At 37.8% G+C, this 72,089-nt stretch overlaps 5 protein-coding genes and 1 non-coding gene across 7 annotated transcripts in view; 2 read left to right on the top strand and 4 right to left on the bottom strand.

Annotated features, from left to right (window-relative positions):
* LOC145122226 (uncharacterized) overlaps positions 1 to 4,281 on the top strand; it is a 4,459-nt gene extending 178 nt beyond the window's left edge. Inside the window, exons 1-4 of the mRNA XM_079057863.1 lie at positions 1 to 202; positions 3,580 to 3,648; positions 3,731 to 4,090; positions 4,231 to 4,281. The exon at positions 1 to 202 is cut by the window's left edge and continues 178 nt beyond it. Of these exons, the coding sequence (XP_078913989.1) occupies positions 1 to 202; positions 3,580 to 3,648; positions 3,731 to 4,090; positions 4,231 to 4,281 (682 nt within the window). The remainder of the gene's footprint in view (positions 203 to 3,579; positions 3,649 to 3,730; positions 4,091 to 4,230) is intronic.
* An 878-nt stretch (positions 4,282 to 5,159) lies between these two features.
* Positions 5,160 to 8,859, bottom strand: LOC145119437 (uncharacterized). Its single transcript, XM_079055103.1, has 7 exons — positions 8,604 to 8,859; positions 7,999 to 8,146; positions 7,736 to 7,893; positions 7,554 to 7,655; positions 7,332 to 7,455; positions 7,079 to 7,116; positions 5,160 to 6,948 (listed from the first exon to the last, which is right to left on the bottom strand). The coding sequence occupies exons 1-7, from the start codon at positions 8,604 to 8,606 to the stop codon at positions 5,233 to 5,235; spliced, it is 2,289 nt and encodes a 762-aa protein (XP_078911229.1). The 5' UTR covers positions 8,607 to 8,859; the 3' UTR covers positions 5,160 to 5,232.
* A 27,233-nt stretch (positions 8,860 to 36,092) lies between these two features.
* On the bottom strand, positions 36,093 to 39,360 carry LOC145119438 (uncharacterized). Its single transcript, XM_079055104.1, has 7 exons — positions 39,241 to 39,360; positions 39,104 to 39,166; positions 38,506 to 38,653; positions 38,260 to 38,417; positions 38,074 to 38,175; positions 37,826 to 37,949; positions 36,093 to 37,568 (listed from the first exon to the last, which is right to left on the bottom strand). The coding sequence occupies exons 2-7, from the start codon at positions 39,104 to 39,106 to the stop codon at positions 36,211 to 36,213; spliced, it is 1,893 nt and encodes a 630-aa protein (XP_078911230.1). The 5' UTR covers positions 39,107 to 39,166; positions 39,241 to 39,360; the 3' UTR covers positions 36,093 to 36,210.
* Positions 39,361 to 39,597: 237 nt separating this feature from the next.
* On the top strand, positions 39,598 to 39,669 carry TRNAC-GCA (transfer RNA cysteine (anticodon GCA)). Its single transcript has one exon. It is a non-coding gene; the product is annotated as a tRNA-Cys (tRNA).
* Positions 39,670 to 39,923: 254 nt separating this feature from the next.
* On the bottom strand, positions 39,924 to 44,677 carry BSK8 (kinase with tetratricopeptide repeat domain-containing protein). Of its 2 annotated transcripts, none has more exons than XM_079054811.1 (11): positions 44,447 to 44,677; positions 43,172 to 43,384; positions 42,865 to 43,082; positions 42,389 to 42,524; positions 42,160 to 42,293; positions 41,969 to 42,074; positions 41,704 to 41,789; positions 41,325 to 41,513; positions 40,822 to 40,974; positions 40,624 to 40,737; positions 39,924 to 40,519 (listed from the first exon to the last, which is right to left on the bottom strand). In XM_079054811.1, exons 2-11 carry the CDS (start codon positions 43,248 to 43,250, stop codon positions 40,277 to 40,279), a joined length of 1,458 nt encoding a protein of 485 aa, XP_078910937.1. In that variant the 5' UTR covers positions 43,251 to 43,384; positions 44,447 to 44,677; the 3' UTR covers positions 39,924 to 40,276. The 2 variants fall into 2 exon arrangements, with proteins under 2 accessions (XP_078910937.1, XP_078910938.1); XM_079054812.1 differs by lacking the exon at positions 44,447 to 44,677 and adding an exon at positions 44,150 to 44,294.
* Positions 44,678 to 68,527: 23,850 nt separating this feature from the next.
* On the bottom strand, positions 68,528 to 70,104 carry LOC145122227 (uncharacterized). Its single transcript, XM_079057864.1, has 3 exons — positions 69,155 to 70,104; positions 69,069 to 69,086; positions 68,528 to 68,990 (listed from the first exon to the last, which is right to left on the bottom strand). The coding sequence occupies exons 1-3, from the start codon at positions 70,102 to 70,104 to the stop codon at positions 68,528 to 68,530; spliced, it is 1,431 nt and encodes a 476-aa protein (XP_078913990.1).
* Between the last annotated feature and the right edge of the window lie 1,985 nt (positions 70,105 to 72,089).

Below are 72,089 nucleotides of genomic sequence, written 5' to 3' on the forward strand. Positions count from 1 at the left end.
GATCATTTACGAAGACGAAGATGAAGAAGTAAACCACGTTTCATTGCAAGAAATAACCGACAAGAATGACGATGATGATGATGAAGAAGGAGTTAGACAGGACACGAAGCCAATCGGAAATGTGGTTAGGGTTTCTGGAGAAGGAGAATCAAGAAGGAACCATTTCAAAGGGTTCGAAGTTGATGGCGTCTCTTACGAACTCGTAAGTCATTATCATTTATTATTTGCCTAACAAGCTAGTTTGATTTCACAGCCCAAAACCTCCATTTTCGTGTTTGATTTCTTATGTAGCTGAAAAAATTCATTTTTACCAGTTTGAACTCAAATAATTTCACAGACAACAAACTTTTTAACCTGAATCTGAGACATAATTAACCTATTTGATCTTCAGATCAACATTTTGCAGTTATCTCCGGTGATCGATGACATTGATGAATCAAAAACCACCATCGCCGGAGATCGACTGTTAGAATGAAAGGAATCAAAAGTGATCGTGATATAATAGGCCATAACTGGAATATCAGATTTCTGTTACCTATCCATTTACTTTCCTTAATCGTGTAAATTTGTGGCACCTTTTATATCAACCGATAGTATTTTTTCATTGATAAACATGTTTTCTTAAACAAAAAAAAAATAATAACTCAATCTTTTATATTGCAGCCCTATATGTGGAAACACTTATTTTGGTTGGTTTGCAAGTTAAATCAATCAAAATCTAGATTTTTTTTTACAAGTCTTGTATTACCAAAATAATATGAAAATTGTATTTGATATTTATTAGACTAAAAAAAGGTTATTAATAAGATAAATTATTAAATTTAGCTACATCCAAAAATAAGGAACATGACTGTTAGGTAAAATATGAAAGGTTGAAAACATGTGGCTATGCATGTGAAATAAAAGAATCAAATTCAAACTGAAAGTTGAAAATAAGTGGTGCATTCAACATGTTCAAACTTGAAGTTGGTAGACTTTAAATTTGGTTACAACTCTTTCTGTTTTCACATGGCAAACATTCACCTATATATATGCATGTATGTTTTGCATATTTTGGTGTGCAAAAACTTGAGAGAACATCAAGTGCAGAATGTCAAGCCAATTGTAATCTTGTGAGTTTTAATAAAATTCTCTAGTTGCAGCCCGTGGACGTAGGATTTGCACCGAATCTGAACCACGTAAAATCCTTGTGTTCTTCTTGCTTTATTTTCGTGAGTTTGTGTGTGTGTGATAGTGTGTTTCCGCTGCGTGTACCCGGTCCGGTTCCTAACAACTGGTATCAGAGCCTGGTTAGCGAGGTTTTGGAGGGTACGATCGTTTTTTTTATCACGCACGAGTGTACCTGATTTGTATCTTGTTTGTCATAATGGCTGAAGACAAGGTGGTAATCGAGAAGTTCAATGGTTCTGATTTTAGCTGGTGGAAAATGCAATTAGAAGCATTGCTATGTCAGAAAGACTTGGACATGGTACTCGGAGACAAACCGGAGAAAATGGAAAAAGCTTTTGAAGATGCGTGGAACTCAAAGGACAAGAAAGCCAAGGCGGTTATTACATTGTCGTTGACGAAGAGCGTTGCTTTCAACATCATGAATGAAACCACGGCGCGTGGTATGATGGAGGCTCTATCAAATATGTATGAGAAACCATCGGCGGCTAACAAGGTGTTCTTGATGAAGGAGTTGTTCACTACAAGGATGAATGAGGAAGGCTCAGTTACGGTTCACATTAACAATCTAAATTCAATTATGTCCAGATTATCATCTGTGGGAATTAAATTTGATAACGAGACTCAAGCATCACTGCTACTAGCTTCTCTACCTGATAGCTGGTCCGGAACAGTTACTGCTGTTACGAGTTCCGTGGGGACCAGTGGTATGACTTTTGAAGGGGTTAGAGATTTGGTTCTTGGCGAAGATATCAGACGCAAGAATCAAGGTGGATCTTCTTCTTCTGAGTTATTAAATATCGGAAGAGGGAGAGGGAATAGCAGGAATAGTGGAAGCAGTGGGAGTCGGGGAAGAAGTTCATCTAGAACTAGGAAGAATGTGAAGTGCTGGAACTGCCAGGAGGTGGGACATGTTAAGAGTCAATGTCCAAAGAAAGAATTAAACATTGCTGGTGCTGAGAGTGTGTCTGAGGATGATGCACTGATACTCAATATGGAAAGTTCTGTAGACTCTTGGGTCATGGATTCAGGGGCTTCGTTTCACGCCATGGACAACGGGGAAACGATGGTGAATCTAAAAGAAGGATATTTTGGAAAGGTACGTTTGGCAAATGACGAGATGCTTCAGGTAACGGGCATGGGAGATATTTGATTTGGTTACTTCATTGGGAACTACATGGAGCCTGAAGGATGTCAGGGTGATTCCGGAGCTGAAGAAGAAATTGATTTCTGTTGGTCAGCTGGATAAACAAGGACTGGAAGTAAGGTTTGGTGGTGGTAAATGGATGTTGGTCAATGGTAATTCGGTGATTGCTCAAGGTATGAAGCGTGGGTCATTATATATGGTTGAGGTACCTGCTGAGGGAAGTATGACCATCCCGATTAAGCAAAACAAAATCTGGTTCGCTAAATCTACTGCTAAGAGAGTTCATTTTGCAAACATGAATTCTTGAGCCAAGGGGATGTTAGTTGAACGAGTCGGAAATTCTAAACCATTCAGGGGATTCTGTGACAGTGGGAGCACGGGGTGTGTTCCGGGTACAGTTACAAAGAGCCGTTGGGTTTTGAAGACTAAGACTGGAAAATTCTCTCTTGTTGGAAGTTTGCAAAGTTTGGAGAGTGTTAGTGGTCCTCGGTGTATCTCTGGATCTGGTGGAGTGTCCAAACCGGTTGAGACAGAGGATGAGTCGGTGGTGGGATTAGCCACGACTGAGTTGGAGCTAGTGGGAGCTTCAACTGGCCCTTCTAGTACTTGAAGATGAGGGGCGGCTGCAATTAGAGAAATGGGACTAAGTTTAGCTTGTTCTTAGGAACTGGAGGCTTGGAAGACTTGGTTGTTTTAAGATTACTGGAGTTGGATGACAGAGACGGACCATGTTGTTCAAACTTTCAAGTGGGAGATTGTTAGGTAAAATATGAAAGGTTGAAAACATGTGGCTATGCATGTGAAATAAAAGAATCAAATTCAAACTGAAAGTTGGAAAATAAGTGGTGCATTCAACATGTTCAAACTTGAAGTTGGTAGACTTTAAATTTGGTTACAACTCTTTCTGTTTTCACATGGCAAACATTCACCTATATATATGCATGTATGTTTTGCATATTTTGGTGTGCAAAAACTTGAGAGAACATCAAGTGTAGAATGTCAAGCCAATTGTAATCTTGTGAGTTTTAATAAAATTCTCTAGTTTCAGCCCGTGAACGTAGGATTTGCACCGAATCCGAACCACGTAAAATCCTTGTGTTCTTCTTGCTTTATTTTCGTGAGTTTGTGTGTGTGATAGTGTGTTTCCGCTGCGTGTACCCGGTCCGGTTCCTAACAATGACATGAAGACCTTTTTATGTAGTATAGTCTCGTCCAATCCAATGTAACAAACAGTAAAACAATTTTTTTTTTGTTCGAGTGTGCAGGAGGTTACCGTGCTTATAAGTCCCGAAGAACATAACATCTACATTAAGCCCTCAGTGGCTATAATTAAGGTACTTACACACACTCCAAGTTCAAAATTATTGACTTATAAGTTAAAACCATGGTGAAAATTATTAATAGCTCATAACTCAGGATATTAGTGAAACAAGAGATGGAAGGATTATTGTGACCGGACAAAGTTTTTATCGGCCTGAATTTGCAAAACCGGGGGAAGAAAGAGAACTTTTTTTTATAGTTTTGAGGAGATTGAGTTTCTTGCAGAGTCCGTTATGCACAAGTGTTGTGTGCATTTTGTTCCATCAAATAAGAAGATCCCGAGTTGTGAACAGTATCCTGGTTTTATTGTTCAAAAGGTTTATGATATCAAATCAAAGAGATTGTACGCTATACTCGACAAGGACGAAGATTATGACGTTGACAGCTGGCAACATCAACTTTTTCTACTCGTTCAGAAAACAAAACAGCGGATCCCTGATTGGTCTCTTATCACCTGTAAGTCTATCTTATTTTCAGTTAAAAAAAATGTTTTATTCGCTTCCATTGAATTATTCTAAATTGTGGTATTAAATGTTTATAAATATTATTCATTGGTAAGGCTAACAATTTGTTTGTTTTTTTTTTTTTTTTGTTAGAATCTAAAAGTGAGTGAGTATAGCTTGATGGGAGTTGGAGTTGGTATATAGAAAAATGCATATTTTTTTGGGGGAATAGGAATACTACAAGAATATAGCTTTTCAAGATAGATTGACAAAATGGATATTTATAATATAACAAATATCTATAATAGGCTAATAGCATCCGTGGGTTGCATTAACAGTTTAACACCAAATAGAATAGAAAATAGTTAATTTATCATGAACTACTTCCTGATAATTTTGTTGGGATGTTAAAAAACCTAGTGTAAGTTATTTAAGGCTTATAAAATGATCAAATTTCTCATTTTGTATCCATGAGGCCATTTCCTACAAAAATTCAAGCAAGTGAAGTAACATGACATCACGGGTACATCCGTAAATATGCTCTCTTTTGGGTCTAAAATGTCAGTAGCAAAAAAATTTTGAGATAAATTCACCTACAAAAGAACATCAAATTCCCAAATTTCGTATCCTAGTACATAATATTGAGAAAATGTAAAAAACTTAAAAATGCAAAAGATCAATTGACTAATTGATTAATGACATTACATAAAATATTGTTCGTAAGGAGGAAGTGTATTTAGTAGGCTGATATCATGAAGCAACTTTTACCTTTTGGCCCAATTCGAAAGGCCTTTATCTATTGCATCTAAGGTACATGATAATATGATATACATAATTTTTCATTTTTTTTTAAATTTTTAATCATCCACTAATGATATACACATCTTTCATTTTTCATAGCCAATTCAACGCAACACCACTTTCCTCATTCATCTTTCACTACATCTTTGAATGTGTCTTACCCATTTTTGACATTCCATTTCTTTTTAATACAAATAACATTTCTTTTTAATACAAATAACAGTTATTAATTTTAAAACCTTTAACTAACTAATACAAAGAAAAAAAATACAAATACAAAATTAACGATAATTAAAAATTTTCATCAACTAAAACTAAAATATATAAGAGTACATGAAAATAAAGAAAAAAACATTACTCAAAACCATATCTTTTCGCTATTTTATCCTTCAATGCTAGAGTTGCTTGAAGAGAAGGTCCGGTTAGATGATCAATCTTCGCCGTTAAGATTTTAAAATCTTCAACCTCACGTGCTTCATTTTTTGCACGGATTTTCTCCTCCCGTGCTTTTTCCTTTATGCGAATTTTTTCTTTTTCCAATTCCAAGTGTAGGTCATAAGTCGAGGTAAATTTCTCCAACTTATCTGCTAATCGATCTATTTTCTCATCCATACCGGAGCCCGATAAAGTTGACGATGAAGCTCTGTTTCCTTTACCCCTCCCGGTCGGGCGTCGAGGTTCTTCAGGCTCAATCTCGTCATCCGCTGGCTCAATCTCATCATCCTCATCGTTGATGTCAACAAGACAACATGCATCCGATGATGTTGTATAATCATTCGAGTCAGATGTCTTGGTTTGTTTCGGACCACTTGTATGATCCACCACAGACGCCGTCACCCACTTTTTGGATTTTTTAAGAACATCCCAAGCGGATCCATGGTTAAACGTTGCCCCGTTATGTTCCGATCGGTATTCGTCTAGCGCCGCCCTCAAAATGTCGGCTTCACTATGATCACTTCCACGTTGATTTAACAAGTTGTTGTAGATGTCGTTAAACTTCGCCACCTTTTGGTTTACGTCCCTCCATTTTGAGCTAAGTTGGTGGTTTGTACGGTAGTTATCACGACCCATTGCATTGTGAAAATGTTTCAACACGCGCTTCCAAAACGGACCAACAGTTTGCGCGTTACCGGTTGAACCGTCCTCCTCCGAGATGTCGACCCATGCAGTTGCCAGTGCGGCTTCCTCGACCGTAGTCCATGCTTGACCGTTAGAAGGACCGGTACCAACATTATTGGCGATATTTTTATCGCTCTTTCTTTTGGAGCTCTTAACCGGTCGGGATGGTTCGGGTACGGGTACGGGTGGGTCGTCCTCTTCGTCGAGGTCAACGGGCGATGTCGTATAATCATTCGAGTCGGATATCTTGGTTCGTTTCAAACCATTTGTATGATTCTTCCCATACACCGTCAACCATTTTCGGGATTTTTTAAAAGCATCCCAAGCGGATGCATAGCTAAACGCTACCCCATTATGTTCCGATCGGTATTGTTCGAGCGCTGCTCTCAAAATGTCGGCTTCACTATGATCACTTCCGCGTTCATTTAACAAGTTGTTGTAGATGTCATTGAATTTCATCACCTTCCGATTTATGTCCCTCCATTTTGAATTAAGTTGGTGGTGTGTACGATAGTCATAACGATCCATTGCGTTATAAAAATGTTTCAAAATACGGTTCCAAAAAGGACCAACATAATTACCGCTTGCACCGATCTCCTCTGAGATGTCGATCCACGCAGTTACCAATGCGGCTTCCTCGGCCGTAGACCATGTTTGAGCGGGAGCAGGACCCGTACGATTAGGATTTGCGGTTTTTTCAGAGCTCTTTCTTTTAGAGCTCTTAACAAGTAGAGATGTGTCATCATCATCGGCTGATTGGGGTTGAGATGCAGGAGATTGGTTTTGTGAAGTTTTAGTAGGATCACACGCAGTGTTTGTAGGAAAACGGATGGTTTCAAATTGTAGGGAGCGTGGTGGTTGTGAGGAATCGAGAAGGGAAACATTTTTGGACGACGGTATGTTTGAACTAATAAGCCGAACATTTTGATGAAAAGCATCACCTAATATACTCTGCATTTCAAAATGAAAAAAAAAAAAAATCGTTGTAGGATATTATAGATCATATTTTTATCTGATAAATAACTAACAGCGAAAAATTCAATGGCATTTTTGTAATTAGTGATGTAACTAAATAACATACACTGATTTTTGGTGTGCTTCCAACTTCAAAATCTCCACCTGCAAAAAATATAAACAATTATTGATTTTTTGTTCATAAGATTCTTTTATTTTTGTTGTTACTACTGAAGTGTAGTTTACATATTTGCTTCACATTTAATCCAAAATAGTTCGTTACCCATTTATGACATTAACCCATTTAGATATTATAGTGACACACACATATCTCAATCAAACCACTCGGATCATATATAAAAACTTGAATATGTCTTTACTTGTTGGGAGTTGGGACTTCTTCAAATCCTCTTCAGATAAGAGACTATCTTCATCTATAACATCCATTTCATCAACAACCTCAACTTTTGGTAAAACCTTCCAAGAAGGCTTCCTTCCCTTGACCTGTTGACGATAAATTTAACAATTTCAAAGTTTTATAAAAAATATAATTTTGGGTCTCACAAATGGTGGCCTATTGATTTCTTTGAAGTTTTGCTTACCCCAAAAGACTGGAGACCTTCGGACAGCACCTCTGCCATCTGAACCACCTCAATATTTGAAAACCCTGCAACCAATAACTTGCGCCCAAGGGAAGATGTTGTCTGAAAAACAGTTAACAGTGATTAATTGATACACAAAGCCTAGATTAGTTTCACTTTTGGGAAGAAGACAAATGTTTTACATTCTTTTTGGCAGCATCAAAACTTTGATGAATAAAGATTTCTCCACCAGGCTTTAAAACCCGTGAAAATTCCCCAATCAAATTATCCCCAGGAAAATCTTGTGATGTACCCATGGATATGATGAAATCCACAGAAGATGAGTCCATTTGCAAAGAATCTATTACAGTATTACTCATTAACATAAGTTATAATAAAGTTTAAAGAGGTAAATGGGAATGAATAATCTATACGAGTTTACTGAAAGGTGAAATGAGAAAGGTACTTAGTGATGAAGCATGAGCGATGAGTAAAGGATTGATCTTTTCAACTGCTTCATTCTTCACTATTTTTATAGCGTTTATTACTTCATGAAGAGGCATCACTTCATTCTCTATGAATGCTAACATGTTACTGTCCACCATTTGTGTGCCCTAAAAATTTGACAATAGTCACATTACTAAATCATGTGTATGATCATGTAATTTGTTATTGATATGGAGCAAAAGTGCTTTGCTGATTATGATTATGATTTCTGATCATGATTCTCTGATGTTCGTAAGACACAATCATCGAATTTAGTTGCTGAAAGCACTGATTATCCAGAATAAATTAAATTGTCTGATGTACTTCAATCAAGTGATTAAATTTTTATCCGATTAATGATCCTTGAAGTGGCAATTATCACTATGAAGATGTCCACAGAAAGTTTTCGAAGGCAAACATGAATACACAAGTTTAGGTTCGCAATATTACTTCAAAACCTTCACTGAGGCTTAAGCTATATATACGAAACGCAAACTTGGGAAATTCAATAGCGATCGGAAGAAATCAATTACTGTAAAAGCATAAAATTGAATCAAACTTTAGAAAATTGAAGTCGGAACTCACCATTTAAGCGGATAGCTTCCGTTCGGTTGAGCTGTAGGAAGGGGGGAAATGTTGCTCAGCAAAAATACATATACAGATTAGAATTGAGTTTATACGGTCACCGAGAAAGTATAATCTGTATAAATGTTGCCGGAAATTGGATATGGTAAGCGGCGATGATAGGCAGACATCGGAGATTTTTTAGGAAAAAGAACCTTCTTGAATTTGTAAGCTGCCTGTTAATCTGGTATGTGTTTGAGTGTTTGAGAATGAAATGAAATCGTGTATTTATTATATAGGGTTAATAAGTAGGTGTTTGGGTGTGGAAAGACTTATTAACTCATGTACTCTTCAAAAAACCAACAAAATTAAAAAAATATTTGGTAAATATTAGGCGAAAAAAAGGAAAAAAAGAATGTTAACTTTTTAAAAAATAGAGTTCTTGACTTTCCTAAAAAGTCAATAAAAAGATGCAAAAGCTCTCCCAAACGGATATTAAGTTAATTTAATATCGGTTTATCCTATTTTGTTTCCATGTTTATTTTTATTTTTATTTTATTTTAGAGAAATTAAATATCTTCTTACTTTTTGTTCTTACATATCCTCCTACTCAATTGTAAGTCCCTAATCTGCTTGTGTATCAATCAGATCCGTTTGATGGTGCGGAATCTCAATCAAACGGATGATGTCAGATCAAATAGAAGAGAAGGAGAAGAAGAAGATGATGAATCTTGTATGTATTGATATGAATGAAGATCCGGATACAAGATTCACACACACTAACACACACTTGTTCTTCTCTCTACTTTCTCTCTCTAGAACACCTTCAAATGCACACACTTAAGCTCCTCTAGTGTTCATCCTTCACATGCACTCCTCACCCTATATATATATATATATATGGACCTAAGGCCAAGCCCAAAATACAAATAATCCAATGCTCGGTCCAAGCTACAATTAATCCTATACTATTTTTGGCCCAAATAATAAAAACAATAAATGCTTAGAAAAGCAAAGTATAAACCATATTTTTGACCCAACAATCTCCCCCCTTGGTTTATAGCTTTCTTTTCTTTTCTTAAATGATCCAACAAGCTCCCCCTAAAAAGTAGCTGGCTTTTCTTGTTAATCTTCATCGAGAGCTTGGCTCCAACATTTATCTTCAATGAATGACTTCATCTTGAGCACTTGAGCTTTTCTTCAGAAGTTGGCATTAAACGCACATTGGGTGAGGAGGCTTGATGTACTGATTCTTAAAAGATAGTACTTTCAGCTTGAGAATCTTCAGAGAGAACATCAGAGAGAATAAATCTTCTGGATCACTTCAGCAGGTTCAAGATAGCAGCAGACTGATTGAGGAGGCTTCAATGCAATCCGTCACCTAATCTTCAAGTGCAGCTTCACCTTGCTTCTGGGGTTGAAAGATTGAATGTCGAAAGAATAATCTTCATTTCTTGCTCCTTCGAATGAGAATTCTTCGATGCTCACGGATGAAGCCTTGGCTCAGAAATCTTCGACACAAACTCCATGAGTTTCATCTTCACCTGAATTCACTTTTCAAGACAAAACAAAACTAAAAGAAAACTTAGCACACAATATTTTTGGATTTTTCATATTTTCTGAAAAAGAAATAAAACAGAAATAACACTATTTTTGGATTTTTAATTTTCTGATTTTTATTGGTTTTTTTTTTTTAATTTTTAATTATCCCTTAATATTTAAATTAGAAGAAAACTATGAACAAATTTAACAAAAATAAAATGATATCTAACTTTAAGAGTGATTTGGGATCAAAGTTTTTAGACAGCCTTTATCCGTTTATCAGTACCTCTCCCTTCATGAATAGATCTGGTCAATCGCCGGTATTGTGGTCCAGTTAAACACGAGAGATTGTGACAAAATTAGGACATACTATAAGTGACAAGACAATGTGATCCTAAGTTCCTAGATAATATTCCTTAAGGACCATTCAGCTGGCGACGACCAAAGATATTGTTGTCCACCTAAATTGAGCAGCGAGATCTACAGACAATCTGTAAGTGTTCAGTTTTAGTTGTATCAGAACATGTTTCCCGCTTCCTGATATGCTCCAGTAATCAAGGACTTCCAGAATACTCCTTACATCGGGTGAGCAGACAATTATTAAGAGAGAAGATAGATTTAGAATGCATATGCTATACACCCAGGTCGGATCTCTTCCAATCACGCAGAGGGTGAAACATATGACTAACTGAAGTTTTAGAGGGATTGAGAAAAAGAATGATGCATATACTGTGTACCAGGTCGGATTGTGAGTCACGCAAAGGAGACAGTATATGGCTAACAGATAGAAAGAATTGCATAGATAGAAGATGCAGAGAAATAGAATTGCATATGTTGCAGTCCAGGTCGGATGTATTTCAATCACGCAGAGGAGGCAACATATGACTAACAGAAGGAAAGCAAGAAAATAATTTTCTACAGACCTACTTTATCGGAATTCCCCAGTCGCCCCATCAATACTGGAATTAAGAACAAAGTCTGTACATCGAGGAAGAGTTAAACCACAGTTCTAGATACGGATTACTTTAATGTGACCGGTGGATTATCATGTATATCTCCCTGCTCAACCTATATGAGCGTCATATTGTCAGGCTAAATGGATCTATCTAGGTCAAGATTTTTCAAGTCTCTAGATTCCTTAAGTTCATTAATGCCTAGTCAAGTCCATTTTAATCTCTCGTGCCTACCAGCGCATCGAACACAGAGCCTAGACAATTCAGATCCAGTCCCTTACACAGATTCAGATTGCCTGTTATCACATGATTATATCACTTCCCAAAACATCTCCCTCAAGCATATTCCATAATCAACATATTTGTTTTTTGATTTTCTGATTTTCTAATGTTTTTGGATTTTCTAAAATTTTCTAATTTTTGTTTTGTTTTTATTTCTCCCCCTAAATTTGTGCATAGGAGAGAAACGAAAGTAAATGCACAAATTTAAACTATCCTAAAACAAAAATTAGTCTTTAAAGCGAATCAGCTTAAGAAAAACTCAGGAATATAGAGAGGAAAACTCAAACCGTAAGTCACCGATCGAATTTGCATCCAGAAGGTCTGAGAGCAGCACGCGTAATCTCAGAACAGATCCGAAAATTCTTCATGTCATTAAGCACTAACCCCATTTGTGATCCCTTCCTTTCTTCCCTTCCCGCAAAGGACACATACTCTCAAATAATGTTTTGAGTGTTGTACAGTTGAGAGATGTCCCTTATCATGTGCCTGGAACAGCTACTACCAACAAACCGAAGTCTGATGATATGCCTCCATAGCTGCTCCGACACAGAGCGGGATTAGTTGGTCTTTGGAACCCAGTCCATTTTGAAACTGAGTCGACCTTTTTCATCCTTGCACGATACTCTCTCCCATGACATATCCTGTTTATCACAAACAGAAGATGAAGAAATATTAGAGTCATTAGTTGATTTGGAAGAGTGAGCCTTTGGAACCCATTTGTAGTTGAGTTTAACCCATTTCTTTTTCGATTTGATGGGTGGCTCAGTACTTGCTTTTGATCTTGATGTCGGCCGTTGAGATAACTTTGATTTTGGCTTCACGGGAGCATCTCTTGGATTTGGCTTCTTGGCCGACATTCCCTTCTTGCCCTTGGGATTCGGATTCTTGGCCTTGTAGGTTTGATTCTTGGCCTTTGGAGTTTGATTATTGCTCTTCTGCGCATTCCAGTCATCATTGTCTGAACGTGACCTTGAGGGGTTTCTTTTGAAGTATCTCCCTCTTGGCGCGTTTTGCCATCCATGTGCGTAGTAGGGAACGTATGCGCGATTTGGACAGTTTCGGGCAATGTGTCCAGGTGTTCCACAGTGAAAACAAGTCTTTTTCTTCACTGTGAAGTAGTTTCTTCCTGTCCCTGGTGGCGTATCTTTGCCTTGTCTCTTGCTTTTCCCACACGCACAGTTGCAGGAGGCACTCTGTTTCGCTGGAATTGGTGGCCTGTATTTCTCAACAGCAGGTTGATCAGAAACAGCTAAGTTCGAAGCAACAGATTCAGAGTTCAAGGAGATGTTGGTTTGTTCAATGGTTTTCTCCTTGTTCTCATCTTCTGATATAATCCAAGATCAAATATGTTGTAAGTCCCTAATCTGCTTGTGTATCAATCAGATCCGTTTGATGGTGCGGAATCTCAATCAAACGGATGATGTCAGATCAAATAGAAGAGAAGGAGAAGAAGAAGATGATGAATCTTGTATGTATTGATATGAATGAAGATCCGGATACAAGATTCACACACACTAACACACACTTGTTCTTCTCTCTAGTTTCTCTCTCTAGAACACCTTCAAATGCACACACTTAAGCTCCTCTAGTGTTCATCCTTCACATGCACTCCTCACCCTATATATATATATATATATATATATATATATATATATATATATATATATATATATATATATGGACCTAAGGCCAAGCCCAAAATACAAATAATCCAATGCTCGGTCCAAGCTACAATTAATCCTATACTATTTTTGGCCCAAATAATAAAAACAATAAATGCTTAGAAAAGCAAAGTATAAACCATATTTTTGACCCAACAATCTCCCCCTTGGTTTATAGCTTTCTTTTCTTTTCTTAAATGACCCAACAAGCTCCCCCTTAAAAAGTAGCTGGCTTTTCTTGTCAATCTTCATTGGGAGCTTGGCTTCAGCTTTTATCTTCGAATTCTTCACAGCTTCAAGATGAACATGATGCATCTTCAATAATTGACTTCATCTTGAGCAGTTGGGCATTTCTTCAGAATTTGGCATTGAACGCACATTGGGTGAGGAGGCTTGACGTACTGATTCTTGAAAGATAGCGCTTTCAGTTTGAGAATCTTCAGAGAGAATATCAGAGAGAACTAATCTTCTGGATCACTTCAGCAGGTTCAAGATAGCAGCAGACTGATTGAGGAGGCTTCAATGCTATCCGTCATATAATCTTCAATTTCAGCTTCACCTTGCTTCTGGGGTTGAAAGATTGAATGTCGAAAGAATAATCTTCATTTCTTGCTCCTTCGAATGAGAATTCTTCGATGATCACGGATGAAGCCTTGGCTCAGAAATCTTCGACACAAACTTCCATGAGTTTCATCTTCACCTGAATTCACTATTCAAGACAAAACAAAACTAAAAGAAAAATTTAGCACACAATATTTTTGGATTTTTCATATTTTCTGAAAAAGAAATAAAACAGAAATAACACTATTTTTGGATTTTTAATTTTCTGATTTTTGTTTTTGTTTTTTTTTTTAATTTTTAATTCTCCCCTAATATTTAAATTAGAAGAAAACTATGAACAAATTTAACAAAAATAAAATGATATCTAACTTTAAGAGTGATTTGGGATCAAAGTTTTTAAACAGCCTTTATCCGTTCAGTACCTCTCCCTTCATGAATAGATCTGGTCAATCGCCGGTATTGTGGTCCACTTAAACACGAGAGATTGTGACAAAATTAGGACATACTATAAGTGACAAGACAATGTGATCCTAAGTTCCTAGATAATATTCCTTAAGGACCATTCAGCTGACGACGACCAAAGATATTGTTGTCCACCTAAATTGAGCTGCGAGATTTACAGACAATCTGTAAGTGTTCAGTTTTAGTTGTATCAGAACATGTTTCCCGCTTCCTGAATATGCTCCAGTAATCAAGGACTTCCAGAATACTCCTTACATCGGGTGAGCAGACAATTATTAAGAGAGAAGATAGATTTAGAATGCATATGCTATACACCCAGGTCGGATCTCTTCCAATCACGCAGAGGGTGAAACATATGACTAACTGAAGTTTTAGAGGGATTGAGAAAAAGAATGATGCATATACTGTGCAGGGGATTATTGACATTACACCGTAGGGTGTGGGTTCCATACCTCGGAGGCGTGCGCCGGGTTCTGATGGAGGAGGCGCACAAATCCCGATTCTCCATTCATCCCGGGGCGACGAAGATGTATAGGGATCTTCGTCTTGATTATTGGTGGCCCTGCATGAAGCGGGATGTAGCATGGTATGTGGAGCGGTGCTTGACCTGCAGGAAGGTCAAGGCCGAGCACCAGAGGCCACACGGCAAGATGCAGCCATTGGATATTCCCCTGTAGAAGTGGGAAGATATTACTATGGATTTCATCACCAAGCTTCCCAGGACCGCACGGGGAGTGGATTCCATATGGGTCATCGTGGATCGGTTGACCAAGAGCGCCCACTTTATCCCGATTCAGGAGAGCATCTCGGCCGAGAAATTAGCCGATATCTATATCAGGGAGGTGGTGGTACGACACGGGGTGCCGGTCTCCGTGATTTCTGACAGGGATGTTCGGTTCACTTCCAGGTTTTGGAAGAAATTCCACGACGAGTTGGGTACTCGTCTGTATTTCAGCACCGCCTTTCACCCGCAGCCGGATGGCCAGAGCGAGCGGACCATCCAGACTCTGGAAGATATGTTGTGGGCGTGTGTGTTAGATTTTGGTGGTAGTTGGAGTGGACTTGGGAGCCGGTGGACTTGGGAGCCGGTGGACGAGATGATGGAGCATTACCCCGAGCTGTTTCAGGAACGAGCAGCAGACTTCGAGGACGAAGTCTAAAATAAGTGGGGGAGATTTATAGCACCTGGTTCTTGGTACGTATTCTTTTTATTAATTCTTTAAATATTTTGCATTTTTGGCCTGGGACTCTGCGAGTTGAAGGACCAACTCGCCGAGTAGAAGCGGGACGGAGCGCGAGATTTAAGTGATGGACTCGACGAGTCGGGTCCCGGACTCGGCGAGTAGACGATGTCTGGACAAAAACCCTAATCCAAGGGTTTGCACCCTATTTAAACGACCTTATGCAGCCTCCATCGCCCCTTTATGCTCCCAAACACCTCTCATTGAAACCCTAGCCGTTATTGAAGCAATCTAAGCCTTGTTGGTGGATTTTGGTGCTTGTGATCTTAAGAAGGAAGGAGAAAGGCTTGAGGAAGCAAGTAAAGACCAAGGGAACCCGAGTTTGTGCACCTTCTACAGTTCATTGAAGGTAAAAAGCTGTAACCTTGCTCTTTCATTTGTTAGATCCCTTTTTGGGAAGATTTAGGGCTTTTATAAGCCATTTTTGGTGGCCAACCATGTTTGCAAACATGGTTGGGGGTTTAAGCTTCTGAATCACATCATTAAAGGAGTCACTAGGCAGATTTGGGTTGCTTTTGCACCCATGAAAGGTCCCATGCACTATAGGAGCTTGTTTTATGTCTTTTTGAGCTCAAAGTCCCATGCAAGCACGTAAAGTTTGTAACTTTACGTGCTAGATCGATTATAGAAGCTTGGATCTATCTTTTGATCAAAGGTTGTACATCAGAAATCAAAGATTTAGAGTGTGGACGTGACCAACTCGGCGAGTCCATTCTTGGACTCGACGAGTCCGAGGCTTTGAGCCCTATATCTGTTGAGGGTCAAAGGGACCCAGTTGAGTGTTAGAAGGTTTGTAACCGGACAGAAAGAGTTACCCTATGCATTGGACGTGATTTAGACCTGGAGTTCATGGGACTCGGCGAGTGCTAGAACAGACTCGGCGAGTCCAAGGCAATCTTCTTAAGGATGAAGATGAACTCGACGAGTTGTTCATCAACTCTTCGAGTCATGGACAGAACTTGTTCATCAGATGAAGGTGAACTCGACGAGTTGTTCATCAACTCGGCGAGTCGGATGAGTTTTCATGTAATGTTCATATGAGAGAAGAACTCGTCGAGTTGACGGCCCAACTCGACGAGTGGGGTCATGGATGAGGACAAGTAAAGGGTGAGGGACTCGACGAGTTGACGGCCCAACTCGGCGAGTCCGGTCAACTAGAAGTTGACTTTTGACTTGGACTTGGTTAGGGGTAAAATGGACATTTTACCCTAAGAGTAGATATCAGTTCTAACTAAGTGTTTATGGGGATTGTAGCCGGAGGAATTCTGGAGCAGCAGCGGACGGAGGTTTCCCGCACAGATTATCAGCAGTTACTCGTTCAAGGTGAGTTACCTTCCAGTAGCGGTGGGTCTAAGGCCACAATGCTGGCCCACCAGTAGGAGACGTATGTTAGATGATGGTCTTTTTGATATCATCTAGGTTTGCTATTACCTGATATGTTATGTGCTAGTATGATATGTTATATGCTAGTAGCTGTAGGGGAGATAGTCCCCGAGATCACCGGTCGACAGGGCCGAAGGGGTAGTCATGCCCAGTCATGTTAGATAGAATGTGATTATGTGATACATGTTATGTGGTAGTAGTAGAGGGGTGAAATAGTCCCCAGCATCCGGTCGAAAGGACCGAAGGGGAGGCCAGCACCCAGATATGCTAGGCGTTATCCGGTCGAAAGGACCGAAGGGGAGGCCAGCACCCAGATATGCTAGGCAGTATCCGGTCGAAAGGACCGAAGGGGAGGCCAGCACCCAGATATGCTAGGCAGTATCCGGTCGAAAGGACCGAAGGGGTAGGTCGGGCACCCAGATATGCCTGACTATATTTGTATGGTATGTGGTACGATGGGGGAACTCACTAAGCTTCGTGCTTACAGTTTACAGTTTTGTTTTCAGGTACCTCTTCATCGAAGGGGAAGGAGCTGGCGCGGTAGCGGCACATCATACACGCACATTGTCTTCCGCACCATGAGATATTCTGGGATTTTGTACTCTGACATTATGGTTGTTTTATGTTTTGGTTTTCAGACACGATATATGTTTACGAAATGATATGATCAAACGATGCTTATTCACAAATGTTTTCCAAAGTATTGATTTAAAAATGAAATTTTTGGACGCGAAAATTGGGTTGTTACAAGTTGGTACAGAGCCCTGTTTTGAGGGATTCGGACACACCTTCGGGGGTGTCTGGACTCAAATCGAGGGATCAAAAGAATTTTTTTTAGAAAATGGTTTTCTAAGGAATAAGACAGAAGAGTTTTTGAGAAAGAACAAGTGTGTGATGTGCGCGACCGGCCGAGCTCAAGTAAGTATTCCCCAAAGTACCCATACAAGTTTATGTTATGATTACCAGTCTCAGTTTCAGTAGAACAGCATGCTAGATTAGGACTAAGGATCTAGGAAGGATGCCTTATGTGCCTGATATATGTGTACCAGCTTATTGAGAACTGCATGCTAGTACAGATTAGTGGGTATGATAGCCAGAGTAGTATATACTTGATTATGGGTACTCGATGCCCGAATGCTGCTTGCTCTGTGCTTTTAGGAGTTCTAGTTGTCTTTCACTAACTAGTAAACGAATATGTTAAGTTGCTTATTGCAAGGACTAAATAATTTCAGAAGGTTGGGTCTAGCTCTATTTCGCAGCTCTTGTTTGAGTTCAACCGTTGTAGGGTAGGATCCCTCATTCGAATAATTATCTAGTCTGAGTAATATGTAATAGTATCCGCGAGCTAGTTAGGGGAAGAAAACAGGGACTTCTTATGCAGCTGATGGCGGAGAGTGGGTCGGTGATTACTTAGGGCAAGCCTAGGACGACATTAGCATGAGATCAGCAGTAGTAGTGGAAGGGACTTGGTGGAGTCGAGGCGGTTCTTGAGGAAAGTACGGATAGATGTGGAAGGTAGTATGGGCCGGTACTACTGAAAGCAGAGGATCCGTACTTGAATCGAGGAAGGCTGAGGCAAGACCAGGGAACTTGTAGTAGATGTGATCCATCAAGAGGTATCAGTATCACTGACGGTTGTCGTTATGTATTGCAGAATGGTGGTACTACGTCCGAGGCCAGCAGTTGGCAGTTCAGGAGAGGGATCGGGTTCGGGATCAGGTTCCGAGCCAGTAGATGAGAGGCTACGCGAGTTCATCGCGTCAGAGATCACCAGAGGCATCCTTGAGTCGACCCCCATCATTTTCGGGTCGGTCAAGGAAGGGATAGTTGAGCTGATGGAGGACCGCCTCAGGGCGTTCAGGAGTGACATGGCATCTGGCCAGTCAGGATCTCGCACGCTGTCCTTTAAGGACTTCAGGGGCAGTGGTGCGCCAGATTTCCATGGGGCGAAGGACCCCATTGCTGCCAGACGATGGATTGCAGACATTGAGTCTGCACAGCTGACCAGCTTCTGCCCTGAGGGGTCGAAGGTACGATTTGCAGCAGGATATCTGAGGGACCGGGCTAGGGATTGGTGGGAGTCGGTTGGTGACTCTCTGGGAGCCTCGGCTGTTGAGGCTATGACATGGTCAGACTTTATGACCCGATTCAGAGCGGAGTTCGCGCCTGCAGTGGAGCTCCAGCAGTTAGCCAGGGAATTCTTGGATATGAGGCAGACCACGGAGACTGTGGCGGAGATCACCGCCAAGTTCCGGGAGAGGGCGTTACTGGTGCCCCAGTATGCGGGTGATGAGGACGTGAGGAGGACCCGCTACCACGACATGCTACGAGCTGACATTCGGGAGCATGTTAGTTTTTCAGCTTGCCCTACCCTAGATTCCATGATTGCCAGGGCAAGGGAGAGGGAGATTGACCTGGAGCATATCCGGAAGAGGAAGACAGAGGAGGGGCAGGTTTCAGGGGCTTCGGGGAAGAAGCCCAAGGGATCAGATGCTGGGCCGAAAGGCCAACAGAGTCGAGGCCGCTGTAGGAAATGCGGCAAGGCACATGAGGGGGCGTGTAGATTGGAATCGTCGGGCTGCTACAAGTGCGGAAAGACGGGGCATTTTAGCAAGGATTGTACCGCCCCTGCACCTGTCTTTTCGACGTCTGAGTTGCTGTGTTTCCACTGCAACCAGAGGGGCCACAAGAAGGCCAACTGCCCCCAGTTGACAGCAGCAGCGCCAGTGAAGGCACCAGCTCCAGCGACCCTACGGATTACGGATGGCCGGCAGGGCAAGGCAGAGGCTCCAGTGGTGAGGAGTCGGGCATTTCAGTTGACTGCCGAGGAGGCACACGCTGCACCCGATGTGGTGACAGGTATGACTTCTTATTTATGTTTTTATGATTCGCTGCGGTGATTTTGGTTATGTGATGTATGTGCCCTATTTAGGATCGTTCCATGTGAACGGAATCCCAGTGCAGGTATTGTTTGATTCGGGTGCTACCCGATCATTTGTCTCTCTTGCGCTTAGCAAGAAGTTTCCTGAGCCTTCGGGCATGTTGGATTGCCCTTTAGAGGTAGAGATTGCTGATGACCGATTAGTGCGAGCATCGACGGTATTCCGAGATTGTGTGTTGCGGTTATTCGAGGAGCGCTACTTGGTAGACTTGGTTCCTATTCCGTTGAGAGGGAACAAGGTGATTATAGGCATGGATTGGCTGAGCCCTAATGGGGCGGTGATAGATTGCGCACAACAGCTGGTGCGGATCAGGACCCCAAGTGGGGGAGAGTTGGTAGTTCAGGGTGAGAGGCCACAGTCAGGACCAGCTGTATGTTCAGCAGCGAGAGCTAGGCGCTACCTTCAGCAGGGTTGCGCCGGGTATGTCACGTATGTTATGGATACCCGAGAGGCGGGTAAGGCGACGGTGAGCGAGGTTCTGGTGGTGCGAGATTACGCAGATGTGTTCCCAGAGGACCTTCCTGGGATACCTCCAGAGCGTCAGGTGGAGTTCAGGATCGATCTGGTTCCTGGTGCAGCCCCGATTGCCAAGGCGTCGTACCGGTTGGCTCCTCCTGAGATGCAGGAGTTGTCTACGCAGCTGCAGGAGCTGCTAGACAAGGGATTTATCAGGCCGAGTAGTTCACCTTGGGGAGCCCCGATCCTGTTTGTCAAGAAGAAGGATGGGTCGCACCGTATGTGCATAGACTACCGGGAACTGAACAAGGTAACGGTGAAGAACCGTTACCCACTCCTGAGGATTGACGACCTCTTTGACCAGCTACAGGGAGCATCTTGGTTCTCCAAGATTGATTTGCGTTCAGGGTATCATCAGATGAGGGTCAGAGAGGAGGATGTGCAGAAGACGGCGTTTCGGACGCGTTATGGCCACTATGAGTTCGTGGTGATGCCTTTCGGGCTCACCAATGCTCCTGCCGCGTTCATGGACCTCATGAACCGCGTGTGTAGACTGATGTTAGACCGGTCTGTGATAGTGTTTATCGACGATATCTTGGTTTACTCCAAAACGCGAGAGCAGCATGAGGAGCATCTGCAAGAGGTTCTGGAGACTTTGAGGAGGGAGAGCTTGTATGCCAAGTTCTCCAAGTGTGAGTTCTGGTTGCGCGAGGTGCAGTTTCTTGGGCACCTTGTCAACCAGAACGGGATTTCGGTAGATCCGGCCAAAGTTGAGGCCGTGATGAGATGGGAGGTTCCGAGGTCTCCATCTGAGATTCGGAGTTTCCTGGGATTAGCTGGCTACTATCGGAGATTCATCCAGGATTTCTCCAAGATAGCCTTACCCCTGACCAGGCTAACGAGGAAGGCCGTGGTCTTTCGTTGGGGGCCTGAGCAGCAGGCCGCATTCGAGACACTGAGGCAGAGATTGTGCGAGGCCCCAATATTAGCCCTGCCAGAGGGCATGGAGGATCTCGTTGTGTACTGTGATGCGTCCATCTCGGGATTGGGCGCAGTATTGATGCAGAGAGGGCATGTCATTGCTTACGCTTCGAGGCAGCTGAAGCCTCACGAGGCGAACTACCCGACGCATGATTTGGAGCTGGGGGCTGTTGTGTTCGCCCTGAAGATTTGGCGTCATTACCTCTATGGGGTTTGTTTTACGATTTACACGGACCACAAGAGCTTAAGGTACCTCATGGATCAGCCGAATCTAAACATGAGGCAGCGTCGGTGGTTGGACGTGGTGAAGGATTATGATTGCGAGATCCTTTACCACCCGGGGAAGACCAACGTGGTGGCCGATGCGCTTAGCCGCAAGGCGGCACCAATCAGAGATATCTGCATGCGGATGACAGTAGTGACCCCGTTATTGGAGCAGATCCGAGAGGCCCAACAGGAGGCTATGAAGGAGGAACATCGGAAGAGTGAGCGTATAGTGGGTCAGGTTTCCTCCTTCGACTATGACAGCAGGGGATTATTGACATTACACCGTAGGGTGTGGGTTCCATACCTCGGAGGCGTGCGCCAGGTTCTGATGGAGGAGGCGCACAAATCCCGATTCTCCATTCATCCCGGGGCGACGAAGATGTATAGGGATCTTCGTCTTGATTATTGGTGGCCCTGCATGAAGCGGGATGTAGCATGGTATGTGGAGCGGTGCTTGACCTGCAGGAAGGTCAAGGCCGAGCACCAGAGGCCACACGGCAAGATGCAGCCGTTGGATATTCCCCTGTGGAAGTGGGAGGATATTACTATGGATTTCATCACCAAGCTTCCCAGGACCGCGCGGGGAGTGGATTCCATATGGGTCATCGTGGATCGGTTGACCAAGAGCGCCCACTTTATCCCGATTCAGGAGAGCATCTCGGCCGAGAAATTGGCCGATATCTATATCAGGGAGGTGGTGGTACGACACGGGGTGCCGGTCTCCGTGATTTCTGACAGGGATGTTCGGTTCACTTCCAGGTTTTGGAAGAAATTCCACGACGAGTTGGGTACTCGTCTGTATTTCAGCACCACCTTTCACCCGCAGACGGATGGCCAGAGCGAGCGGACCATCCAGACTCTGGAAGATATGCTGCGGGCGTGTGTGTTAGATTTTGGTGGTAGTTGGGATACCTACCTTCCGTTGGCTGAGTTCTCCTACAACAACAGCTACCACGCGAGTATTGATCGTCCTCCCTTTGAGATGTTATACGGGAGGAGGTGCAGGACCCCGATATGCTGGGGTGAGGTTGGCCAGAGGGTCATGGGGAGCACCGAAGTGGTGCTCAAGACGACGGAGAGGATTCAGCAGGTCCGGAGCAGGCTTCAGACTGCTCAGATTCGGCAGAAAAGTTATGCCGACAAGCGTCGTTCAGACCTGGAGTTCCAGGTCGGAGATATGGTTCTCCTGAAAGTGTCGCCTTGGAAAGGCGTCATCCGATTCAGGAAGTGGGGCAAGTTGGGCCCAAGGTACATTGGACCGTTCAGGGTTGTAGCCCGGGTGGGCAAGGTGGCGTACAGGCTGGATCTGCCAGCCGAACTCAGTCAGATCCACAGCACTTTCCACGTCTCCCAACTGCGAAAGTGCCTGGTGGACGACTCAGTAGTGGTACCCTTGGAGGACATTCAGGTTGATGACAGCCTGAATTACATCGAGCGGCCTGTAGCGATCCTTGACCGGAAGTCGAAGGATCTGAGGAACAAAAGAGTGGAACTCGTGAAGGTGCAATGGCAGCACCGGAAGGGGTCGGAGTGGACTTGGGAGCCGGTGGACGAGATGATGGAGCATTACCCCGAGCTGTTTCAGGAACGAGCAGCAGACTTCGAGGACGAAGTCTAAAATAAGTGGGGGAGATTTATAGCACCTGGTTCTTGGTACGTATTCTTTTTATTAATTCTTTAAATATTTTGCATTTTTGGCCTGGGACTCTGCGAGTTGAAGGACCAACTCGCCGAGTAGAAGCGGGACGGAGCGCGAGATTTAAGTGATGGACTCGACGAGTCGGGTCCCGGACTCGTAGAGTAGACGCTGTCTGGACAAAAACCCTAATCCAAGGGTTTGCACCCTATTTAAACGACCTTATGCAGCCTCTATCGCCCCTTTATGCTCCCAAACACCTCTCATTGAAACCCTAGCCGTTATTGAAGCAATCTAAGCCTTGTTGGTGGATTTTGGTGCTTGTGATCTTAAGAAGGAAGGAGAAAGGCTTGAGGAAGCAAGTAAAGACCAAGGGAACCCGAGTTTGTGCACCTTCTACAGTTCATTGAAGGTAAAAAGCTGTAACCTTGCTCTTTCATTTGTTAGATCCCTTTTTGGGAAGATTTAGGGCTTTTATAAGCCATTTTTGGTGGCCAGCCATGTTTGCAAACATGGTTGGGGGTTTAAGCTTCTGAATCACATCATTAAAGGAGTCACTAGGCAGATTTGGGTTGCTTTTGCACCCATGAAAGGTCCCATGCACTATAGGAGCTTGTTTTATGTCTTTTTGAGCTCAAAGTCCCATGCAAGCACGTAAAGTTTGTAACTTTACGTGCTAGATCGATTATAGAAGCTTGGATCTATCTTTTGATCAAAGGTTGTACATCAGAAATCAAAGATTTAGAGTGTGGACGTGACCAACTCGGCGAGTTCATTCTTGGACTCGACGAGTCCGAGGCTTTGAGCCCTATATCTGTTGAGGGTCAAAGGGACCCAGTTGAGTGTTAGAAGGTTTGTAACCGGACAGAAAGAGTTACCCTATGCATTGGACGTGATTTAGACCTGGAGTTCATGGGACTCGGCGAGTGCTAGAACAGACTCGGCGAGTCCAAGGCAATCTTCTTAAGGATGAAGATGAACTCGACGAGTTGTTCATCAACTCTTCGAGTCATGGACAGAACTTGTTCATCAGATGAAGGTGAACTCGACGAGTTGTTCATCAACTCGGCGAGTCGGATGAGTTTTCATGTAATGTTCATATGAGAGAAGAACTCGTCGAGTTGACGGCCCAACTCGACGAGTGGGGTCATGGATGAGGACAAGTAAAGGATGAGGGACTCGACGAGTTGACGGCCCAACTCGGCGAGTCCGGTCAACTAGAAGTTGACTTTTGACTTGGACTTGGTTAGGGGTAAAATGGTCATTTTACCCTAAGAGTAGATATCAGTTCTAACTAAGTGTTTATGGGGATTGTAGCCGGAGGAATTCTGGAGCAGCAGCGGACGGAGGTTTCCCGCACAGATTATCAGCAGTTACTCGTTCAAGGTGAGTTACCTTCCAGTAGCGGTGGGTCTAAGGCCACAATGCCGGCCCACCAGTAGGAGACGTATGTTAGATGATGGTCTTTGTTATATCATCTAGGTTTGCTATTACCTGATATGTTATGTGCTAGTATGATATGTTATATGCTAGTAGCTGTAGGGGAGATAGTCCCCGAGATCACCGGTCGACAGGGCCGAAGGGGTAGTCATGCCCAGTCATGTTAGATAGAATGTGATTATGTGATACATGTTATGTGGTAGTAGTAGAGGGGTGAAATAGTCCCCAGCATCCGGTCGAAAGGACCGAAGGGGAGGCCAGCACCCAGATATGCTAGGCGTTATCCGGTCGAAAAGACCGAAGGGGAGGCCAACACCCAGATATGTTAGGCAGTATCCGGTCGAAAGGACCGAAGGGGAGGCCAGCACCCAGATACGCTAGGCAGTATCCGGTCGAAAGGACCGAAGGGGAGGCCAGCACCCAGATATGCTAGGCAGTATCCGGTCGAAAGGACCGAAGGGGTAGGTCGGGCACCCAGATATGCCTGACAGTATTTGTATGTTATGTGATTGTATGGTATGTGGTACGATGGGGGAACTCACTAAGCTTCATGCTTACAGTTTACAGTTTTGTTTTCAGGTACCTCTTCATCGAAGGGGAAGGAGCTGGCGCAGTAGCGGCACATCATACACGCACATTGTCTTCCGCACCATGAGATATTCTGGGATTTTGTACTCTGACATTATGGTTGTTTTATGTTTTGGTTTTCAGACACGATATATGTTTACAAAATGATATGATCAAACGATGTTTATTCACAAATGTTTTCCAAAGTATTGATTTAAAAATGAAATTTTTGGACGCGAAAATTGGGTTGTTACAATTCATCTCAGTAGTGAGTGTGGTAAATCGCTGCAACTGAGCTTCCAGGGTTTCTCCAGGGATATAATCGAACATGTTGAAGTTTTGTCTTAACATCTCCTGACGACTCTCTTTCATGTCTTCAATTCCCTCGTAAACTTCAAAAACTATTAAAAGCACAACTAGAACTTAAAAGTCAAACCCAAAAAAAATGCCCTTTGACTATAAACCTCAAAAGTCAACCTTAAAAGTCAAATTTAAATAGTCAAACTCAAAAGTCAAACTTGAAAAGTCAAACTTGAAAAGTCAAACCGAAAAGCTAAATTTGAAAATTTAAAAGTTAAACGAGAAAATCAAAGTTTAAAGTCAAAGGTCAAATTTTAAAAGTCAAAGTCAAAATTTTAAGGTCAAAAGTTAAAAAATAAAGACAAAAATTAAAAACTAAATTTTTGGGTTGAAAATGGAATTTTAAAATAAAGAAAATTGATTTTTGGGTTAAAAATGTAAAATTTTCGAAATTGGGTGCGAAAAGGAGTCTATTTGAATTAAAATCGGAAGAGTTGAATCATCAAGCAGCCTAGCTGAGATGGTAAGGCGCATGCGATGCTGAGCGAGGAACCCGGGTTCGATCCCTGGCACCTCCAAAAAAAAAAAATCAAAAAATTAAAAATCCAAAAATAGTGTTATTTTTGTTTTATTTTTTTTTTTTTATTTTTAATTCTCCCCTAATATTTAAATTAGAAGAAAACTATGAACAAATTTAACAAAAATAAAATGGGTAGGATACTAATGAAATTTAATGATATTTTAGGATACTAATGTGACACATGTCATCATTTAAATGGGTAGGAGGATTTGTAGGATCAAAAGGTAGGAGGATATTTAATTTCTCTTTAATATTCTAACCCGACAGAGTAGCGTGTGGCATCACCATCGATAGCCTCGTTGTGCACCATCATCAAGGGCCTCGCCAACCTCTACAGCTTGGTTCACAAGCGAGAAGAGATGGTCATTTTTCTTTTTCTTTTTAATTTATTTTTTCCAAAATTAAAGGTTCATAATTGGTCCTTTTTCTATTTGTTTTTTTTTTCATTTCTTTTTTCAAAAATCCAAACTTAATTGGTAGGCAAAATCTGACGTGGAAATATGTTAAACATGTTACCACTCCTCATAACTCAAGGCTCGAGGTGTTTCATTTATTTCATTTTTTGCTTAATGTTAACAAATAGTCTTAATGAGTTAAATTAGAATATGAAACCTTTGGATGTAAATACAAAAAATATCTTCAAAAATAATAGTATAAAGTATGTTTTTAACATTTGTTTATAATCATGCTCAATTGAAATTATTAATCATGTTATTGTTTAAATTATCTAAATTTATTTAATATATATATATATATATATATATATAATAATAATAATAATAATAATTTACAAATTTTAACTTAAAACAGTTACTAAACAAATAATTATTTGAAATTTAAATTTTAAATATAAGGGTAATATAGTTATATATATATATATATATATATATATATATATATATATATATATATATTCAAATTGTTCATTTCGTCTAAAAAATAATATTTATATAAACAACATTTTATCCATACATATATCATTATCTAATAAGTATTATTTATCACTTTATTAATTAACAGGAAAGAAAAATAAAAGTACTTAAAAAGAAAAGGAAACACGACTTAAGCTTAATATATTAACAAAAAGAGAGAAAAAAAAAGATTATTAACAAGGGATGATGAAACCATGTCTTTTGTTTAAACAATATACAACATCATGTCTTGGTAACTTTTTAATGAAAGACTAAGCAATAGATAGTCATAGTTGCCAAGTACAAGCTAAAAAAATATGGCAGATAAATAATAAATTATCGGTCTTCTTTTTGCTCTCCAAATCTCTCTTCCTAATAAAAACATCTCTAAGGTGCCACATGTCCTTCTTATAAACACCAACATTACACGTGTCAATCTTGCAGCTATCTTATCAAATGTTTTCCCGCCCATTACTTCATTGAAGAATCGACATCATCATCTCCTACTAATAAGCAATTCAGTTATCTTCAACTCATTCCCCTCGTAGCAATTTCGGAATCTATCTTTTCCTTAACTACAATCGCATAAAATCAGGTAATTTCCCTCTTTGAAATCGTATACACCGCATACACAACCGTTTTGAATTCTCATCTTTTACTTTTACAGCTCTCTAAAACCCTAGCGCCGAAGAAGAAGATAAACCTTTTGATTTGTGCATCAACTACTACCACTTTGGCTGATACGACAATATTCCAGCGCTCGGCTCCTTCTATTGTAAGTTTTGTTTAATCTTCTTGAAGTTCTAGCAAATATTGACTCTTGACGCAAGTAACAAAGCATCAATTGAGAAGCAAATCATCTATGGTTCTTTGGTTTGAATGTTTTTGTTTTTGTTGCTTTCGATGGTGGATTAGATCTTTCATGCCTTACATGAAATGCTTGATTGCGGATCTGGTGATTCTCTCCCGTTTGTTTTACTCCTTAATCTTTGACTCACTCCACCTCTCTCGCTTTCAAACCCTAGGTATGTTCCAATTTTACATTTTTTATATAGGGGTTTTCATTGCTTTGGGTGGTTTTCAGATTCCATGATGTAGAACAAATAGTTGACACTCCTTTTTTTTCTTTCTGCTCTCTAGATGGGAACATACTTGAAAGATGAAGAGATTTCTAGGCCTTTGCTTGCTGAAGTATAGAAATTGGGTAAATACTTCAGTTTGTAAACAATTATAGTCTCTGACATTCTTTGAACTTAAGACCTTTTACTTTCTCCTTTCATTTTTTGTTGCTTTTTTTGAAAAGGTAATACTCCATGATTTGTTTTTCAAATATAAGACTATACCAAAATTTTCAGGTAACATACCCTTTTATCTTCACCATTTACTAAAGTTCTTAGAGATATATTATGCTCATGAAGATTTGTAAATTGGATCTACTTTGGGTTACACAGGTAAAGCTTAGAGAGATAAATCCAATTACCTCATCACACGAACCAAAAGAAGCGTTAGGAATGACAGACAATGCTCCTCCTCCATGGCTTATTAATATCCAGGTGAGTGTCACTTAGCTTTGTTCTGATACATCTTTGTCAGAGCTAGATGTGTGGTTTAAAGTTGAAAGCTTTAGGGCAGCGAAATGTAATTTATACATGCAGAATAAAGGCTTGTGAGCATCATTGAAATCCATACCTAAAAGGAAAGACTGAAGTTGGATTTTTTTTTTAAATCTTCTTCGGGAAGAGATGTGGATCAAAGAAAAAAAGAAATGGTTTCTCTTTTAAAAATAAAGTTAGATCGATGGTTGTTCCTAATACAATTCAAAAGAAGCATGATGTTTTATTAGTTTTAAATTGTATAAAAAGTTATACATAAACAAATATAAACAAAATATACAATTCAAAAGAAAATTTATCGCAATATTATGCTCTAAGCTTTGAAGACTAAAAGAATTTAAGATCCTTTGAATAGTTAACTAATTAACTTTTAACTTACTATTTGTTATATATTTTTCAGAGTGGATTGGTGAATCATTTTTTATGTAATGCACCATGTAATGAGTCACCTTCAAATGTTGGTGTTAATGAGCAATCTCAAATCCAGAATGGTAATATTTTCATCTCATGAACAAAATTATTACTTATAACCAAGTCATTTAAACATTTCTTTGGGTTCAGTTTTCACCCTTAAAATGTTTTAGAACTCCGGTATTATTGATAATTTATTTGAAATGTTGAAAATGGTTCAATTTTAAAGTAAAAGTAATGCATGGTTTGTTTTGTAATTTACTCTATTGAATAAGTTATAGTTTTTGTCCTTTTGGTTTTTTATTTTGTCCTTATGGTTTTTATATTTCAAAAAATAAATTTGTTAGATTTGGTTCGGTTAGTGTTATTCTAAATCAAACATGATTTGGGTCTTTTGATTACTTATTTTCTTCCTGGTATGTTGTGTTTATTTGTGTAGAAAAAACAAAAAATAGCAATGCACATTCTGATTTTGCCACATAATTTTTTTTTAAAAAAAACTTTGTTTTTATTACAATTCTTTATTAAATAGGGAACTAAATCCCTTTTTTTTGCAGACCATTCTTGCAAAATTTTAAGCAGGGACCATTTTTGTATATTGTTTTAAAAACGTGGCCCATTTGTCCATTCTTTTTTAAAACAGGGACAATTTATGTGTTTTTTAGAAAACAGGGACCATTTACCACAAGAACTATTTCTGTTAATTTTGTTAAACATGTTCATTTATGCAATTTTTTAAACATGAACCATTTATGTTGAAAGAAATATAACTGATCCACATTCTAGCAATATACTTTGCAAGTACAATGCTATAATTGAAATTTCTTCAAATTTACAGCAAATTTTTAAAAATATTAAATCTGGAACAATATGTGACTTTTTTCCGATTAACCTGGACCAAAATTTTCCTGATACTCGGATAAACCATACTCGAATTACCCGAACCTAAACAACCAGAAAACCGAATAACTCGAACCGTGAACAGTTCGGTTTCAGTTGGTTTAGCCATAACCAAAAAATCAATTTACTCGTACCCGAATGATCTGAAATCTTATTAACCTGTCTAAACAACACCCCTAATTTATAGGGGAGGGTGAAAGGATTTCAATTCGATTCTTTTTTATTTATATACCAAAATGCCCTTATCATATATATTGACATTGTTAGATTACCTCACTCATTGCTACATCTATGAAAGGGTGAGCTTCATCTGTTCCAGGTGATGGACTAGAAAGAAGCTGGGTAGACATGACAATAAGCCTGAAATTCTATTGTTCATGATGTAAGAGATAAACAAGAGTATTTATATATACGCAATTAGAAAATGAAATCGTTGAGCATAATACTATAAAATGAATATAATAATAATTAGAAGTATAACTTACTATTACGTTTTTTAAAGTTATATTGTTGTTTACTTTATCATTATCATTCAATTTCGTGTGGTACACGGGTTATAACCTAGTATGTTTAATAAAAAAGCTATAAACTTTAATGCATTTACCGGAAGCGTTGCCCTCTTTTCCCAAAAAAAAAAAAAAAAAAAAAAAAAAAAAAAAAAAAAGAAGGTATAACACAGATCTACAACAAACATTAATTTTTATTTATGAACCAATTCGTTTTACATACAACTTATAATCAAAACCTCGCCTAAATCTACTCTCAACTATTCTATCACTCAAAACCACAAGATTAAAATCAATGAACAACAAATATAGCCTAAATGAAAACCCTAAGCTGACATTGCGACAAGTGGGAGAAAAGAGTTTTTATGTGTAAAAATGAGTTCTGTGGTGAACCAAGGCTCACCATCTTCTATATATTACATGTGACACCCTGCAAAATATACAAATATACAAATATAGAAAAATACAAAATATAACAATAAATGTTAATTTTGCAACATTGGTACACTACATATTTTAACACCCCGCTAAAACTTAACATTTTAACAATTAGCCTTTATGAAACAAATCTATTAAACCCATATGTTACATTTTCTCTTACAAAATAAGATCATTTTAAACTGCTTAGTTTTTTCATTAAAAAATTATTTAAAGCAAGTTTAATTGTTGATCAATCATTATCACAGAACATCTTTAACAAGATTTAACCCCTTTTTCCTAAATCATATAAAAATTAAAATCCAATTAACTTCACATGTACTAGATCAAGAGTTATGTATGTATTCAGACTCTAGAGAAAAGCGAGAAATAACTGTGTTTTCTTAATTTTCAACGAAACAATGGAATTTCTAATGTAAACCATGTATTTTGTAACTAACCTTCTCTTGTTGACAAACATTTAGCCAATCAACTTCCATAAATACTTTTAAAACAAAATTATCAGACTTTGTTATAGAAATACCCTTACCTTGAGCACTTTTAATATATATTAGTAGTCTGGAAGCAATATTTAAACGTGACTTCTTAGGTTTATGCATAAATTGACTTAAAATCTAAACACACTAGGGTGTATCGGGTTTGGTTATTTAGAGATAGATTAACGTTCCCACAAGCCTTTGAAAATTAGTTTTGTTAACAAGCAAATTATCTTCCTTTTCTACACTATCACATTTTACAATATTTTTTTTTTTTGCTTCTTAAAGAGTTTTAACTTATTTACAACCACGCATTCCAAAATCATGTAAGAGTTCAAGACAATATTTAGGTAGATTAAGACACAATTCTTTATTTATATCAATGACTTATATTCCAAGAAAATATTTTAACTTTCCAATATCTTTTATTAAAAAATGGTTTTTAAGAAATCTTTCTACTTTTTCCAAATTCATCTTTATGACTTACAGTTTATATCCATGTGAGACTAAGGGTGAGCATATGTTGGTGATTTTAGTGTCACCATGTCATTTTATGTAACTAGAACTAACATGTGAGCTAAGAGGCTTCTTAATTTGTACTCTAATATATATACGGGTTGGTGCTGAGTGCACGCATGTATAAGATCGAATTAGAAATCGGTTCGACGACTAGTCAGGGGTCCGGGGGCAGCGCCCCTTTGGCGGGGTCTAGGGGCAGCGCCCCTAGCGGGGTCCAAGGGGCAAAGCCCCAAAACCTCACCGAATTTTACATATAGGAACATAATGGAAAATTCAATTTCTTGAGGGTGATTATGGTAAAACTAACAAAACTCGTTAGTTTTGGTAACCCTAAATCCTCATTAGATCCAGATTATCATGACTTGCTTCCAAAGCAACTAATAATGGCCCAACCCTAATAAAACCTTAATCTCGTTTAATATATAAACGGTTCTTCCTTATCAGAAGAAGGTTACGATCATTAGCTCTCATTTTTTATCAAACTCTCACAGAATCTCTCTAGCAAATTGGCTTACGATTTATGTGCCTAAAATCGTAAGTGTCCGCTTGGATTATCCTAGGCTGAATTTCTTGCAATCAAGACATAGGGTAGAAATATCAGTTCGGAAAGTGTTCTCACGATCCAAGTTGGTATCCAGATCTCCACCACAAACCCTATATATTTCCTACAGCATAGACAAGTACTAATTTGCTAATTTGATAAGAACCGGAACTGGCGGTCATTAGTCTTACGGAACCGAAACCGCCTACTTGGCTTTTCTTTATGTAAACTTTAACCATTGGTCATTTGAATTTTAACAACAAAAATCAAATCCAAGAATAATTAGCTCCAGAAATCAAATCCAATAATATTTAACAACAAACGAAAACACTTGATTAACAACCCATAGCAAGTCTAAAACAACTTTCACTTAATAAAAGGACCAACACGTCTAGCAAGTCTTAACAATACCAAAAAAAAAAAAATGCAAACAACAATTCAAAACAGCATTAGACAACATTTCTTCATGACAACATCAACCTAAGAGTATGCCAGCCCAACATCCCGATATCAAACAGCCCATCAGCAACCTAAAACAAGTCAACAACCAAACAAGTGAGAAAAAGGTGAGAATGTGAGATTGTCTATTAAAAAAAACAAAAACAGTAGGATTAATAGAGTTACCTCAAATAGCAAATAGCTATCACGATTTCGACCTAATGTATCATAAATAATGTCACTATTTCTACAATAGAAATTAAACAAACAATTTAAATTAATAAAGATAAATACAATACGAGAAAATATAACTAAAAATACAAAATAAAAGTGTAACATATTATACATTTCTCATATTTTTGCACATCATCTAATAATTGTTCAAAATCAATACATATATTTGATAAAATCAACCAATCTCGAGTATATATGAAAGTTTCTCGTCTTAAAAGTTTAAACAAATGAAGTAACATCAAATCAAAGGTAAACCGGAAAATATGCTTCTCTTTTGAGTCATAAATGTCAGCAATAGGGATTAGCTTTGGGCGGAACCGACCCGAAACCCGAATTGGATGAAAAGTAGGAACCGAAACCCATACCGATTATACTAATACGGATCGGTTCGGTTCAGGTAATACGGGTTTAGGTCCGGTTATTAACCCGAAAGGACCGAAATAACCCAAATAAACATTTACACTATGGTTTTGAACCGAATAACCTAAATAAACCGAAATGACCTGAATAACCCAAATAAACCGAAATTGTCTGAATAACCCAAATAAGGAAATTCTATATCTAATTATATATATATATATATATATATATATATATATATATATATATATTAGTTTAATATATTTTTTTCTTGAACTAGATATAAAATTTCCTTAATTGGGTTATTCGGGCCATTTCGGGTCATTTCAGTTTATTTGGGTTATTAGGTTCAAGTGACTATTCATTTTTCGGGTCGGTCTTTTTGGCCCGATTACACCTTTATTCGAGTAACCCGAAACCTGAATTTGGCAAAAATAGATTCCCGAGAACCGACCCAAATAACTTATTTGGTCATAATTCGGGTCGGTCTGGTCTGGGTTTCGGTTTTAGTTTGGGTATTCGGTCCAAACGCACATCTCTGGTCAGCAGCAAGAAAATTTTGAGATAAAGTCACCTACAAAACATCAAATTCCCAAATTTCATATCGTACTACATAATATTGAGAACAATTTATCGTGAACTAGATCAACTGATTAATGACATTACATAACATATTGTTTGCAATGAGGAAATCATGCATACTTATAAAGCTAGCATTTTTCCTTGAACCTCATGCATTTGAAACCCCCATAAAAATTTGTAAACACCTCATGCATTTGAAACCTCCTATTTTAATGAATACCACTCAAAAGCCTCTTAATAATGATTAACAATCCAAAGGTTTTATAACTTATATAATATATTTAATAAACAATTAATGAATACTCTACTATAAAAAAGTCAATCTTTTTGAGTAGACACACAAATACAAATCACATACAAAATTCACAAAGAAAACAAGTTTAAAGTTTTTTGTGTTGGTTTGAGGGCTTTGAACAATTTTTCGAGCCATGTTATTATGTTGAAGTTTTTAATTTGTAAGTGTGTTATATACTAATTCTTTTTTGTATTTTCTTGATTTAAGTATTCTTTTAAGAATATCATTGTATGTTGTGGTTGAAATTTTAATGTAAATTAGATTAGATTCATGTTATCGATCATATGTTATGGAAGGTGATATATATAATATTTAATTAACTATTGTATACATGTTTGTATGTTCATGTTGCTTCAAAACAATAATTAATTAAAAATCATGGATATGTCATATTATCCATATTATCCATGTAAGCCTTTTTTTTAAATGCAAATTGTCTATCTTATCACTTTGTATTTTAGTATATGTTTAAAATTTTAATTATAATAATAAGTGATTTTTAAAAGTTTCTTTCACATATTAATAATAACAAGTGGTTTTAAAATTAATAAGCAATAATTATAAATAATGAAATCAAATTACATGGATATGTCATATTATCCATGCAAGTCTCTTTTGAAATGCAAATTGTCTATCTTATCAGTTTATTATTTAGTGTATGTTTCACATTTTAATAATAATATTAAGTGTTTCTTAAAAGTCTTCTTTAACATATTATTAATAATAAGTGGTTTAAAATTAATGAATAACAATTTTAAATGATGATAACATCAAATTATAAATTACATTTAGCTATAAATAAATTGTATTTTAAATGAATATCATTATTGAAATTAGAACATGATCGCATAAGTAAAAATATAATCAATCAATAATAATAATTGTTAAAAATAATACTAAATAGATAATTATATTTAATTCTATTAATGAGGAATATGGGTTGATGTCAATGAATATTATTGTTCAAAATAATTGACAATATATATATATATATATATATATATATATATATTAATGTAAAAATATTACCTCAAAGTTAATGTCAATAACATAATCATTTTAAACATATATTTTTTAATATTTTAACAATATATTTTTAATCTTCGTTGCGCAACGCGCGGGAATCCGTCTAGTGTAATATAAATGGGACAAGTTTTTTGCCTTTTCAGTTTTCACCCAATTATTATATATATTAAAGTTGTGGAAGAAAGGAATAGTAAAGTTGGGATACTTTATCCAGGTTTGGTCCCTTGATTTACATATCTGGTCTTTAATTAATTTATTCATGTCCTTTTGTTTGTGTTCCATTCAACTTCCCATTTTTTGGCAGAATTGGTCCCTGTATTATTGTTGGAAGTTAGGAGTTGGGATACTTTGTCCAGGTTTGGTCCCTTGATTTACATATCCGGTCCCTGTACTTCTTTAATTAATTTATTCATGTCCTTTTTTTGTGTTTCATTCAACTTCCCATTTTTTTGGCAGAATTGGTCCCTGTATTATTGTTGGAAGTTAGGAATACTAAATTTGGATTTTTTTGGCAACTTTGGTCATTATTCTTTACCCATTTTGACACTTTTGGTCCTTGCAATCAATATTTTTACACTTTTTTGGAACCTTTTAATATTTAAAGTTTGGCCACAAAACTTTAACGATTTGACAACTTTGATCCCTTTTCTAAAAAGTTGCTAATTCCTACCCCTTTAATTCTTTAGCCATTTTCACACTTCTGGTCGTTGCAGTCAAAACTTTTACATTTTTTGTCCGGGGCAAAGCCCGGACTTTTCATCCTTGCACTTTCTATGTCTGTCATATTTATCAATTCAGAAACAACATTGAAAGCTTCTGGCCCCCGCGTAGCGGGGTAACCTTTCTAGTTTGAAAAAAAAGGAAGACCTTTGTCTATTGCACGTAAGGCTACGTGATATATAGATCCGTCATTTTTTATCATTCATTTAAACGTGTGTTACCCATCTTTCACCTTCCATTTCTTTTTTAATACAAATAACAATTATAAATTTTTAAAACATTGAACTTACTAAATAATAAAAAAATTTAAAAAAATAAAAACCAAATACAAGATTAACGATAATTAAAAAAATTCCATTAACTTAAACTATAAATTTTAACTTTGCATGAAAATAATAAAAACATCACTCAAAACCATATCTTTTTGCTATTTTTTCCTTCAATGCTAGAGCCGCTCGAAGGGTGGGCCCCATTAGATGGTCGATATTCGCCGTTAAGATTTTAAAATCCTCAGCCTCGCGTGCTTCATTTTGTGCACGGATTTTTTCCTCCCATGCTTTTTCCTTTATACGGATTTTTTCTTTTTCCAATTGGCCGTAAGTCGAGGTAAATTTGTCCAACTTATCCACTAATCGATCTATTTTTTCATCCATACCGGATCCTGATAAAGTTGACGACGAAGCTCTGTTTCCTTTATCTCTCCCAATGGGGCTTTGAGGTTCTTCCGACTCAATATCATCATCCTCGGGCTCAATCTCGTCATCCGTGTCATTGAGGTCAACAGTTTCCACATTACCAGTTGAACCGTCCTCCTCCAAAATGTCAACCCATGCACTTGCCAATGCAGCTTCCTCGGCCGTAGTGCATTCTTGACCGTTAGAAGGACCCGTACAACCATGATTTGCAGTTTTCTCAGAGCTCTTAACCGGTTGAGATGGTACAGGTACACATGTGTCATCATCATTGTCGAAGCCAACGTGACAACATGCATCCAACGATGTCGTATAATCATTGGAGTGAGATGTCTTGGTTCGTTTATTACCACTTGTTGTATGATCCTTCACATACATATTCACCCATTTTTGGGATTCTTTAAGAGCATCCCAAGCGAACATATAACGGTCAAAGCTTTCCCACTGGAAATTGTATCGACGGAACGCCGCCTCCAAAATGTCGGCTTCACTTTGACCGCTTCCACGTTCATTTAACAATTTGTTGTAGATGTCATTAAACTTCACCACCTTCGCGTTTATGGCCCTCCATTTTGAGCTGAGTTGGCTTTCTGTAACGTAGTCGCCACGGCCCATTGCATTGTGAAAATGTTTCAAAACGCGCTTCCAAAAATGACCAACAGTTGGCAGGCCGGTTGCAGTGTCCTCCTCCGAGATGTCAATCCACGCATTTATCAATGTCATTTCCTCATCCATAAGCCATGTTTTAGTAAGAATAGACATTTTACGATCCGGATTTGTAACTTTTTCAAAACTCTTTCTTTTGGAGCGCTTAACCCGTCGGGATGGATATGGTACGGGTACGGATACAGATACGGGGGTGTCATGGTTGTCGGGTGATTGGGGTTGAGATGCAAGAAATTGGTTTTGTGAAGTTTTAGTAGGAAAACGGATGGTTTCAAATTGTAGGGAGTGTGGTGGTTGTGAAGAATTGACACGGGAAACATTTTCAAGCCCAACATTGTTACGGAGAGAATCACCCGATCCACACTGCAATGTTTTTCGTTTGCTTCCAACTTCACAATCTCCAACTGCAAAACAAATTTTGGGTTCATAAGATTCTTTTATCATAAGGTAAGCAACTGGAATGTTTTGTTCCAAAATACCCTTATATTAACAGTATTTTAGTGAACACAATGTTCTAGTTGCTTATAAACAATGGTGTTTTTAAACATCTCAAATAGTCCGTTACCCATTTGTGACATTAACCCATTTAGATATTATAGTGACACGCAAATATCTCAATCAAACTACTCGGATCACATATAAAAACTTGAATATGAATTACTTGTTGGGAGTTGGGACTTCTTCAAATCCTCTTCAGATAAGAGACTATCTTCATCTATAACATCCATTTCATTAACAACCACAACTTTTGGTAAAACCTTCCAAGAAGGCTTCCTTCCCTTGACCTGTTGACAATAAACCAAACTTCATTCATATGTTATATAAATTTAACCACTTCAAAGTTTCATAAAAATATAATTTTGGGTCCCACAAATGGTGGCCTATTGACTTCTTTGAAGTTTTGCTTACCCCAAAAGACTGGAGGCCTTCAGACAGAACCTCTGCCATTTGAACCACCTCAATATTTGAAAACCCTGCAACTGATAACTTGCGCCCAAGGGAGGATGTTGTCTGCAAAACAGTTAAAAGAGATTAATTAATTAAGACACAAACCCTAGATTAGTTTCACTTTGGGGAAGAAGATAAATGTTTTACATTCTTTTTGGCAGCATCAAAACTTTGATGAATAAAGATTTCTCCACCAGGCTTTAAAACCCGTGAAAATTCCCCAACCAAATTATCACCAGGAAAATCTTCTGATGTACACATGGATATGATGAAATCCACAGAAGATGAGTCCATTTGCAAAGAATCTATTACAGTATTACTCATTAACATAAGTTATAATAAAGTTTCAAGAGGTAAATGGGAAGAAATTGATAGGTGAAATGAGAAAGGTACTTAGTGATGAAGCATGCTCAATGATTAAAGGATTGATCTTTTCAACTGCTTCATTCTTCACCATTCTTATTGCATTTAGTACTTCATGAAGAGGCATCACTTCATTCTCTATGAATGCTAATATGTTACTGCCCACCATTTGTGTGCCCTAAAAATTTGACAACAGTAGTCAGATTACTAAATCATGTGTATGAATATATGATCATGTAACTTGTTATTGATATGGTGCAAAAGCGATTTGCTGATTATGATTATGATTTCTGATCACGATTTTCTGATACTTTCAAGACACAATCATCCGATTTAGTTGCTGAAAGAACTGATTATCCAGAATAAATTAATTTTTCTGATGTACTTCAATCCAATGATTATATTTTTATCCGATTAATAATCCCTGAAGTGGCAATTATCACTATGAAAACGCCCACAGCGCACCAAATAGCCACATGCATCATGCATGTCTACTGAAGAACAAAAACTTTTTGAATGAAAACATGAATACAAACGTTTAGGTTCGCAATATCACTTCAAAAACTTAAACTACAAATACGAACAAAATCAATTACTGTAAAAGCATAAAATTGAAGTTGGAACTCACCATTTAAGCAGAACGCGGATAGCTTCCGTTAGGTTGAGCTGTAGGAAGGGGGGAAATGTTGCTCTGCAAAAATACATATACAGGTTAGAATTGAGTTTATACGGTCACCCAGAAAGTATAATCTGTATAAATGTTACCGGAAATTGGATATGGATAGCGGCGACGATGGACAAAGATTGGAGATTTTTGAGGTAAAAGAAGCTTCTTGAATTTGAAGCTGGCATGTGTGAACTGTGAAGACTGAAGAGTCTTTCAGAATGAAATGAAATCGTTTATTATATAGTTAATATATATTAACTCACTATCCGTTTTGACATTTAAAATATATTTTTCGTACAATTGTTTGTTTACAAATTACAACAAAACTATAAATAAGATAATTAGAAAACCAGTTTTACCACACAAATGCGACATCGTTTATTTGAGAACTTTTATTATCTGAATTGAATACTATTTTGTTATAAATATAATTAAACTTCTGAATGATCAAAAACGGGTCCATAGCTCAGTGGTAGAGCATTTGACTGCAGATCAAGAGGTCATCGATTCGAACCCGGTTGGGCCCTTTTTAAGTTTTTGTTACTTAAAACTTTTTTTTCTTTTTGATCTACTTAAGATTATGAAGTATTTTATACAAATAAAACTTTATATCCAATACTTGAACTTTCATAATTTATAAAAAAAAACAATATCGAAATTTCATCAAGTATGAAATATTTCAAGTATTAAACAATTATCTAAATTTCAACAAATATGAAATATTTCAGTCCTAAACAATTATCTAAACTTCAACAAAGATGAAATATTTCACCAAACAAAATAAATAGAAATAATCCATTCCAAATTCCAATCCAATCCACCAAAGATTTCGTATTAACAAGAAGACAAAAAAGTCATTACCAATACCACCCTTCCAAACCAAAGGGTAAACATGTCATTACATTACACCACCCCTAAGTAATAAAACCAAAACAACAAAAAATTCATTAATTCAACCAACCAATTTCACCAAAAAGTATTCCAAAAGAATGCTTCCACAACAACAAACAAACAAATCTCAAACCCTTTTTCTTTTCCACCATTATATCATCAAATCAAACACTTGACTTGGGTGTTTCCCCTTCCGTATACCATCATCAAGGGGGAGGAAATGAAATGACCAAAATACCCTTCTCAGTTGGCGTTATATTTCTCTTCAAGAACCGACCCTTCTCTTAGTGCAATCTGTGCTTCATTTTCCCTCCCCAATGCAAATAAAGCAGCAGCTTGTAAATAGGATGCTATATGCCAAATTGGGGATATAACTTGGGCTTGAACTGCATCATTTAAGGCTTCTTGTGCCATTTCACTCATCAGATATGACAAACTTCTTCTTGCAAATACAGTTGGCGATACCATGGTCCCCACCTCAATAAACTATATTCCAAAAAAAATCAGGTATTTGATCCACAACTAATGCAAGTCTTGAACTTTTAGATTAAAAAGATTAAGCTTTTAAACAAGAGAACAAAGTAACAAACCTGTGTATAAAAGTCTATTGCAGCTTTAAACTCTTTATGACGAAAAGCAGAGTCCCCTTTCTTCTTAGAGTTCAATGTGTCATGTATTTGATTAGTCCACATCCCAAACGAAAGCTACAACAACCAACAATCATGAATGAATTTTAGAAAGTCAAGGTCAAACAAAGTCAAAATACAGCAAAAAAACAATAAACAAACCTCAGTTGCAGCACCCTCGTCATCTTTGTAACCTAATTTTTCCAAGACTCCATGTATGAATGTTAGATCCATTCTTAAGCAAGCTTCCCCAAGTGGTGTTAGTGGCATAGCAGAGCCACCTTGTGGCATGCCCATCAATACATGAGATGGTTCCTACAAAAAAAATGTACTTTAAGACACACAGGACAAGGACAAGACAGAAAAGAACAGATTGTACTGCATTTAATGGAACTGAGATGTCAATGAGATAAAAACTGTAACTTTCGCAAAAGGAATGTACTATAAGGCCCCATTTGGTATACAAGACAGATCAAAACAAAACATAATAGTTTGTACTGGATTTGATGTGACTTGTGACTGATGTCAATGAGACAAGAATTGCAGCTTTTTAGCCCCACCCAAAAAGGTGAAAAGGGGGTGAAAGATGTGAAAGACCTTTAATAATGATAAAAATTGCAACTTTATGTGATGTGATGATGAAAGAAGATATATTTAATTAATACCTGAGTTTCCTTTTGTAGAGGAACCAAAGAAGAAACCAATGACCTTGGATTTGGGCGCTCACGTGGCTCATACTGCAAACACCTTGAAGCCAACCGTACTAATTCGGTTCCATCATCATTAGAAAACTGACCTTCCAAGCAAGAGTCGGTAAGCATTTGGAGATTTCTATCTCTTATAAGATCAAGAGCCTGATAAATTCAAATAACATTCGAGTTAAAAAAAGTCCTTTTGTATGTTTGGGTGTGTTAATGTCTAAAATGCCCTTCAATAATGACAAAACAAAAGAAATCTAGTCGACAAAGAATAATTTTTATGGTAATGACAAAGGGGCAAAGGGCAAATAAGTAATTTAGTTTGAAATGTCGTATGAAAACGTACATGGCTAGGTGGAATGTGTTTCCCACTTAGAAGGTCAAGCAAAAGGGTACCGAAACTATACATTACACTTTCCGGTGTTACCCTCCCTACACATAAAGATTCAAGAAAAACAACCAATTAGAAAACCAATATTAAGAATTCAAGATCATGATTTGCCACAAGAAAAACAAACCCCACTATACCCTCCTAATAAAATTTCAATATAAACACACACACACGCAAACACATGTGTGTGTGAGAGAGATAAAGAAGAGAGAGTTGATACCCGTTCTCAGATACTCGGGAGGTGTAAATGCCAAATTTGTACTATAGCTCTTTCCATCCCTACTATTCTTCATCAACCCAAAGCAAGAAAGTCTTGGATTTGCATCCTACAATATGTACCAAATCAAGATTGTTACCAAAGATTAAATTTAATCAACAAGCAACAAGTAGGGGTAGAATCGTAATTCATACATCGTCAAAGACTATTCTATAGGCGTTAAGATCATGGTAAAGAGCACGCCCTTTGCTTGTACAATAATCTAAAGCTTCTGCAAGATATAACGCCACCCGTAACCTCATTGCCCATTTCATAGGTTGTGTTTCCCCTATTCAAGATTCAATAAAAATCAAAACTTTACACTTGAATCACAAACATTATGTCATTAGCAAAAAAGGGTAAATTATGTTGTTAGTAACTTACAATGAAAAAGGTGTTTTGCAAGTGTTTCATGTGGCATAAATTCAGCAACAAGTAATCTTTCATCACCTTCACAACAACAACCAAGTAAATTGGCCAATCTAGGGCTTCGAAGTTGTCCAACTGTTCTTGCTTCTTCCTGTCATAATCACAGAAACAAAATTCAATCTATAAATCTTTATTTACTTTATAAGATTCACCACAAAAAAACAAGGTCTTCCCACTTTTTTACAAATTTGACCTTGTTTACTTTTTTCTTCCATTTCCCCAAAGTCTGATGTTACTTTCTCAAATAATTTTGACAACAAGTTGGACTTTGGAGGTGTTTCTTTTTTACTTAATGGGCTTAATGAGTTGAGCATTTAACCTTAACAACTATATACATGGATGTTTCTTGTTTACTCCTTTAGTGTCAAAACTGATGAATTAATGTCAGCATTGGTTGTTGGAATGTAAGGGTAAAATGGTCATTTAGTTACCAAAAACTGCCTGGAGTCAGGCCACGCGGATCGATTAAAGCGTTTGACAGCAATTCGCCTCTGATTTGCCAACTTCCCTTTATACACCACATTAGGGGCTTTCTCACCATGTTCAGAAACAATGTTTTCAACAGAGAATCCAGATGTAGCATTCCTAAGTTGTTCAACAGAAAATTCACGAAATGAAGGCAGATCACTTGTCTCCCCCATATCATTTTCTGGAAATTAAAAAAAAAAAAAAAAAAGATCATAATCATGCCACATAAGCTATTTTCTAATAATGATACAATGAGCAAATTTGACTTACCAACATTACCAGGTTGAGCTACAACTCCATCTTCTATGGTATCGCAACATGAACACATTTTAGAAAATTCGCAGCCCATGATTTAAAAATAAATTAAAATTGAAATCTTTGAATTGTTTATTTATATTATTAGATGAATATTTATTAATAATCAATCCAGCTTCTCAGGCACTTGAAACTCTGCTTTTTGTCTCCATTAAACATTAAGAAAACCTGAAAATTTGCATTGTGATGATAATTAGAATCAAACTGTAACTGTTTAAAGAATGCTAATGCAAAATCTTAAGTCTTAACTAATGTATCCATAAAGTTCATTAACTTTTGAAAAAAATAGCATGCCCATAAAAAAAGACCTTTAAATTTGCAGTGGAATTACAAATTTTTTAATGGGGTTTGAAAGTTTAGTAGAACCCAGTTCTTAAAATGGTTCTAAAGTTGACAACATTTAAGAACATATAGAAATTAAACAAAAAAAAATCAAAACTTTTACTAATTACTACTTAAAGCCTTCAAAGCAACACCATTTTACATTCAAAGAGATTTTAACTTCAACCTAAGAATCTATAAATTCCATCAATACTGTTAAATGTACTGTGTCCAAAAAAAAACTTATTGAAATTGCAAAAAATTTCATTAAGCTGTAATTACAAAATATTTGTTACGTTTTTAAAGTATAAAAAGATTCAACAACACATACAAATCAAACAAAAAAGTGCACAAAAAGATTGAAAAATAAAAGCTTTCTCCTATTTTAAACCTCTAAAGCAACACCAATTTACATTATCAGCAAAATCTCAACCCTATGTAACTATAAATTCCAATAACGGCGATAAATCTAGCTGCAGTAACAAGAATTATATTAGGGTTTCAAAGTTTCAATAGCCCAGTTCTAAAAGTGATCCTAAGCTTAATTAAATTCAAGAACACGTACAAATTAGACGCTAACGTAATGAAAAAGATTCAAAAATCAAAGCTTACTCCTACTTAAAACCTCGAAATCAACACCAGTTCGCATTCAATGATTGCTATATCTCAACCGATTGATCTATAAATCTCAATATCAGCGATAAATGCAGTAAGCTCATCAAAAGAAAACCTTGTGACTAGCATCAATCAACTTATTACAACTTCAAGAAGAATCTTATTAGGGCTTCAAAGTTCAAACCAAATCAACAAAACTTGAACTTCGAGCTGAACAGTTCAAGTTCAAGAAATTAAGATCAAATCACGATTCGAAACACACAAATCAGGAAACATCAAGTAAAATCTTCAAACCTTTTGCTTCAAATTACAAGAGCACTTGCAGATTCATGGACCCAGTTGAGTCAAAGACTCAAAAGGATAAAATGGTCTTTCAAGATTCTCTTCTTCTTCTTTTTCTTTCTCTCTCTCTCTTGAATGAATGAATCAGAGATCAAGAAGAAATTGGGTTGAAATGGGAAATCTTGATAGCATATGTTTGTTTGATGATTATGATAAGTTTGCAGATCCCTTTGGTATTCCAAGTGTGCACACGATTACTATTCTGGATTTCAATTTTCCACCGACATAAAGAATTTTTTAATCATTTTTTTTTACAATGTGTCTTGTTTGACCATTCCATTAACCACAGCCCCGATACTATAATCAGTAGTTAAAAATCAAATTACGGACAAAAAGTAAATAATTAAAAAATGACGAAAAACTTTGAAAATACTTTAATAAAAAAAATAAAGTAGTTTATCAACCCAAATTTGATGAGTCCGATATCTGTAATTAAGTCAAGGATAATTCAAGGTTGACGTTTTCTTTTCAAAAACCATTTTTAAAGACTATTGGGGGTTAATGACTTAATGTTATTACTTATTAAATATTAATTAAGTTTCAAATTTATATTATTTAGCTAACATGATCATGAAAGTTTCAATCTTTGCAGGTCTGAACATGTGACGTTTTCTTTATAGTAAATTTTTATTTTTATTTATATTTGTTATAAGTCCAATTAAAATGGGCAGTTTTGGAATATTTTGTAGGGTGATGATAAATATGATATAATCTGAAATGTTTTCTCACCTTGAGCGTTCTAGCATCCATAAGAGAGTATTTCTATGACTTTAGTTAGATAAATTATCTTATTTGTAATTAGATTGCTATTGTGGAACTTTCATTTTAAATAAGTTGATTATAGCATAGATGACTTGCTTAAAAATGGATTTTATATCTTTCTTTTGTCCCTTAAGTTGTATAAATTGAAAGTTAGGGACAAATTAATTAAGATGTTATGAAATAGTAGGAATATAGTGAGACTTTAATGTAGGCGAGCTGGCAAAAATGAAATATAAATGAAGAGAATAAGGAATTTTGTATATTAATTGTTCATATATCATTAATCTAGGCTTAAAATTGCTTATCTTTACATATTACTTTAAAATAATGATGATACAGTCTAGGACAAAACATCAAACTTTATATAAAAATAACTTTAAAAAATAATTTATTTGCAAATCTATGATTATGATTTTTAAAATTTCTATAATATTTTATTTTCTGAACTGTGTAGTTTACGTGTTATAACTTTATTTATTTTATAACTGTGGTTTTTACGGGTTATAACCTAGTTAAGTTTCAAATTTATATTATTTAGTTATCTCAATTTTTTTGTAAGGTTCAATTATTCAAGTTGTAGTTTTGTGTCTGTAACATCCCAATTTTCAAGACCAAAAATTTTGTTTTTAGTTAAGTGACTTGTAAAACAATGTACTGAAAAACATCATTGATTCATATCATTTCATAAAACATAGTCACGTGTCTCAAACTATATCATCAAAATAGTAATAATGTCAGAGTACAATCCCATGGATCTCAAAATGCGGAAATCATATGTGTGCGATGCGCTGCTACCGTGTCGGCTCCTTCCCCTTCGCTGAAGAGGTACCTGAAACAAAACTGAAAACTGTAAGCACGAAGCTTAGTGAGTTCCCCCATCATACCGCATACCATACAATAACATATCTAGCCAGGCATATCTGGGTGTTGGCCTCCCCTTCGGTCTATTTCAACCGGATAGTCGCCTAGCATATCTGGGTGTTGGCCTCCCCTTCGGTCTATTCCAACCGGATAACTGCCTAGCATATCTGGGTGTTGGCCTCCCCTTCGGTCTATTTCAACCAGATATCGGGGACTATTTCACCCCCTACCACTACCACATAGAATCATAGCATACTGGCACATAGAACATAACAGATAGTGGCATACCAGACAATTATCACACAGACAATCATCTAACTACAAGCTCCTACTAGTAGGCCGACATTGTGGCCTTAGACCCACTTCTACTGGAAGGTAACTCACCTCAATGTCGTGAAGTGTCTGAATTGTCCTCGATGTTGGGATCAACTCATCTCAACTCCTACACATAACAACCTTCCTTAATTACCATTTCATACTCTTAACCCTTTCAAGGGTCAACTCAAGTCAAGTCAAAGTCCAGGTCAACACCCTGGTCAAAGTCAACTTTTGGTCAAAGTCAACATCTGGTGGACTCAACTCGCCGAGTTGGTCCACCAACTCGTCGAGTTCCATAATCCACTAACATCCTGGATTTCGCTCCTACTCATCGAGTCTTTCAAGAACTTGTAACACCCATAAAATTCAGGCCAATTTAAAACATTTTAACCCATTCAAAAACCATTAAGTTATTACAACTTGTTTTCAAAATAGTTTAAACATCAGAGTATCCCCAGAACCAGATCACAAAATCATGAAATATGAGGAGCGGTACGATCACGCCTTTGCCTTGCCACGATCACCTGATGTACCTGAAACAATAAACTGAAAACCGTAAGCTCGAAAGCTTAGTGAGCTCCCCCAAAATACTCGTACACACATAACCATACACATACAGCAATGACCAGCATACTATGGGTCCAATCATCCCTCGGGATGGAATACCCCAGGCCCTCAACCGTCGGGTTGGAATGCCAACATACTACGAGTCCAATCATCCTCGGGATGGAATACTCTCGGCCCACAACCATCGGGTTGGAATGCCCACACACCTATACATACAATAACTACTACGGGTCCAATCATCCCTCGGGATGGAATACCCCACGCCCTCAACCATCAGGTTGGAATGCCCACCTACTATGAGCCCAATCATCCTACCGGGATGGAATACTCCTGGCCCTCAACCATCGGGTTGGAATGCCCACCTACTATACATACAATAGCTACTATGGGTCCAATCATCCCTCGGGATGGAATACCCCAGGCCCTCAACCATCAGGTTGGAATGCCCACCTACTATGAGTCCAATCATCCTACCGGGATGGAATACTCCTGGCCCTCAACCATCGGGTTGGAATGCCCACATACTAGCAAACATGTGCACCTATTAAATAATCATATAACAGTCTACAAGACAACATACTAGGGCCCTATCATCCTACCGGGATGGAATACCCTCTACTACTGCTCAACACGTGCACATATAACAGGTAATCTCCTACCAGCATACAGACAGTCAGACCAACTACAGGTTACTAAGCATAGCCACATCCAATCTACCAGAATACCGATCTAACAGAGCATACCATCATATAGCCATCCAATCTACCAGGATGCCAACTAACATAACACAGCAGTAACTATCTCAAATAACAAATCAAAGGGCCGGACTTGGTGCCTTAGACCCTTGGGTATAGTGAGGATAACTCACCTTGCAACTGCCGAGCCGAACCACGAAAGCACAATCCCGAAGCACTGCCCCAAACTCCAATACCTATAGCCATCAATGATCCATTGACATAAATATCCGAATTACCATAATACCCTTGAAGGTCAAACTGGTCAAAGTCAAAGTCCTGACCAAAGTCAACCTTCCTGATTGACCCTACTCGTCGAGTCAACCCGCTGACTCGCCGAGTTCCTAACCCAGAAAACTCTCATATCACGACTCGACTCGCCGAGTCACCCATGACTCGTCGAGTTCAACAATCTCTCAGTCCTATCATGTCGAACTCACTGAGTCACCACTCAACTCGCTGATCTGAGTCTTAACCAGAAGAGGTTAGGGTTTTGCGTTCTGACTCGCCGAGTCCAAGAACAGACTCGTCGAGTCCACGACAATCTTCAACAGACTCACCGAGTTGTTCCTCCAACTCGTCGAGTTCATGCCTATCTTCAACAGACTCGTCGAGTCCAAGAACAGACTCGTCGAGTCTCTTCAGTCCTTTATTCATACAGAGGCTTTTCGAGTCATGCAGGGGCTCCAAACTGTAGATCCACTCTTCTAGAGCATGACTCCCACGTAAAGTTACAAACTTTACGTGAAAACAAAGAGCTATAGGCCCAAATCAATCTAGGGCTAAGGTTTAAGACAAGGATGCTTCACCAACAAGCCAATGGCTGATACTTTGCGAGTTTCTGGACCAAGACAAGTCTAGATCTGAAGTAGCAACCTCAGATCTAGACCCCTAACCCGAAATAGATCCTTAACATGCCAAAATGGCCCCAAATATCATTCTTGAATAGATATAAATGCAATAGAGTCAATGTAACAGCTTGTTACCTCCAAAATGTGCCCAAGCTGAAGTAGATTCTAGATCTACACCAATCCTTTGATGCTAGCCTCTTGATCTTCAAGCTTCCTTCTCAATATTCCTCCTCCAAAGCTCAAATCTCTTTAACAATGGAAGCTCACATGATTTTAGGGTTTACTGAATCTCAAGGGCAATAAGGATGCTGAAGGGAGGACATATGGTCCTTTAAATAGGGTGCAACCCTTAAGATTAGGGTTTTCTCTTTTCAACACCAACTCGTCGAGTCCAGCTGCCGACTCGACGAGTTGGTCACTTAACTTGCGACCAGAACCCGCTCCGACTCGACGAGTAAGCATACCTACTCGTCGAGTACCTTCTTCAATTTACCCTTAAGTCCTTCAATCATACTTCTAAATTTTGGGATGTTACAGAACTCATCGAGTTCTTCTTTATACGAAAATGGGACCTTTAGTCAATGACTCGCCGAGTTCGTCCTTGAACTCGTCAAGTCCTTCTTCGTGCAAGTTGGAACGTAAGTCCTTGACTCATCGAGTCTTTCCTTGATTCGTCGAGTTCTTCTTCATGTTTATTGGGGCATTGCCTTGAACTCGCCAAGTTCATCCTTGAACTCGTCGAGTTCTTCGATCTTCAAGCCATTATTCCAGTCCATCTTGTTGAGTCCTCTTCTATACCCAAATAGATCGATCATAAACATAAAAGGTTGGGGAACCATAACCCAACTCGCCGAGTCCCCCAAGGTCCAAGTCTACCAAGTCGATTTTAGTCGAGTTTAATGCATCCAGAACATAGATTTGACCTCCTAGGGTCCATATTACACGTAAAGCTACAAACTTTACGTGCATGCAAGGTATCATGAGCCAAAAACACCATTTCCAAGTCTAAAATGAAGTTTAGGCTTAAGGGAAGGGCTAAAGCATGATAATTTCATAAACTTTATGACTATAGGGGCTGAAAGGGATTTGGATTTGAAGTTACAACTTCATATCACACTTCATACTCAAAAAGGTTCACAAATCTGCTTAAAGATGGCCCTAAACTCAAATATGGAGAGATCTAGCAATAGGAAAGTCAAGGAAGCAACTTTATACCTTTAAGGGGCTGGAAATGTAGCTTGAACCTTGGATCTACTGCTTCCTTGAACCTTCTAGCTCCTTTTTCTTCTTCCTCTAGCTTTGAAATCACACAAACAATCTCATAAATGGCTCACACACTCAACAAAACTCAAGGGACACAAGTTAGGGTGTTCTGGACTAAGGGGGACAATGGGGGTTGCATCGGAGGCGATTTAATGTGTTTAAATTGGGTGCAAACCCTAAAATTTAGGGTTTCACCCAGACAAGTCAACTCAGTGAGTAGGCTCTTTCATCCGCGTCCAAAATTCGTCCCTACTCGACGAGTTGAGCCTCCAACTCGTCGAGTCCCAATATAAAATGCATATATTCTTTATTTAAGATATGTACTAGGAACCGGGCGTTACAAATCTCCCCCACTTATTTTAGACTTTGTCCTCGAAGTCTGCTGTTGCATCCGGAAAAAAGCTCGGGGTAGTGCTCCCTCGTCTCGTCCTCCGGCTCCCAAGTCCATTATGAGCCCTTGCGGTGCTGCCGTTGCACCTTCACCAGCTCGACCCTCTTGTTCCTTAGATCCTTCGACTTCCTGTCGAGGATAGATACTGGTCACTCAATGTAGTTCATGCTGTCATCCACCTGAATATCCTCCAGAGGCACCACTGCAGATTCGTCTACCAGGCACTTCCGCAGCTGGGAGACGTGAAAGGTACTGTGAATCTGGCTAAGCTCGGTTGGCAGATCCAGCCTATATGTCACCTTGCCCACCCGGGCTGCAACCCTAAAGGTACCGATGTACCTAGGGAACAACTTTCCCCTCTTCCTGAACCGGATGACACCTTTCCAAGGTGACACCTCCAGGAGAACATATCCCCGACCTGGAAATTTCTGGTCCGAACGGCGCTTGTCGGCATAACTTTTCTGCCGACTCTGAGCAGTCTGGAGCCTGCTCCGGACCTACTGGATCCTCTCCGTCGTCTTGAGTACCACTTCGGTACTTCCCATGACTCTCTGCCCAACCTCACCCCAACAAATCGGGGTCCTCAACTTCCTCCCGTACAACATGTCGAAGGGAGGACGGTCGATGCTCGCGTGGTAGCTATTATTGTAGGAAAACTCTTGCAAGGGAAGGTAGGTATCCCAACTACCACCGAAGTCTAGAACACATGCCCGCAACATATCCTCCAAAGTCTGGATGGTCCGCTAGCTCTGACCATCCGTCTGCGGGTGAAAAGCGGAGATAAAGTGCAGACGAGTACCCAACTCGTCGTGAAACTTCTTCCAGAATCTGGAAGTAAACCGCATGTCTCTGTCAGAAATCACGGAGACTGGCACTCCGTGTCGAGCTACTACCTCTCGGATGTAGATATCGGCCAGCTTCTCGGCCGAGATGCTCTCCTGTATCGGTATGAAATGAGCATTCTTGGTCAACAGATCCACGATGACCCAAATCGAATCCACCCCTTGTGCGGTCCTGGGAAGCTTTGTAATGAAATCCATAGTAATATCTTCCCATTTCAACATAGGGATATCCAACGGCTGCGTCTTGACGTAAGGCCTCTGTTGCTCGGCCTTGACCTTCCTACAGGTCAGACATCTCTCGACGTACCAGGCTACATCCCGCTTCATGCAGGGCCACCAGTAATCAGGACGAAGATCTTTGTACATCTTCGTCACCCCGAGATGAATCGAGAATCAGGATTTGTGCGCCTCCTCCATCAAAACCTGGCGCACCCCTCCATGATATGGAACCCACACTCTACGGTGTAGTGTCAACAACCCACAGATATCGTAGTCGAATGAGGAAACATGTCCCACAATACTCTCGCTCTTCCGATGTTCCTCCTTTATAGCTTATGTTGGATTAATGTCTAAGTCCATAACTATATTTGGTATGTACTTGACCCGACCCGGCATGGTCCATTTGGGTTGCACTTCACCGGCACAATTTATATGGATAGTCTTTTGAGAATAGTGTATTTATGATTTATATTAATATATTATAAGTTCTAATATATTAATATGGAATCATATTATTTAATTAGTATTGATCAAGAATTAAGTTAGAATTAATTAAGTGATCAAAAAGAACTAATTAAATATGGACTCTTATATATATGGAATGGGCCAAGTTCATTTAGGTTGGGCTAAGCTTTCATGGATGGTCCATGGAGCTTTTAACCCATGGATCCTATGTAAATGAAAGGTCATGGGTATTAGGGTTTACATGGATGTAACCCTAATCCTCCATAATATATAAAGGGGTCCTTGGCTCACAAAATGGAACAAGTGTGTGAAAATAAGAGTGGACCGATTTTAGTGTGCATACATATTCTCTCAAGTTCTTCCAAGGTGTTTTGGTGATTTGTGATTCCATTTGAGGCTTCCACACTATTGGGGCTAAGCTCTTAAAGCTTGAAGACATCAACCTACATCAAAAGGTATGTCATCTAACTAGAACTTTGTAGTATAGGTGCTTCATAATATGCTAGTTAGGATGAAACCTCAGAATAGTTAATATTTGCATGTATAATAGAGAAAACATAGATCCAAGGTTTATAGGGTTGCATGTACACCATAGGAGTGTTAGAATGCTCAAAACCCAACAGTGGTATCAGAGCCGATTTGTTTTCTGTTATATTGATGCAAATGTTTTATTTTCAAGTTGAAAAAAAAGGAAAAAACCATGAAGTTTGTCAAATTTTAAGATAATTACTTGTTTTGTGAAAAACGAATTATTTGTAAAATTTGAATCATTTGTTATATGAGTTGAATTAGGTCAAATTTAGTAAAAGATAAAATGATATGATTATTTTATTAGTTTTAAAAGTTTGATCTAAATGTTTTAAAGAGTTACATATTTTGTCATAAAATTTTGGAGCTCAAAAGTTTTTTTTTAAGTTGTGATCTTAAGGGTTTTTGAAACTTCCATAAGTTATGGACATGAAAGTTTTTTTTTTTTTAAAAAAAAAAATTGATTCAAAGTTTTTATGGAGTGACAAAATTTGGTGTTAATGTTTTAAAGAATTCCATAACTTGTTCTTAAGTTATGGAACATGGAAAGTTTCATCATAAAACACCATTAATTCCATAAGTTATGGAATCCAAAGGTTTTCAAGAATTACAAAACTTGCCCTCAAGTTTTGGAATTTGAGAAAAGTTTTTTTTGAAAAAAAGAATTGAATTCTATAACTCTTGGGTTCATAACTTAAACAATTAATTAAATGGTTTTAATTTTGAGTTTAATAATTGGAATTATGATGTTTTGTTGAATAGTTCAAATTAACTCTTATGGACTTTATTAATAGTTAATTAAAGCGTTTAATTAAAAGAGCATTATTAATCCATAAATATATGGTTTGAGTTTAATTAAATTAAAAGTCTAGTTTAATTAATAGATTAAACCATCAAGTATTTTAAATGTCTAAAATACACCCTTATACTATTATAATATTAAAAGTTTAATATATTATATGTATAAGAGCAAGTCGTCTTACCATTAGTAGGCCTCATTCACGAAGCCGGTCTATAAGGGGGTATAAGGTTACTGCCTATAAAATGGCAGTTTAATGGGTGTCCACTCTCACTCACCGCTTCCTTGACCGGTGGAGGGTCGTTAGCCGAACAGGTAGGATAAGGACTATAATTCTCCCTTCATTATAAGTATAATGATAAATACTAAGTAACTAAACACTTATAAAGTCCCAATCTTAGTTACTTAGGAAAATGTGAATAAAGTGCTAATCCATGAAATTACACTTTGCACTTTGTTTAAGCTGTTAGTGGAGCGTGTGTGGTTAACCGGCACACTAACCTGGACTTAACAAGGTAGGCAAAGGGTAACTTAATGTTTATCATAGTATCGTTGGAGCGTGTGTGGTTAACCGGCACATCGATTGAGGGGTAAATATTAAGGGTACCAAGTATATTTGCATGGTTACTTCACACCTTGTTTTGTGATCCTTGGCATCCCAGTCACAAAACCTGAAGGGCACACTCGAGATTGAAACATGCCGTTAAAAAGTTCAATGAATCTCAAAAGAATCTAGGAGTTTCAAAACCAATTAAAACCTAATAATACATTTCGTTTATCTTGGTGGAAATTGGTGAATCGTCATTAACCTACCTTCAAATATTTTATAGCTTGGATTACGGCACCCCTCTTCCAAGTTATAAAATAGTTTGTTGGGTCCTAACCTTAATATATCATATTGGGTGTTATATTAAGGACTTAAATCAACTTTACGTGAATTTCTCCCATTGTTGATGTCTGGTTTAGACAACAATGATCTTCCCAAACCAAGCTTTCCTAATGAATATGACTTCCCGAGTTTGGCTCATGGAAGTCATACTTCTCTTCCTCCACCTCCTCCAATTATTCTCCCTAACCCACAAGTTCAAGGTCACTCAAGCCCTAATGACAAGCAAGGTCTATGTGTGATCACATCTTAGAGATGAAGTCACATATTGACAAGCCGGGAGAGTTGGGTGTCAAAGTCTTGAGAAAGTTGGATGTTCAATCACTTTCTAAGTCACATAGTGAGTTCCTTTGGGACTACTATGAAACAGACTATGACATGAACCTTAATGATCATATCTATTTGTTTGGTGCTGCTGAATCAGCAATGATTTGGAACGATAGTAAATCAAATTTGATTAGAAGATCAACTTCCCAAAAACTTTATGGACAGTGACAATGGTGACACTGGAAATCCAGAAAAAGCATTCTCTTCCCAATGGAAAGGGATTGGCCATAGTCAACCCGGTTGACCAAATGGTAAAGAGAAAGGCTAAGTCTGAGATAGTCCCATTACCAAAGGGTCCATACGTTTATTTTGCCAAAGGAAGGGGCGTTTATTGCAAAGCTGCCAAATTTACCTAAGGATGTTAAAGTCAATAAGTTTGACTCTACATCAGGTAGAGCCCATTATCTAACTCTGTTAAGTTCTATTCTGAGATCCTCATTACATGATGTGACTGGGTCACATGTTGATGTTTTAAGAATCAAAGAATAGAGAGAAATCTTAAATGAAGTATATGCTGATTCTGATCGCGAAGGTGGATTTCGATCGCATCAGAATTTTGAGCAGTTGCTTAAGAAGTTATGATATATTGCTAAGGAATAGATAACAACAATTTTCCACGTGGATTGTAAGGATAAGTTTTTCCGCAAAGTTTTAAAATAAAAGAAAATTGTTTAATTTTATTTATTTGAAGTATCCTTACAATGACATTTGTGGAAAATTGTTGCTTATATGATTCCACTGACAGCAATATTGGAAAATGGATTTGATTCTTTCATTTGTGGTAGTGTCTAAATTTACCAAATCAGGAAAGTTCCTCATCGCCCAAGTTTCAATTGGACCGAAACTTGGAATCATGCAAGTTGAATAGTATGATGAATGAGAACTTTCAAGCATTGGAAAATCAAGACTAATTACTTGTTCACATGGATGTGTGAGTCAAGTGAAGGACTAAAGGGATCGAGTACACATTCTTGTGTACTGGTCATGTCCACCACAAAGCTCGTTAAGACTATTTGATTTACTAAAGTTTAGTAAATATGGTTATACTTACAAGTTTAAGTATAATTCTGAAACATTGGAAAAGTCTCAATGTATGGCAGAACGAATGGGAAGAATCAAATTAGGTAGAAAGATAAAAGTTTCTCAAATCTGAAAAGATGGGAGAGTACTTTAGTATCATGTTTGTGATCATCTTAATGATTTAGAAATCATATCACAATTAGTCCTCTAAAGGTCATCTTAGTGCATTCTTATGACTAAGAAGAGGAGTCATGAATTGTTGAAATGGTTAGATCAGGAAGATGAGTCATACTTCGTTCCAAAACAATTCTTAGAGTCATACTCCAAGATTGTAACTTGAGTGACATATCTTAAAGAAAGGTTTAAAACACTTGTCAAATGTAAGAGTAAAAGTGTCCTACTCTTGTACATTTGAAATTGGTAAGTTGTGATGTTTTGGATAAAACAAAGACCAACTAAGGCCAATTGTGTGAAGTGTTTGTCTTGATAAAGAATCCGCACTATCTCTTGAATATTTGGCAAGATAGTCTTATATGTCAAGAGGATAGTGGGAGTCTTAAAGATCCTAAAAAGAATTTCAAGAACTAATCAAGAATAAAACCTGAGGTTCTTCACTAGCACACGACTTGAGGTTTATAACCTATCGTGTTGACATATTCTGTGTCCATTCCAGTTAAAGTTGGCTTTGCATAGGAGTTATGAAAGTTCTCAATTGGTTGCATAACAACTTGGAAGCAATGGCAGACCCTGTACTGCCAGGTGGCAAGAAGTTAAGATTGCATAAGTTCAGTCCATATGAGTTTGGATTTGTCATTATTCTTGTCTTGTGACTATGGTTTTGACGATTCACATGGATAAGAACACATACACCATAAAATCTAAGGGTCATAAGGTTTCTCTCCGATTCATGAAAATGATGGTGAGGAAACACTTCCACCAAGTAGATTTGAAGCAGATGGCAAAAGGTCTAAACAATTGAGACTATGATTACGGCATCCCTTTTCATAGTTCTGAAATTGTTTAGACACACATGCATGGTATCTAAGGAAAGGTGTATGATTTTGATAAAGTTTTATCAAAGCATCTCGTATCAGAAATCTGAACTTTGGTAAGAAAGTCAATAAAGTATTGATTTCTAGAAGTCCAGCTGATTTCTGAGTACATGTCAAAGCTAGTGGGAGCATAAGTGTTATGCTAATAATCATCATGCTAGTGGGAGCATGATAATTATTGTTAGTGTTGCAAGTTAACAATGTTAATTATAGAAAACAAAAGTTTCAATTCGTGAGGCTGCAGGGATTGAAAAAGTTGTTTTGCTATAATTAAGGGAGAGGATATACTTCATTTCAGTTCTAAAGGCTTAGATTGAGACCTTAATCATCTTTAGTCAAGAATATATATATATATATATGAATTTCATGTTGGATTGGTTCAACTTAAGGAAATTCTATATATTGCGTTCTCAAAATTCGATTATGATTACGGCATCCCTCTTCATAGTCAAATTTTGAAAACATGGCAAATAAAAATATTGTAGCAAAAGACTGGTCTAGAATCATGTCTTTATGACTAAAATGATTAAGCAAATTGTCGAGGACAATATGAGGTTTACCAAAGATTGGTTGCTCAGGGACAGTTGGAAGTATAGTGCTAATTTTGGAAGGACCATATTGACATATTCTGAAAAGAGGCATCTCTTATTCAGAAGTGATAGTCAAAATGAGAATATGGAGTTGTCTCCATAGGTGGAAGTTATCTGTGTAAGATTAGAATACTTAATGCAAGAAGCATGTCCAAAGCAATGTACTTTGAATATGAGACTTAGTTTCCATGGAGTTGATCTCCATTGGAATACCTTATAATGACTGTTGACAAGTCTTTGTGACTTTGTACATATTCATTACAGGAGGGTCAGTGCATATAAGTTTAAAAATCTAAACAGATTTCGATAAATGATAGGAATTTGAAATTCTCACATTTTTCGATAAGGATTTGGGAGTGTGAAATTAGAATCATTGAAATTATGTTCAATTGGTTTATTTCACAAAGTAAGGATCATAGACAAACATAGAGTGCATACTTGGTGTATAACAAAGCTATTGTTTAAGAAAAACATAGTGTACATGCTTGGAGCATGGGACAACTAGTGTTTTTAATTCAAGTATAAAGTTGATAAAACCGAAACAATGAATAATGAGTAATCAGTATGGTGATAAATAAAAGTGTTTATTTATATTCATAGGGTTTGATACCATATTTGATTCATTTATTCTTGTGTTTCACTTTGCATGTTTTGACTTCCAGAATAACTAAGTCGCTCTTCCTGAATGATTAAGTTATTCAAACCATCCACAGTCGGTCATATGTTGGAAGTAGATATGAATCAAGACTGTCATGGGTTGGTTTGTAGAGGTCCAAGTTGGTGGACAAAGTGGTGCTACAACACTCATGAGTGCTCATAAGTTCTGAGTATTGGATTCAACCCACGCTCATTTGAATCACTTCATGGATTTTATCACGAGTGATCATGAGACGATAATATCTTATATTCTTAAAACCTAGAGATATGAGTTGTTACTATGAGTTGGTTATACATTGATTGCACGAAAACGCATTGGTAACTCGATGTTATAAAACGTGCCTTTGTGTATGATTCAACAAGTAGTAGAACAAGTCATATGAGTCGACATGACCCGACCCGACCTGGTCCATTTGGGTTGCACTTCACCGGCATAATTTATATGCATAGTCTTTTGAGAATAGTATATTTATGATTTATATTAATATATTATAAGTTCTAATATATTAATATGGAATCATATTATTTAATTAGTATTGATCAAGAATTAATTTAGAATTAATTAAGTGATCAAAAAGAACTAATTAAATATGGACTCTTATATATATGGAATGGGCCAAGTTCATTTAGGTTGGGCTAAGCTTTCATGGATGGTCCATGGAGCTTTTAACCCATGGATCCTATGTAAATGAAAGGTCATGGGTATTAGGGTTTACATGGATGTAACCCTAATCCTCCATAATATATAAAGGGGTCCTTGGCTCACAAAATGGAACAAGTGTGTGAAAATAAGAGTGAGCCGATTTTAGTGTGCATACATATTCTCTCAAGTTCTTCCAAGATGTTTTGGTGATCTGTGATTCCATTTGAGGCTTCCACACTATTGGGGCTAAGCTCTTAAAGCTTGAAGACATCAAGCTACATCAAAAGGTATGTCATCTAACTAGAACTTTGTAGTATAGGTGCTTCATAATATGCTAGTTAGGATGAAACCTTGGAATAGTTAATATTTGCATGTATAATAGAGAAAACATAGATCCAAGGTTTATAGGGTTGCATGTACACCATAGGAGTGTTAGAATGCTCAAAACCCAACAGCTTATTGTTGGGCCTCTCGGATCTGCTCCAGAAGTTGAGTCACCGCTTTCATCCGCAAGCAAATGTCTCTGATCGGGGCTGCCTTGCAGCTAAGAGCATCGGCCACAACATTGGCCTTCCCCGGGTGGTAGAGGATCTCACAGTCGTAATCCTTCACCACATCTAGCCACCGACGCTGCCTCATGTTCAGATTTGGCTGATCCATGAGGTACCTCAGACTCTTGTGATCCGTGTAAATGGTACAACGGACCCCATAGAGGTAATTTCTCCATATCTTGAGGGCGAAGACGACCGCCCCCAACTCCAAATCATGCGTCGGGTAGTTCGCCTCGTGAGGCTTCAGCTGCCTCGAGGCATAGGCGATGACGTGCCCTCGCTACATCAGTACTGCGCCCAAACTCGATATGGACGCATCACAGTATACTACGAAATCTTCCACGCCCTCTGGCAGGGCTAGGATCGCCGCCTCGCATAGTCTCTGCCTCAATGTCTCAAATGTTGTCTGCTGCTCAGGCCCCCAGCGAAATACAACAGCTTTCTTCGTCAGCGGGGTCAAGGGTACGACTATCTTGGAGAAGTACTGAATGAATATCTGGTAATAGCCTGCCAATCCCAGGAAACTATGAATCTCATATGGAGACTTCGGAACCTCCCATCTCATCACAGCCTCCACTCTGGTCGGGTCAACTAAAATACCGTTCTGGTTGACAAGGTGCCCAAGAAACTGAACCTCGCGCAACCAGAACTCATACTTGGAGAACTTGGCGTACAAGCTCTCCCTCCTCAAGGTATCCAACACCTCTCGCAAGTGCTCCTCGTGCTGCTCCTGTGTCTTGGAGTAAACCAAGATGTCATCAATGAAAACTATCACAGACCGATCCAACATCGGTCTGCATACGCGGTTCATGAGATCCATGAACGTGGCAGGAGCATTGGTGAGCCTGAAGGGCATCACCACAAACTCGTAGTGGCCATAGCGAGTCCAAAACGCAGTCTTCTGTACATCCTCATCTTTGACCCTCATCTGATGGTAGCCTGAACGTAAATCTATCTTGTAAAACCAAGATTCCCCCTGTAGTTGGTCGAAGAGATCATCAATCCTCGGGAGCGGGTAACGGTTCTTCACCGTTACCTTGTTCAGCTCCCGGTAATCTATACACATCCGATGCGACCCGTCCTTCTTCTTCACGAACAGAATCGGGGCTCCTCAGGGTGAACTGCTCGGTCTGATGAATCCTTTGTCTAACAGCTCCTGCAACTGTGTAGACAACTCCTGCATCTCGGGAGGAGCCAACCGATACGGTGTCTTGGCTATCGGAGCCGCATCAGGGACCAGGTCGATCCTAAACTCCACCTGTCTCTCCGGAGGTATCCCAGGCAAATCCTCTGGAACACATCTGGGTACTCTCGTACCACTGGCACATCACTCACAGTCGCCTTACCCTCCTCCCGGGTATCCATGACGTAGGCGACATATCCGGCGCAACCCTACTGAAGGTAGCGCCTAGCCCTCGCTGCCGAGCATAAAGTTGGTCCAAGTTGTGGCCTCTCGCCCTGAATCACTAGCTATCCCCCACTTGGGGTCCTGACGCGTACCAACTGTTGCGCGCAGTCAATCACAGCCCCATTAGGGCTCAACCAGTCCATACCGATGATGACCTTGTTCCCACGCAATGGTATGTGAGCCAAGTCTACCAGGTAGCGCTCCTCGAACAACCTCAAAACACAATCTCTGAAAACCTCTGATGCTCGAACTGATCGGTCATCAACAATATCGACCTCTAGAGGGCAATGCAACATGCTCGAAGACTCAGGGAACCTCTTGCTAAGTGCAAGAGAGACAAATGATCGGGTAGCGTCCGAATCGAACAACACCTGAACTGGAATACCGTTCACATGGAACGATCCTAAACAAAACACATAACATAGCACATAAATATCATAATCAACATATAATAAAAGTTAGGGAGAAGAAATCATACCTGTCACCACATCGGGTGCGGCGTGTGCCCCCTCGGTAGTCAACTGGAAGGCTTGGCTCCTCACCACTGGAGCCTCTGACTTGCCCTGCCGGCCATCAGTGATCCGCAGGGTCGCTGGAGCTGGTGCCGCCACTGGCGCTGCTGCTGCTGTCAATCTCGAGCAGTTGGCCTTCTTATGGCCTCGCTGGTTGCAGTGAAAACACAACAACTCCGATGTCGGAATGGTGGGGGGTAGGGGCTGTACAATCCTTGCTGAAGTGACCTGTCTTGCCGTACTTGTAGCATCCCGATCCCCCAGTATTGCATACTCCCTCATACGATTTGCCGTATTTCCCACAGCGGCCCCGGCCCTGCTGTCCCTTCGACCTAGCGTCGAATCCCTTGGGTTTCTTCCCTGAAACCCCAGTCACCTGCTCAGTCTCCGTCTTCCTCTTCCTGATGTGCTCTATATCAATCTCCCTCTCCCTCTCCCTCGCAATCATGGAATCCAATGTCGGGCAGGCTGAGTAGCTAACATGTTCCCGGATGTTAGCCCTCAACATGTCATGGTATCGGGTCTTCTTCATCTCCTCGTCGCCCGCGTACTGAGGTACCAATAAGTCTCTCTCCCTAAACTTGGAGGTAATCTTCGCCACCGACTCAGTCGTCTATCTCATATCAAGAAACTCTCTGGCCAGCTGCTGAAGCTCAACAGCCGGCACAAAGTCAGCCCTAAACTTGGTCACAAAGTTCGACCAGGTCATAGCCTCAATGGCTGAGGCTCCCAAAGAATCACCAACTGACTCCCATAAATCTCTAGCCCTGTCCCTCAAACATCCAACATCATACTGAACCTTCGACCCCTCAAGACAAAAGCTAGTCAACCGAGCAGACTCCATGTATGCAATCCACCTCCTGGCAACAATGGGTGCTTCACCCCATGGAAGTATGGCGCACCACATCCCCTGAAGTCCTTAAAGGACAGTGTGTGCGCCCCCAACTGGCTAGACGCTCAGTCACTCCTAAACGCCCTGAGGCGATCCTCTATCAGCTCGATAATCCCTTCATTGATCGACCTGAAAATCACCAGGGTTGACTCAAGGATGCCTCTCGTGATCTCAGAAGCAATGAACTCTCGTAGTCCCTCATCAACTGGCTCGGTGCCTGATCCCGAACCTGATCCTGAACCTGATCCTGACCCCGAACCTCCCCCTCCGTGTCGCGTAATCATCACCATTCTGAAACAAAACACATGATCTTCAGGGTCATATATAATCTCGAGAGATCTCACATACTACTAGTTCCCTGGTTCTATCTCAGCCCTCCTTGACTCGAGTACGAATCCTCTGCTTTCAGTAGTACGAGCCCATACTACCTTCCACATCTATCCGTACTTTCCTCAAGGATTGCCTTGACTTCACCAATTCCCTTCTACTACTATTGCTCTCTGCAGTAATCTCATCCTAGGCTTACCCTAGGGTAACTCTCCGACCTACTCTCCGCCATCAGCTGCATAAGGAATTCTTGCCATCTATATCTAACTAGCTTGCGAATACCATTACATATCACTAAGACCAAATAATTCTTCGAATGAGAGTAACTACCATACAACGGTTGGACTCAAACAAGAGCTGCGCAATAGGGCTAGACCTAACCTTTTGAAATTATTTAGTCCTCGCAATATGTAACTTAACGTATCTGTTTACTAGTTATCTAAAGATAACTAGAACTCTTAAAAGCACAAAGCAAGCAACATTCGAGCATTGGGTAACCGTACCAAGCATATCCTATTTAGACCATCATATCACTGACTAATCAGTTCTAGCATGTAACTCAATAAGCACATATAGAAGGCACATAAGGCATCTTCCTAGATCCTTAGCCCTAATCTAGCATGCAGTTCTCATACAAATGCAACAAGCATATAATGCATCATTCCTAGATCCTTAGCCCTAATATAGCATGCAGTTCTCATAATCATATCACACCATAACATAACATGTATGGGTGTCTTGGGGAAAACTTACTTGAGCTCGGCCGGTTGCACGCATCACACACCTTGTTATTTCTCAAAACCTTTTTATTTTAAATTTTAGAAAAAATTATTTTATTGTAAAAATCTTTTAAACCCTCGATTTGAGTCCAGACACCCCCGAAGGTGCGTCCGAATCCCTCAAACCAAGGCTCTGATACCAACTTGTAACATCCCAATTTTCAAGACCAAAAATTTTGTTTTTAATTAAGTGACTTGTAAAACAATTTACTGAAAAACATCATTGATTCATATCATTTCATAAAACATACTCATGGGTCTCAAACTATATCATCAAAATAGTAATAATGTCAGAGTACAATCCCATGGATCTCAAAATGCGGAAATCATATGTGTGCGATGCGCTGCTACCATGCCAGCTCCTTCCCCTTCGCTGAAGGGGTACCTGAAACAGAACTGAAAACCGTAAGCACGAAGCTTAGTGAGTTCCCCCATCACACCGCATACCATACAATAACATATCTAGCCAGGCATATCTTGGTGCTGGCCTCCCCTTCGGTCTATTCCAACCGGATAACTGCCTAGCATATCTGAGTGTTGGCCTCCCCTTCGGTCTATTTCAACCGGATATCGGGGACTATTTCACCCCTACCACTACCACATAGAATCATAGCATACTGGCACATAGAACATAACAAATAGTGGCATACCAGACAATTATCACACAGACAATCATCTAACTACAAGCTCCTACTAGTGGGCTGGCATTGTGGCCTTAGACCCACTTCTACTGGAAGGTAACTCACCTCAATGTCGTGAAATGTCTTAACTGTCCTCGATGCTGGGATCAACTCCTCTCAACTCCTACACATAATAACCTTCCTTAATTACCATTTCATACTCTAAACCCTTTCAAGGGTCAACTCAAGTCAAGTCAAAGTCCATGTCAACACCCTGGTCAAAATCAACTTTTGGTCAAAGTCAACATCTGGTTGACTCAACTCGCCGAGTTGGTCCACCAACTCATCGAGTTCCATAATCCACTAACATCCTGGACTTCGCTCCTACTCATCGAGTCTTTCAAGAACTCGTCGAGTTCTTCTTTATACGGAAACGGGACCTTTAGTCAATGACTCGTCGAGTTCGTCCTTGAACTCGTCGAGTCATTCTTCGTGCAAGTTGGAACGTAAGTCCTTGACTCGTCGAGTTCTTCTTCATGTTCATTGGGGCATTGCCTTGAACTCGGCGAGTTTATCCTTGAACTCGTCGAGTTCTTCGATCTTCAAGCCATTATTCCAGTCCATCTTGTTGAGTCCTCTTCTATACTCAACCAGATCGATCAGAAACATAAAAGGTTGGGGAACCATAACCCGACTCGCCGAGTCCTATGAGCGACTCGCCGAGTCCCCCAATGTCCAAGTCTACCAAGTGGATTTCAGCCGGGTTTAATGCATCCAAAACATATATCTGACCTACTAGGGTCCATATTACACGTAAAGCTACAAACTTTACGTGCATGCAAGGTATCATGAGCCAAAAACACCATTTCCAAGTCTAAAATGAAGTCTAGGCTTAAGGGAAGGGCTAAAGCATGATAATTTCATAAACTTTATGGCTATAGGGGCCGAAAGGGATCTGGATCTGAAGTTACAACTTCAGATCACACTTCATACTAAAAAAGCTTCACAAATTTGCTTAAAGATGGCCCTAAACTCAAATATGGAGAGATCTAGCAATAGGAAAGTCAAGGAAGCAACTTTATACCTTTAAGGGGATGGAAATGTAGCTTGAACCTTGGATCTACTGCTTCCTTGAACCTTCTAGCTCCTTATTATTCTTCCTATAGCTTTTGAAATCACACAAACACTCTCACAAATGGCTTACACACTCAACAAAACTCAAGGGACACAAGTTAGGGCGTTATGGACTAAGGGAGATGATGGGGGCTGCATGGGAGGCGAGTTAATGTGTTTAAATAGGGTGAAAACCCTAAAATTTAGGGTTTCACCCAGATAGGTCAACTCGTCGAGTCGGGGCTTCCGACTCAGCGAGTAGGCTCTTTCATCCGCGTCCAAAATCCGTCCCTACTCGACGAGTTGAGCCTCCAACTCGTCGAGTCCCAGTATAAAATGCAAATATTCTTTATTTAAGATACATACCAAGAATCGGGCGTTACAGTGTCGATTACATGAAAATGACAAAAGTTAATTTTATTATGTTTAACTATTAAATCGAAAATAATACGGTGAATTTCTTTGAAATAGATTGTCTTTTAGAAAGGCAAAATGCACCGCTTAACAACATAATTCAAATTTTTCTTTATTTATGTTGATTGAATAAACAAAAGTTGAAACACATCATCATTAATAAATGAAAATAATTTTGTCAAATGCTATTCTCTAATGCATTATGTCACATGTTATTTTGTCATAATTTTGAGATATTTAATTTCCACTTGTCATTTATTTTAGACAAAATTTCATAATTGGTCTATGTGGTTTGCAAAATATCTAACTCTGAGGACTTTCAAGGAAAACGTCACGCCACTGGTCCCTGTGGTTTGCAAAATTATATGAAAGGTCCTCATGTCGTTAAATCTAACTGTTCAGCTGTTAGATTTTAATGAAAAAGCTATTTTACCCTTGTACCAAATTTGCAATACACTACAAACCTTAAGGACCATTTTTGTAATTTTGTAAATTTTGAAATTTTGTATATATATAAATTATAAATATAAATTTTGTATATATATAAATTATAAATATAAATTTTATATATATGTATATATATAATTTCAACAATTTGATAACTTTTTTTTTAATCTTTTGGACATTTTGTCTTCTATTTTTATTTTATAATTTTAGTTATTTATGGTTTTTTTTAATGTTTTTATTTATTTTGATTCAAGTAAATATGTTTAGGTTCTATGGAAAACAAAAAAACCCTAAAAATAATAAAATGCATAAAAAAAATACTTAGAGACCACAAATGTTTTATATTCTTAAAATTCGCAACTTTTTATATATTTTTGCTGAAAATTTTGTTTGAAAAAAAAATCGAATTTTCTAATTTTTTTCAACGAATTTATAAAAACCTGCGATTTTTTTATATATAAAGTCAAAAAAAAAGACTTGTGGTCTCTAAGTATTTTTTTTATGCATTTTTATGATTTTTAGGGTTTTTTTGTTTTCCATATAACCCTTCCCCAAATAAATAAACTTAAATACGATAAACGATGTCGAAACCGTTTTTTCTTTAATTTTTCTTATTTGTGAATTGAAGAGTTAATGTTCTTTTTTTAAATTTTATGTCGTTACGGTTCATGTTTTTTTTACTTGGATGCCCCATAGTTAATATCGTTAGCAACATTATGTTTGTATTTATCATTATTATTATTTCACATTTTGTTTTCTATTTTTTTTTTATATAACTTTAGTTATTTATTATTCTTCTATTGTTTTTATTTATTTTGATTCAAGTAATGAAAAATAGAAAAACAAAAAACAAAAACTCAAACACCAAAATTGTAATATACTCTAATATATTAATATATTTTACATTTTTCATCTTTTTTTGGTTTTTTTTTGTATTTTTTTAAAAAAATTTCCGTATTATTTTTTTAATTTTTTTCATATTATTTTTTAATTTTTTCCGATTTTAATTTTTTTTCATTGTTTCGTTTTATTTTTCATCAATTTGATAACCTTTTTTTTTTTACTTTTTCCAAAAAGCGTAAAATGTATGAATATATTAGAGTACATTACAATTTTGATGTTTAAGTTTTTTTGGTTTACTATTTTTTTTTTTATGATTTTAGTTATTTATGGTTTTTGTAACTAATACGAAAAAACCAAAAAAAGATGAAAAGTGTAAAGTATATTAATATATTAGACTATAATAGTGTTTTAGTGTTTGAGTATTTGTTTTATGTTTTTCCATTTTTCATTACTTGAATCAAAATAAATAAAAACAATAGAAGAATAATAACTAACTAAAATTATTTTAAAAAAAATAGAAAAAAATGTGAAATAATGATAATGTAAAATGCAAACATAAAGTTGTTAATGATATTAACTATTGAGCATCCAAGTAAAAAAACATGAAACATAACGGCATAATTTTTTTAAAAAAATAATAAATAAATAACATTAACCCTTCAATTCACAAATAAGAAAATTTAAAGAAAAAACGGTTTCGACATGGTTTATCGAATTTAAGTTTAATTACTTGAATAAGAATAAATAAAAACATTAAAAACCATAAATAACTAAAACTATAAAATAAAAGTAGAAAACAAAATGTTAAAAAGATAAAAAAAAATTTATCAAATTATTGAAATTATATATATTCATATATATATAATTTATATTTATAATTTATATATATACAAAAGTTATATTTATAACTTATATAAATACAATATTTCAAATTTAGAAAATTACACCAATGGTCCTTGAGGTTTGTAATATATTGCATTTTTGGTACAATGGTAAAATAGTATTTTTCGTTAAAATCTAACAGCTGAAAAGTTAGATTTAACGGCAGGAGGATCTTTCATGTAATTTTGCAAACCACAAGGACCAGTGGCGTAACGTTTTCCTTGAAAGTCCTCAAATTGGATATTTTGCAAACCACATACACAAATTATGAAATTTTGTCTTTTTTTTTTCAGCGTATCATTAATTTAGTTTCTATAAATTAAGCATACCATAATGATTATATTAATTACAATTTTAAATAAATTTACAGTTTAAACTTTCGTATTTAACATTTTGTTATAATTAAAACGTTTAGTACATGAGTCTAACAATTAAACACATAATTTTAATCTATTTTTTTGCATGTTTTTTTTCCTCATAATTTTTACTTATTTCAAATTTTAAATTCAAATAAACTTTCCGTTTAATCATTTGTATTTAACATTTTATTTTAATAAACTTGTATAGTATACGGGTTTAGGGGTGTTCGTTTGGATGGATCGGTTTGATCCGATCCAATCAAGTGAATCTAAATTGATTTCGGTTTTCAAAACATGGATCCGAACAGTCCAAACTAAATTCAAATCCGATTCGATCCGATCCAATTACAATCTGGTTGGATCGGTTTTTAAAATTCAGTTTTCAAAAACCGAAACATTTTAAAACGACATATAATTATAATATTACCCAACTTTACACAAGAAGCAAAAACAAATTATTTAGTTGTGATTTGAAATTTATAAACAACTAATAAGAAGATACATTATAGTTAAATATTTTATAGATATAAAACTTTTGAGAGAAAATGCGTATTAATGTTTTTTTTATCGGGTGAAACATTTTGAACCTATTTGAAAAAATAAATTACAAAATTAATAAAGAATTATAGATATATATTATAAATAGATAAATAATAAATTTTTATTCGGTTTTATTGGACTATTCGGTTCTTATTTTATAAACCAAAACCAATCTGAAATCCAAAATAATAATTCGGTTTTGTTGTAAACCAATCCAAAAATCCGAATATCCGAACCAAATAGTCCAATCCAAATTGTCCAATTGGATAATTCGGTTTTATCCGAATAGTGAACAACCATATACGAGTCTCACAACTAGTTGTTATTATAAGTCATATTGCCTATGATGACAGCCAACAAATAAATCTTGCTATTTTATGTTTTAACCTAAGTTGCACGGAAACGGATACGGCAATGGGAAATGGATACGGAACGGATACGGAAAACGGCAAAACTCAAAAATTCAAGATACGGATACGGCAATATAAAAATATGGAAAAACATATATATATTAAAAAATTCCAAAATATGTAAAGTTTAAACTCCAAAAATACTAAATATTTCAAAATAACTAATTATCAATAATCAGATCATTTTCAAAATCCGGTTCATCTAGTGAGAGATCTGCAACCTCCAAAAACCTGACATCTTCCATTAAATCAAAAGCATCTCCACCCACATCCCACATCTTTACATCATCTTTCAGAGTCCTTGACAAAAGTCGGAGATTATTGTGGATGTAAACCAAGTCTTGAGCACGACTTGTAGTCAACTTGTTCCTTTTAAGCGAGTGAATAAATGCATAAGTACTCCAATTACGCTCAGCACAAGAAGAAGAACTAGGTTTTCCAAGTAATCTAAAAGCCAAAGTCTGGAGAAAAGGAGTCTGAGCACCAAAGTTGACCCACCAATTCTTGGGTTCCATAGTAGCCATCTTTGAAATGCTTGTTAAATCTTCAAAAGGACCACTCTTCATTGAAAACATTGCATACTCATCAAGGACTCTGCCATACTCATCATCATTAGGAAACAACCTTCAAAAACATTTCATCCTTTCTTGTGAAAGTTCTCCATCCCTATGTGGAACACATCTTGTAAAATCCTCCATTAACCATGCATCACTATAATATCTACAACATCCAAAAATTAAAACATAAATATATAATAGAAATCAAGTGTATAATTTAAAATCTTATACCTTGGATGTAAAGAGTGAGCTAAACAATGTAAGGGAGTGTTATTCTTCGCCCATCGAGCCACTAAAATACGATGCACAACGTCATAAAAACAACTTATTTGAGATGTCGGACGTTTTTCTTTCTTGTAGATCTCAATCTTCACTTTCTCAATCATAGAATCCCACATCTCATACACCAAGTGTAAACATGGCTTGTCGGTGTCACAAGCTCTAATCATCTCATATATAGGTCCAGTGAAACTAAGAATATATGATACTTTGTCCCACCAATCATCATTCAAAATATATTCTTTCACAGCGTTTGCTTTCTCAGTGTCATCTAATCTATAAGAAGACCATTCTTCGCTTATGACCATAGCTTGAAGACCCCTTTTGATAAGTTTTAATCTCTTAAGCATCACAATGATGGAGGCAAAGCGAGTGTCAGCAACAGAAAGCAGCCTAAGAGGAGTAAACTTGGTGAAAATCGAGAGCCTCATGTTATGGTTCATGATTAAATTTTTTATTGCAAACACCTCTTCGTGAACTTCTTTTATCCAGCTGCACTGTTCATATGTTAGATCATTTGTTTCCACATTCCTTGGTGAACAAATGTTCTTCAAAGCAAGATTAAGTGTATGAACAACACATGGTGTCCAATAGATGTGAGGAAACTGACTCTCTATAATCTCTCCAGCCGCCTTACAATTTGCTGCATTGTCAGTAATGATTTGCACAATATTTTCATGACCAATTTCATTGATGACTTCTTTCATCAATTCAGCAATAAAAAATCTATCTTTCACTTCCCCAAAACAATTCACTGCCTTTAGAAACAAAGGACCATTACCTGAGGTAGCCATGAAATTGATTAGAGGTTTTCTTGTAGGATCACTCCAGCCATCACTCACAATAGTCACACCTTTTTTCTTTCCATGTAGACCTAAGTGGCTCCAATAGCTTGTGAACATTATCTTTTTCTTTTTGTAGTAATGTTGTTCTTAGCTTATTATAACCATGAGGTACATAACCATTAATTTTGTTGGTAGCAGCAAACTGAAAAGCCCTGACATAGTGTGGATTTCTTGCAAGATTAAAAGGTAAACCTCCAGTATAAAACATTCTAGTTATTTATTGATCCAATTGGTCCCTAATTTCAACACCAAAAGCTCTTTCAATAGGTGTTGAAATACCTTTTCTTTTCTTAAATCCAACACCAGCTTCACATGACAACTGAACTTCTTTCGCTTGTGACTCGGTTTTCTTCTTTTCATACGCATCTTCTAATTGGTTCATGTTAAGTTTGTCAGCCGTTGTTGCTTTCTTGCAAATAGAAATCCCAGTACCTATATTCAATTAAAACAACATGATTTTAAGAACACACACAATAACATTGACAATTGACATTCTCAATTCAATAACATGAAAAAAATAAGTTCATCATTGACATTATCAATTCATTTACATTAATCAAAACAAGAAAGTGAATCAAAACAAAAATCGCAACCTCTTATTTCTTTACAAATGTTCATGAATCAATTGTTCAATACAATAACATGAATCAAAAATCGCAACAAATACATCAATCAAAACAAAAAATTGCAGCCTCTTATTTCTTTACAAATGTTCATGAATCAATTGTTCAATACAATAACATGAATAAAAAATCGCAACAAATACATTAATCAAAACAAAAAATCGCAGCCTCTTATTTCTTTACAATTGTTCATGAATCAATAGTTCTATGCAATAACATGAATCGAAAATCGCAACAAACACATGAAACAAAACAAAATTTGCAGCCTCTTATTTCTTTTACAATTGTTCATGAATAAATACAATAAGTCAATAACAATATATCATGAATCAAAAATCTAAAATTACATAGACACACTCTAAATTGAATAGTAGATTACCTTTTATACCAAGCAAATGTGCTCTAACTCTAGAATATGATCCTTGTCGGGTTTCACTGCAAATGTTACACTTGAACTTCCAACATCCTCCTGCTCCAGCAAGTTTTTCGAGTTTTGTCACATAGTCTCACAATGGAGGTTGGTCTGTTGTTGTAGTTGATCCTTGTGTTTCTTGTTCTTGAGAACTAGAAGCCATAATAATCGATTTCTGAATTCGTGAGTGGTGAATTCTTTGTTGTTCTTGATCGTCGACAGCCAAGTGCGCAAACAGTAAACTCAAAACTGTAAACGATATTACGATAATAAACCAAATCGATTAAAAACTTAAGGATTTAGGGAGGCAGCGATCGTTAAGGGACTAATAGTTGTAGGGTAATCTCGTGTAGCCCATTAAACCTTTGTTTATCCTATTTAAGAAGCCCATGCAAAAAAAAAGGGAAACGCTGTGGAAACTTACCCAGATACGTTTCCTTAGTCGCTGATACGGTCAAGATACGTTTCCTGCCGTTTCCCAGCCGTTTCCGTTTCCTACAAGTATCAGATACGGGTACGGCTAGTTGAATGGCGTTTGCATGCATCATAGGTTTTAACCCTTGTAGAAATTTGGAGTTTTAATAGTCAATTAAATGGAAAAAATGCATTTTAAATTTTACAATAGTGAATAAAAATACAAATAAGGAAAATAAATTATATTTCATGAAACTTTTATTGAATCTAATCTCTTATATTTTTGGTAATATATGAATCTTTTAACATATCAAAGGGCTTTTGGCTTACAAGTGATTCTCTTAATTAAAAGGAATGAATTCAAGTCTCGTTGACATAAATGGTAGTAATTTAGGAATAGATCAGTTTAAAAAAAAAATTGAATCTCTTAACATTAAGCATCAAATCTTAATTCAATATAGAAGTATAGAGCTTGAATGATAGGTAAATCGGAAAGAAATATTATAACCCAAATGCGTTGGCATAGAGGGCGTTCAATAGTCCACGGCCCAATATTTCAAGAGGCACGATAAAAAAAATTAGTAAATTGCAAA

This window comes from Lactuca virosa, chromosome 6 (assembly GCF_052849685.1).
Source record: "Lactuca virosa cultivar CGN04683 chromosome 6, Lactuca_virosa_CGN04683_v6, whole genome shotgun sequence".
NCBI lineage: Eukaryota > Viridiplantae > Streptophyta > Magnoliopsida > Asterales > Asteraceae > Lactuca > Lactuca virosa.

What these genes read in the sequence shown, in the direction of transcription:
- LOC145119437 (XM_079055103.1), bottom strand. An exon ending in GAAGTCCCAACTCCCAACAA is followed by an intron (nt 7,117 to 7,331) that starts GTAAAGACATAT and finishes TATTTTTTGCAG; the next exon opens with GTGGAGATTTTGAAGTTGGA. An exon ending in GAAGCACACCAAAAATCAGT is followed by an intron (nt 6,949 to 7,078) that starts GTATGTTATTTA and finishes TTTGAAATGCAG; the next exon opens with AGTATATTAGGTGATGCTTT.
- LOC145119438 (XM_079055104.1), bottom strand. An exon ending in AAGGCCTCCAGTCTTTTGGG is followed by an intron (nt 37,950 to 38,073) that starts GTAAGCAAAACT and finishes TATTGTCAACAG; the next exon opens with GTCAAGGGAAGGAAGCCTTC. An exon ending in GAAGTCCCAACTCCCAACAA is followed by an intron (nt 37,569 to 37,825) that starts GTAATTCATATT and finishes TTTGTTTTGCAG; the next exon opens with TTGGAGATTGTGAAGTTGGA.
- BSK8 (XM_079054811.1), bottom strand. Translation starts at nt 43,250, where the DNA reads ATGGGCTGCGAATTTTCTAAAATGTGTTCATGTTGCGATACCATAGAA. An exon ending in ATAGAATAGTCTTTGACGAT is followed by an intron (nt 42,075 to 42,159) that starts GTATGAATTACG and finishes TACATATTGTAG; the next exon opens with GATGCAAATCCAAGACTTTC. An exon ending in AACACATTCCACCTAGCCAT is followed by an intron (nt 41,514 to 41,703) that starts GTACGTTTTCAT and finishes TGAATTTATCAG; the next exon opens with GCTCTTGATCTTATAAGAGA.
- LOC145122227 (XM_079057864.1), bottom strand. Translation starts at nt 70,104, where the DNA reads ATGTTCACAAGCTATTGGAGCCACTTAGGTCTACATGGAAAGAAAAAA.